Source organism: Musa acuminata, chromosome BXJ2-4, assembly GCF_036884655.1.
Source record: "Musa acuminata AAA Group cultivar baxijiao chromosome BXJ2-4, Cavendish_Baxijiao_AAA, whole genome shotgun sequence".
NCBI lineage: Eukaryota > Viridiplantae > Streptophyta > Magnoliopsida > Zingiberales > Musaceae > Musa > Musa acuminata.
Window position 1 is genome coordinate 33,754,997 of NC_088341.1, and position 51,489 is coordinate 33,806,485.

General features: G+C 37.6%; 5 protein-coding genes and 1 pseudogene across 6 annotated transcripts; 3 read left to right on the forward strand and 3 right to left on the reverse strand.

The window, feature by feature from the left end:
- Positions 1-5,987: 5,987 nt before the first annotated feature.
- LOC103977715 (heat stress transcription factor B-2b) lies at positions 5,988-7,401 on the reverse strand. Its single transcript, XM_009393306.3, has 2 exons — positions 7,038-7,401; positions 5,988-6,946 (listed from the first exon to the last, which is right to left on the reverse strand). Exons 1-2 carry the CDS (start codon positions 7,299-7,301, stop codon positions 6,323-6,325), a joined length of 888 nt encoding a protein of 295 aa, XP_009391581.2. The 5' UTR covers positions 7,302-7,401; the 3' UTR covers positions 5,988-6,322.
- A 3,467-nt stretch (positions 7,402-10,868) lies between these two features.
- Positions 10,869-14,477, reverse strand: LOC135610435 (uncharacterized). The gene is made up of 3 exons (XM_065104938.1): positions 14,152-14,477; positions 13,925-14,068; positions 10,869-11,202 (listed from the first exon to the last, which is right to left on the reverse strand). Exons 1-3 carry the CDS (start codon positions 14,356-14,358, stop codon positions 11,059-11,061), a joined length of 495 nt encoding a protein of 164 aa, XP_064961010.1. The 5' UTR covers positions 14,359-14,477; the 3' UTR covers positions 10,869-11,058.
- A 4,942-nt stretch (positions 14,478-19,419) lies between these two features.
- Positions 19,420-20,766, forward strand: LOC135610436 (dof zinc finger protein 1-like). Of its 2 annotated transcripts, none has more exons than XM_065104939.1 (2): positions 19,420-19,629; positions 19,841-20,766. In XM_065104939.1, the coding sequence occupies exons 1-2, from the start codon at positions 19,606-19,608 to the stop codon at positions 20,702-20,704; spliced, it is 888 nt and encodes a 295-aa protein (XP_064961011.1). In that variant the 5' UTR covers positions 19,420-19,605; the 3' UTR covers positions 20,705-20,766. The 2 variants fall into 2 exon arrangements, with proteins under 2 accessions (XP_064961011.1, XP_064961012.1); XM_065104940.1 differs by having other exon boundaries at positions 19,423-19,629; positions 19,836-20,766.
- Positions 20,767-21,856: 1,090 nt separating this feature from the next.
- On the reverse strand, positions 21,857-31,881 carry LOC135610437 (uncharacterized; annotated as a pseudogene).
- Positions 31,882-36,447: 4,566 nt separating this feature from the next.
- Positions 36,448-43,666, forward strand: LOC103975989 (uncharacterized). The gene is given in 10 exon segments (XM_065104941.1): positions 36,448-36,705; positions 36,816-36,936; positions 37,780-37,887; positions 40,608-41,199; positions 41,278-42,392; positions 42,480-42,581; positions 42,693-42,845; positions 42,923-43,048; positions 43,137-43,283; positions 43,285-43,666. Coding segments are annotated over 7 exon segments (2,211 nt in total). The 5' UTR covers positions 36,448-36,705; positions 36,816-36,936; positions 37,780-37,887; positions 40,608-40,664; the 3' UTR covers positions 43,318-43,666.
- A 1,457-nt stretch (positions 43,667-45,123) lies between these two features.
- On the forward strand, positions 45,124-50,465 carry LOC103975980 (plant UBX domain-containing protein 10). Its single transcript, XM_009391143.3, has 4 exons — positions 45,124-46,096; positions 46,663-46,833; positions 46,966-47,169; positions 49,917-50,465. The coding sequence occupies exons 1-4, from the start codon at positions 45,290-45,292 to the stop codon at positions 50,145-50,147; spliced, it is 1,413 nt and encodes a 470-aa protein (XP_009389418.2). The 5' UTR covers positions 45,124-45,289; the 3' UTR covers positions 50,148-50,465.
- Positions 50,466-51,489: the final 1,024 nt, after the last annotated feature.

The following is a 51,489-nucleotide window of genomic DNA, read 5'->3' on the forward strand; positions in this document are numbered from 1 at the left end:
ATTGATCATATAAATATATTCTAAATTCAAATATAATGATATAAATAAAACATATACATGTGTCGAAAGGATCAAACCTACAAGTGTAGTTATCTCATGTAAAAAATGATAACAAATAAAATATTTGAGAATTTTACTGTCCATTGTTTTATTCGAACATGACATCCAAACTCTGCATTAAAACCGCAGCCCAGCAATCGCTGCATCTCAAATCTTTCTTGGCAAACATAATATCTCCTCCGAATGCCATGGCACCACATCCTTCGATGATTCCAACCTCAAACATCCTGTGAGGTTGGTCATCCCATCACCGTCAACCCGGAAATATCTTGTGATTCGACAGTGAAGTCAGAGTCTGTCGGCAAGTGACACGAATCCATCATAGATCCTATCATCATTCTCGTCGCACACTTGACATCGACAAGGGTGCCTTTTGCCCGATTCCAAACACAACCTAACAAGAAGCAGCAGCAGCAAAAAGAGGAACGCAATGGCTGTGCGAACGGTGAGGTAGGGCAGGCCGCACACACGCACGCAGCAAGGAAGGCTGGTGGCGGAGATGGCATCACGACAACTGGGGCGGCTGTGAGCATTCCGCTTTTGCATCAGCTTTTCCGGTGCCTTTAGATTGTGAAAGCTGCATCACCGTCACCGTTTCGGAGGTTGAGATGATTTGTCCCAGCAGCCATTGGCGGACGCAGAGGACGTGTTCTCCACTCCGTCTTTGCCTTGTTCTTTGCCTTTGCTACCTCCTTTTTCTTATAATAAGAAAAATTAAAATATTTTATAATGAAATCGAAAGGATACTATCCGTTTGTGTCAACGCAAACACAAACTAAAAAATAAATAGGATGATATATATTCCTTCAAATATTAGAAAAATCATTGATCCTAGTTTGAGTGGCAATCAGTTTGCTATATAATTCTTTTCACAAAATACATGTGAGATGACTCATCACAAACATTAGTTATAAAATATTCCTAGTACTATTCAAAATTTATCGTGAAAAAAGAGACTATCTATTTTTTTTATATCAACCATCATCGTAAAATATATCTGTTATTCGGTTGATAAAATTGCTACAATTCGAAAATATAATAGCAGCATTATCCAATCTTCGTCATAGTTTAATTTAATCCAATCAATAGTCAACTTTCTTCGTATAACAAAGTAAAAGAAAATCCTAATATGTCACTAAGTTCAGTCGACTTCATCATATCATATCATATCATATCATATCATATCATATATATATATATATATATATATATATATATATATATATATATATATATATGAATATTAATAAAAATTCATATGAAAGATAATAATAATAATAATAATAATAATAATTTTTATAAAAAAATTTATGATAAATTATTAAAATCTTTATTAGCTAAACTAATTAATATGATGATTGTATTTGAATATATGATATTCTTTTCAAGACTAAGGTACACTATTAGATTTGTGGTGTCATGGAAGAGAGAAATTTTCTCATGTTGTAGTCCATCTCCAAGACTGGCACAGAAGAAAAAATCTGGTTCAGACTGCTACTGTCTGCGTTTCTTTGGATCAAACGATACAAAGCAGGAGAAAGTGACATCAGGTTAAAACTAGATGGATGATGGAGACTCTTCTTCGACCAGGCTTTGGTGTGCAGGGAACACGAATCAATGGAGGCAGCTGCATGCAGATGGAAAATGATGGGGCATCACCTTTGCTTCCGAGCTGGTTTTAACATCAAGGTGGTGACTACAGTCTGACAAAAGACCTTTTCGTTTGTCTAACTAGAAAGATTCTTAATTTAAGTTTCACTTTTCTCCATGAGAATGAGAGAGAGAGAGAGAGAGAGAGAGAGGAGAAGGGCAGTTGATGGATGAAAAGAATCCACTCAACCATGAGGAAAATTTAAGCTGAGAACATTACAGGTTATATTGGCATATGCAATATATATATATATATATATATATATATATATATATATATATATATATATATATATATATATATATATATATATATATATATATATATATATTGTATCATTGCATGGGGACATGAAATATGGCCGATACATTTAGAAGTAATGTGTGCTTAATTGAAAGTAAATGTTTCTGAGCATGATCTCAATGTAGAAGTGACATTATTGGCATTTATTTGCTTGAGGAAGAACCCAAAAGTTTGGATATTGCAACCAAAACAAAATAGGAGGTGAGCATCTAATCACTTTCAGTGTGTTAGAAGAACAAAACATTAATGAAAACAAAGGTCTACTTCTCATTTCTTTTCCTAAAACAGAATGACATATGATTCGATATTAAGTTTTAGCGAACAATCTTCGGAAAAAAAATATTTTTTCATATCAAGAATGTTTTCTTCGTCACTCTATAAATAATATTCTCTTACTTATGATTCAAAATTTTAAAATCACATTAGACGTTGAATTGACTTGAGTATTGAACTAGTCTTATCAATTATATTTCAACGCTAGTCATATAGATGCCACTCGTAATGCGAGAGACCGTTTAGGATCATCCCAAAAAAGCATTTGTCCTCCTCAAAGATCTAGTTCTCGAATTCGATCTACAACCAATTCTGATACTAAGAATAATAAACAAGAAGAACTCCTAAGAAAAAAAATTAGTAGACAAGGAAAATAATGCACTCCTTCAGCAAATTGCATCATTGGATCTTAGCTAAGCAACTCATTTAGGCATTTGAAGTGTAGGAATATTGTCATTGGAACAGAACAAAATGGACCCCAAGACAAGAAGGAATTAAGCCATTGATTGGATCCCAAGACAACAAAGGGCTTGGAATGATACTAAGACTCGTTGTATTTTTCTCTCTGATGGCTCTGAGATCATGTCACATGATTGGAATGCATTATTCCATTATTTCAAATATATAATAGTATTACAGGAGGTTTATACATCATTTGATGCGTTCATCCCCTCATACCTAATACAAGAGAAGCCAACTAATTTATCTCATTCACCTACCAAGTCATTGCACTTATAACTCAACCTCTTCCAAGCTAACCTCTCTTTCTTGAGAGTAAGAGGTCTTCATAATTTGAAGGCACAAAAGAACTCCTTTGGCAACCTCACAAATGTGTCAAAAGAGTGAGAAGTCTTCATGTATTCTGATCAAAGACGACCAAGATGTCTTCCTCTTTAGAGGATAGCTGCATCAAGCCCACAAATCTCTCCATAATGAGGCAAAGAAAAGTTAGGTTAAAGAAGGTAGACTCTTATGGAAGCATCGAGCTTTACGGTTGTGATTATATTAATCTCCATATAGGTATATCATTCTACAAATGAAGCTATGAAGAAGTTTGAGAACAAATTGTTGTGAGGATCTTTAATGTTGAGAATTACATGAGAGATTGAGGTTTAATGAAGTATATATAGTTTGGGTTTATTAGTCCACAAATTTAACTTAAATTATTCAGATTTTTTTGACCTAATAATTAAAAGAAATCCAATAACAAGTCTATTTTATAGCTCCATAAGTTGATCATTGTATCAACACTCCAATAATTAAAAGATGACTCCAAGATAAGAATGCTGACAATTAAAAGATGACCATATGTGTGTGTATATATATATATACATATATATACACACATATATATATACATATATACATACACACACACGCCTATTTAAATATTTCTATAAATTAGTTACAATGTACATTTACAAATAAAGGAATGTCTAACCATGTAATGAAAGTAAATTAACAATTCTCATATATATCTTGAACAATAGTATGCTATTTATTTTAAAATATTGGTTAGGGGTAATCTCTGTTGGTAAAAGGTGTGAAAAAAACTAAGTTACTACTAATCTTGAAATTTTGAATATTAATTAATTAGGCCATTGAGTTGCATATTGTTGTTAATTGGTCTTTCAATATTTTTAGTCCTAAAAGAATTTTAAATAAACAAGCCATATTCATGTCCAATATGCTTCTCAATCTTCAGAAGTTCAATTTGGTAGTCACAACTTCATGAGCTTCTCTTAAAGGAGCACATTATTCACACAAAAAATTGCAAGTTCTTGGCATACATTTTAATACGTCTAAATCAGAAAAGCATTCTAGACATTTGCCAGGTGCAAGTCATAGTGCATGTGGTTGAAGAGATTTGCTACATTGAAGAGGCAAAACAAGATTTTCCAGACGTTGTTGTGAGGTTAATTATGCTGAATCTGGATTAGATCAATGTATAATTCTACCATAATTCCAAATTGGAGAAATGGCCTACTCATACTAAATGTCATTTGATATCTTTATGCAGTCTTAGGGCTGATTTCTACCACTGGACTTTAGCAAGATGAGGATTCTTCCCTGCTGACCACAAAGGTTTGCAGTCAAAAGCTAATCCCCACAAGTTGTCATTCTTTATGTTATCAACTTCAACTCTTCCGGGAGCTTCACCGTTATGGCAGTCAGCTTTGATGGGACAAGCCAAAGGTAGCTATTTGTGTGTTGGATTGCATTGGTTCCAATCACTCATTCGAAATCATTCAGCTAAGTTATTTTTGCATATAATGAGATCTCAGAAGAAACACTGAGATCATTGACATTTGCTGCTTATTGTCAACTTATTTAATTCATCTTCGCTGATCAGGCCATGTAAGAAGACTTCAGCTCAAATGAAAATGTCAATGCCGTACATCATAAGCAAAGTTGAACTGCTAGCAAGATGACCAAGTGACAAACATCCCATCACTTGGAGTGTTGTGAGCTCTTCTCAAGCTAAATAATTTATGATTACTGCCTTTTCACATCAATCTCAAGACTTGACACCACAATGGAACACATGGTGAGTGCTACAAACATAACTTGGTAAATTGAATGATTTGGCACAAATAATTGAATATGGGAAGGTTAGTGCTACATTCATCCTTTTTAGAACTTGATACATGCAGACTAATGTGACAAGAACACGATAAAATTTATCAATATTTTTTATTAGAAAGTATATATATATATATATATATATATATATATATATATATATATATATATATATATATTCTCTAGACTGAATATTAAAGTTCTACCAACTTAGGCATCATAATGAACAAATAGAAAAAACTCTTTTGTGGGCACCTCGACAAATCGAGATCATAGGATATGATGGGATGAGCTACAGTACTATGATATCTATATTTTAATTGATTGTTTTAATATTGATTTTGATAATATAGTATTAAAATATAAGCTGCCGTACTGTCACATCAACCTATATCATTAAATATATTATATTAGTATGTACTAGTAGCAATATCTTTTTATATCGATATTACATCTAATGTACTAATTTGATCAGTATTTAAAATCTCAGATTATACATAATCAACAAACAAGTTTTCTCGCTACAAAACTATAGTTAGATGCCATTTTGGCTGTCACTATAATTATCCCTTAGCAATCATCAACGACTAGTGAAACTAATGGAGTCTCACGTCTGTAGTAGCTTATTTCATGCACCATGAAAGTTTTAATACGATCATTGTTGAGGATACCAAAACAATTGGCTTACTTCCGAGAAGTAATACTTGGACACTGTGTTTGACTAGATTTGGCTCATTCACAAAAAAGGAAAGTATGAGCCAAATTCAAACATGAATTTGTAATTCCTGATTGAGGTGACTCGAATATGGTATGGTTTAAACAATCGAAATAACTATACGACTTGTATTACATATATATTTCATCGTATAGGTTTCAATAATTGATTGATCTAACCGATTTAGGCTTTTCTTCTACTAGAAAGTAATCCTAATATGCTATCATATATTTCCTTTATCCTACACAAGTGTTTTACTGTTTTAGTTTTTCTTGTCCTTTTTTTTCTCTAAAGTTTCCCTAAAAATTGACCGATCTTATTTTATTGTTTGTTGATTTGAATTAAGAGAAAAAAATTGGATTGATTAAATAGAGAAAAAAAAATAAAAATAAGACAATATTGGAACATCAGAAAAATACTCTGCAATAAATAGTGAAAATAGAGGTGTTCTACAGAACAAATAATAATTCTTACCGGTAAATTATCCCTGCGGAAGTGTATTGAGATTAATCACTGCCGAGATTTAGATCAGAAAAAGGAAAATCTTCAAAGTAAACAGAAAAAATAATGAAAAAAGAAAAAGAAAGCTAACCAACAAACATCCTAAGCTTCGGATCCTAACGAGTGCTTCGGATCTTCCGCCAGCACTGGCCTCCTCGCCCGAGCGCCGTCGACCCCGCCGCAAGCACGGCGCGGTACGGTCCGAAGCATCAACCGTTGTGCTCCGCTGTCTCTCGTCACTGTTCGGCGACAGCGTCCGAGGCGCTCTCTTCTTTTCCGCGGTTCCGCTTGAAACCGATCGACACGCCGAAGAGTCTTGGGCCCTCGCCCCGGCCGGAACTCCCCTCCGGCTCCGCCTCCGCCTCCTTCGCCGCGACCTCGTCCTCCCCTTCTTCCTCCTCGTCCCCATTCGACGACCTTCCCGTTTCTGGGGGATGAGATGTCGACGCTCCTCCTTCGTCGGCTGCCTCGCCGTTTCCCCGGCGTGGCGCGTACACGGACATGAGCTGGAGGATGTCGTTGCAGAGGCCCTTCGTCTGGTCGAGCTCCCGGGAGAGCTGCTCGTTCTCCCGCCGCAGCCGCTCGTTCTCCTCCGCGATCTCCGAGGCTCCGCCACTGCCCCCCTCGGCCGCCGCTGGCAGTCGCACGCGGCCAGAGGAAGGGTTCGTGAACAGGACCTGGTCGCCTCCGGAACTCGATGGCGATCCGATACGATTAGTAGGAGCAGCCGCGGGAACCTCCGCGAGGCCAGGCGTGGGCAACAACTTCCGGCGCTGGATTTCGCAGAGAAGCCGCTTCTCGCCTCGGCGGAAGCACTCGTTGGCGAACTCCCATCGATCCGGCACGGTCTTCCGAAACCCCTACCAATTCCAAACCGAAAAAACCCCTTTTTTTGACACCGAAGAAAAGGAGAAGTCAATCGAATCGAATCAAAGAGCACGGCGAGCGCACGTAGGTGTTGAGCTGGCGGACGAAGCTGGAGAAGTTGTTGTGCTTGAAGTAGTTGGGGAGGACGTCGAGGGAGAACTCGGCGGGGCGCCACACCACGAAGGCGGAGCCGTCCTCGTTCCATGAGATGACGTCGTCGATGGAGGGATCGTCGACCAGCTGGTACGTCTTTGCCAGGAACGGCGTCGGCACCGTCCGCTGCGGGTCCGGCGCCACCTCGGCCGCCTCCTCACCAGGCGCCCGCGGTGCTCGTGTCCGTGGACCCATGCGAGGGCAAGGATAGCTCGCCAGCCAAAGGTTTTAGTAGGGCAGATGGAACACGGCGGAGGTAAGGTAACGCGGATGGCGGTGGGAAACGATCGGGTCGAGAGGCTACGTTATTTTCCAGAAGGTTCCGGGAAGTTGTACCTATAGTACGAATCGACACGCGTCGGTCGCCTAATGGGAAAGAGATACGCTACATCCCGGGAAGGTGCAAATCCAACCGCAAGAGCGACTTAGAATTCCATCAAATTCCACGGCACGAATCTCCACGTGCGCGACCCGGAGGTGGGACTCTCAGCCTCGTCTTGATATGAGAAGGCTTATCCATCCGCCTTGTGCGAAATGTACATCGGAGACGGTTACGACAGTGGAGGATTCATCCTATTGCATTAATGGCAGCGGTCAAATTGATGATGGAGGAGGATGGCGATCATAAGCCTCAACCGCTACTGCAGAAGCTTTTACTCCTCTCTCAGCAGATCCGGATACGGCTAACCTGTGCCTTCCATTCCTCCTCCTACTGCGGCGGCGGTCGTCTTCCTGACTTCAATCGTTTCGGGGTTTGGATGTGACTGTGGCGGGCGGTGCCGTTCACGTGCACGCCTCCGAAATATCTTCCAAGAACGGCGGCCAGAAATCTCAAAAGTTGAACGGCGCCCGACTTGGAGACTCCGTGGAAGCTGTCACGTCATCATTCCACGTGGTCTAAAGCCAGGAATTGTACTAAAGTGTTCTCGTGCAGTAGCGTCCACATGGAATTGATGCATAGCTTTGAAGTGACTCGGCCCTTCGAAATTTGGGCCACTTGGAGAAAGCCATGAATGGTGGATGATGAGACGCGAACCAACTTTGTTGACCCAATTTAAGAGCATAAATATTTACAAAAAATAATTTATTTTTTTCAAAGATAAAAGATGATTATAACCCACAACAATGACGACAAAATAGAGTGAGAAAAAGAACAACATGTGATCAATATTGTCATAATCTTGATCATAATTATATATTTTAATCGATAATACAACAGCTTTCAACGGAAACAGAAAACATGGGAAATCACGAGAGAATTTGATGGAACAGACCACACGGTATCCGAGATAGGAAAAATAACATGTAAAATTGTTCGGGTGATTGGTTCCCTTTTATGATTAGGCTTTCAAATCTATTTGTCCGACGAATGTGGCAAATCCAATAAGAGCATCATAGCATCATGAAACTTTAAATAAAAGACAGTTGATCGATACACCCGTGGCCATTTGTAAGCAAGTTTGGAAACCGAAGAAATCATATCGACTAAATCCATTTTATTGTTAATATAAGTAAAGCTTAGAAGACGAAGGGGGGGGGGGGGGGAGGGGAGGGGAAATCTGAAACAGTAGAATCCTGCAGCTGTCTGCAAGTTATTTCAATTTCGTGTAGAACAAATAACTGTCGTACTCAAAAAGTACTTTGACGATCACCGCGACATCCCAAAATCTAGAAGAGTCGAAGATCTTTCAATGGATCATATTCACTTGCGTGTGTGATTGGTGTGGACAAGTTGGATTTGAAGTGCTCGTTCCAAAATCAACAGGTCAATGTTTATTTATTTCTTCTCCTCTTAAAAGATGACTATTTCTACTCGGCCTCTTAGAGTATATATTCATATAATCTTTCTTATTGCCAGAAAATTTATTTTGAATATAAATTTCTTTCTCGTTCATAAAATTTATCACCAAAACAGTTATTCCAAACTTCCTTATCATTCTTTAATGTATAAAAATATATTTTAAATAAGAAAAAAACTCTTTTTTTTTTAACTACTCGAATTTATATTTGGGAATACTACTAACTTAACGTCGGAGAGATTGGGTTGGGAAACCTCTCTTAATCTCGATCTTCATATATGTGATACTTCGGAAGCATGACACTTCTACTTCGAAAATACTTCAGAAAATTATGCGCACACGAGTTCAGATCACGTCAGACTAATTAATACATCAATGATATTTTCTCCTAATAAATATATAAATAAAAAAATAAAATGTTAACGAGGCCTCACAGAACATACGGAATAAACAATTCGTTAACTAAAACTATGTTAATCAAAGAAGAAAGTAAGTTTCGGATTAGATTTGTGAAAGATCACATCACCTAAAAAGGTATATTGAATTATTCAGATGACCTAAACGAAGGAGAAGAATCAGCGACTTTTCCTTCGTCATAGGTGCAAAGTCAGCTAAGAGTAAGTGCACGAGAAAATTTCTTTCCCCTTCACTTGACAACCTTGTGTATTGACTAAATTCTAGTCGGCATCACGTTGATGTTACATTTGATTCTTTACGAGGTCAGACTCCCAAGCTTTTCAACCAATACAAAACTAAATATTGCTTGAACGGGAGTTTGATCTCATTTAGCTACATCGGTATTTTCTTTTTTATACATTGATTAAGTATATTATTCTTTTCCAATTCTATTTTTGATATATGTAACACTTGTAATAATTTTAAAATAATAAAAAATATTAACTCATATTTTGATTGTCCGACAAATCAATGGCTCAGATCCATTGATGTCGAGGAGATGAGAAATTCAGCAAGAAGTCATACAAAAAATGTTAGAGAGGTAATCGACAAAGATACCTTGATGCTTAAATTAGTGAAAATTCAAATGATTCGAGAGAACGAAAATGATATAACTTTCAGATAGATTCAAACATACAACTGGATGAACTAGGATAATCGTTGAGTAACAGTTAGCTCACTGAGATGGTTACATGAAATGATCCATATGAGGCCCATCAGGCGTTATAGTGCAACAATTTTATTGATGTTAGGCACTCTCGATTGGCTTCTTGAGACCGATTTGTTTTTTTTTTTGTGAAGTAACCATGCATTAACCAACCCGGATGTGTTAACAGAGATCAGTTGATACTATCAAGATAGTTATTTGTCACTGCGACTAACCATCACCAAATGCTGATACTATCAAGAATATAGAGCTTTGAGATTTAATACCACTATGCTAATTCTATCTCACTATGTTTGAATTAAGTAAGATGACAAAGGTTCACGAATGAGATGAAAGATAAAATGTTCGGGAGTAGTATCAGTGCTTAACTAGGAATAAAAACCAGACTCTTCCAACAAGAACCACTTCCTTGGTAGGAAATATGAAGAACAGATGAATGAAATATGGTAAAGAAGACCTTGATATGTCAATTGCAAAGATTATATATATAAAAAAATCAATTAACGAGAAATAAATATGCAGTTAGAATTAATTTGTCACAGGTGCGAAGAAGAATGTAAGAGGATGAATCAAATTGGAAAAGCTAAATTACATTATTTATGTCAATTCACATCAGATGTAGTAGCAGGACAGGTAGGAGATAGGAATCATGAAATAAAGTAACCAGGAAAGAAGTATATTGCAGCTGATGTTTCTACCTAAGAACAGTATTTATTTACCTGTGCTTATAATTTGGCAAGAGGCACCTCTAGCAGTCTCATCATAATTAACTGTCATGATGTAAAGAAAGACTGTTACACAAAGATATTAAGATATTTGATGGGAAAAATTTGCAAAGAATTGAATAGCCAACATTGAGTAGGATTGACATAAAAGAAAATTTTTGTTATTATACAATCAACATAAGATCGCCATTTACTACAACCAGATACATAAATAGAGGAGCAATGCAAATATAACACCTCGTTGGTTGCTGTTCCTTATTCACATATTAACTTATTATAATACATAAAGTTTCATAAAATAGAGTTTAAAGACTTGACACTGGCATAATGTAAAAGGTAGAGCGAGATGTAAATAAAAGCTTCCTAGTTTTCTTTGTTCTGAAATCTACTGATGTTACTACCACGTTTCTCCCCTGCCTCAATATGGATGCATTGACTTCCACATCTTCCTGCGAATAGTCATCCATAACGTAAGTTAGAGATAAACCAAGGTTTTTTTCTTTTTAATACGATTCAGGTCAACTAAACCAACCATGACAAGAGTAGATGAGATGAATTTTAAAGCAAATAAAACTTTGGATTCAAACCATCAGTTGCATATTCCATCAGGATGCTGATTAGTAGGCATCTGATAATAATTTGTATAAACTTCCAATCGCAAGTCACATTCTACCTCTCTAATGTCCGATTCTCTCATTAGAATTGGCCCAAAATTCTCATTTGTCTCCGGTGTGACCCTACCTCAAGGATACCCCATCTTTGGTCTATATGAGATCATTCATGTGCTACCTGTTGTGATCAGTACATACCATGCAGTACATAATGTTTCAACCAGCCAACCTGCTGGTTTTGAACATTTTGTTAAATGGAGGTTCTACATTGATCTGCTTCAACAAGTGATTCCAGAGGAGGAAGATGAAGGGCCCTAAGAGAGCAGAAGAAGGTAAAACCTAAACCAAAACCTAACTCATATTAATTTTTCACCTGTTTCTTTCAGCAGATGCAGGTGATGCAGTCAGTATACCGTTCATACCAGTTTGACTACAGATCAACATGTCTGCCACTAGTATGGCAATCCATGGAAGAAATAACTCCTGTCCCATGCATGTTAGCTTAGGAGCTTGGAAAGGTAATTTTATGCCATTTGCAATGACTCAAGTGGGCTATTGATCATATGCAATGGAAGTGTCTAAAAGCTCAAGAAGCCTTACAGTGTGAATGGAGCAACCACAATTTAATTTAGCCTCAGCAACTAACAAAAGAAGACAATAGGTAGTACATCACCATCTAATTTGAAGCCCATAACTGGTACTTTATTGTAAGCTAGCCTTTTTGACATAAATTAACATACCAGAAAATCATGCCAGACTTCTAATGGGGAAGAGATGAATACATATAAAGATCAGCTTCCTCCAATTTAGCTACTAATAGTGATGCCATTTGAGCAACAAAGAATTACATTAACCATTTAAGTAGTAATGACTGCAAGCATGCACGTATGGCAAAGAAACCAATCAAGTTCCTAGATCTTCTAAATTTTCTTTATTCTAACTCCAGATTACAAGTCTGCAAGCTATGTACTACTCCTCATCACCCAAAATCTTATACAACTTTAGAATAGATTGCCAAGTCAACGAAAAAGCAGGGGACTCTTCTGATGCTTTTCATGTGGCACCTAAAAAAAGTGTCCAAGTATACCTTTTCAACATGGTGGACAGCAAGTCACAAATGTTAAATGAATATATGCTTTCAAGAAGACAACGACAAGTATAAATATATTTAAAAAGAATTACAAAGTTTAGTTGACCAGAAATTAATTAGGAAATAATAACAAATAGAAAAACATATATAAAGTAATTCATATAACTGATGATTTATCATCAAAAATCCATCAAACAAAGCTAACAAAGCACCATATAAGGATCATAGGACAGCAGTATAATCACAGGAAGTAAAAGAAAGCCACAACTCAGAGAGCATCATACACTTTTCTTATCCAATGAGATTAAAATATCCCAACTAATTTTGAAAGGATATTGTAATAATTTGTCTCGATGAGATCATAATCCAAATAAAGCTCTTAGGTACCTTAGAGATGTGTCACATAACATACCACATCCTCTCCTCAGTTCGAAAGAGATATCACAGATTTCTTTGAGATGTGTGTAAGGTAATAGCAAGTTATCATAATAACAGAGTGCTCATAATAAGCAAGGGAAACACAAAATGTAATCTATATGGATCAGATGATTTTGACTTATTTTTAAAATATGAATTCATGTCAAATTCATATGATGTAAATGGAAAGAAAAAACGTAGGACATAAAAAGAGTGCACAACATATATGGATCAGTGAATTTGAGATGACAGAAAATGGAGACATGATCCTGACAGAAACATGAAACAGTGTCATAAACCCCATCTAAAAATGTCTGCTAGGCAACTCTGGTTGCATTAATTACTATTGCTCAGTCACCACAACCAAGAAAAAGGGTAAAGAGTGCCTTTTTGATAATCCTTATGAGGTAAAAGGAGACTTTGTGTAAAATCACACCTCTAAAGAGATACAACTGGTGCAACAGCCAATTATTTGCAATACTAAAGAACGTAAAAGTTTGTTGACTATGCTAGAACATAGGTACTCTATAAGACAAATACCATTTAGAAAAGTCATTTTGCAAGAAGTTTTAGAAATTGATTAAGGATAGAAGAAGAATCAAATGGTTTTGTTAAAGAAGTCCTACAGATTGCCTTTAGAGCACGTTTGTTCTCTTCTTATGTAGAAATCAGAATACAAGGAATATTTCATATTTCATAGGGGTAAATAAAAAAAAAATCCACTAATTTCAAAGGGATATGTTAATTCAATATTGCCTTTTTTTCATTTTTGTAAGACTAGACTTTCTTATAAAATCATAGTTCATATCCAAACATTCTTGTACAAGGAACATAAGAACCATTAGGGCAAAGATTTCTTCTAATCTCAACTTATTCTTATTGCTCGAATAATGCTACTACTGTGAAAATTTTGTACTGAGACTAAACAAAAACATCAAATCAAACGCACTAATTTCCGATCAAGTAGAATATTTGAACGAAGACGGTTATCAGAACAAAAGACCAACAAGCGGAATCTGACAAAGAAGACCCTTGATGGGCTTGGTTTCTCACATTTAGCCTTGCAGCGGAGAGGTAAGCAGTGCTCGACTCCCCGAGAAAGAAGTCCTTGTCGCCGGCCGCCGTCTTCGCACAAGCCAGGGACACCATCTCTGCCACGGCCGCCACCGCACCTCCATGCAACGTGTTGTATGGATTCTACACGCAACATAAGAAGGAAAAGATAATCAACTGACGAACGAAACGGAGGAGAAACGAGAGGGGAAGGGGCGGGTTTCAACGGTGACGGCAGAGCGGACGGTGAGGGTGCAGGTGACGCGGCCGGGCTCGACGCGGTCGACCTTGAGGATGCTGCGGATGAGGTCGGAGAAGAAATCCTTCTTGTCGGCGGATTCGGGGAGCATCTCGAAGATGCCGAGATGGCGGAAGAAGCCCTTGGTAGCGGCGCTGGGGTCCGGCTTCTGTCGCTGCTCCGGAGGCGGGGTCATCTCTCCTCCGACCGTGCTGAACCGTAAGGCGGAGGCGAGGGCTCGCGACGGCCAACGGGAGAGATGAAAAGTAAATGAACGCCTTACGGTTTGAACCCCCACCCTCGAACCAATACGGACGAACGACCTAAATTTGATGATCAAGAAAGAGACCCATCATTAATAATAATAATAATAAATACGATTAAAATCTATTATATATATATATATATAAAGCTAGGATTAAGCTAGTAAATCCATCAAGGTCTTATCTTATAAACTATTCCAATTATTTACTTGGAGGTTGGGTTGAGATATATATTATTTGGAACACGCATGTCTTATTAGTTAACTGATCAATGTTTCTTGGGCTGTTCTGTAGCCACAGAGAAGGGAACCGGGCATTTAATATTGACCACATGAGCAACGTGCTTGTCTACAGGACAAGAAATATCTCTTGGAAATCATGTCTACAATGACGACGTTGTTATGTGCCTGCCTTATCGTTTGTTCGGATTCCTCTCTCCTTTCATCTTTGTGCGTACGGATTAATTATCTCTTAGGGTTTTTATATTAAAAAAATTATATTATCATCCTTATAGTTATAAAAATAAAACATCTAAATTTATTTATTATTAATTTTATCAATAGAAATATAAAAAATAAAAATAAAAAAAATAATTTTAATATTTTAAATAATGGTGATAGATGATGACATCGTTAGGGATCGCGAGTAGTTGTTATGGATAATGAGAGCGATAACGAAAAATGAGGGTCGCTTAGTATTTACATCAACGATCCTTTCAATGCTTAGCAACTAAGTCGACATCAACACAAACGATGAAAGAACCATTCGACACAATTGATGTAGAGCGACTCTCACTTCTTGCTATCGCTTCTCATTTATAATAGTCACTCGTGACTTTCGACGTTATCATTTGTCATTCGTCATTTATTATTATTATTATTATTATTATATTTCTGTTAGTAAAATCAATGATATTATAGTAAATAAATTTAGATATTTTATTTTTTAATTATAACTATATAAATATATATTTTTTTAAATATAAAGATCAAAATATAGTAAGTATGTATCCGTCGGTCCGGGTCGGTGAAATGCAACTCAACGAATGGCATGTCTCTGTGGTGCTCCATGACTTTCCTGGTTCTATTCAAGAGGCTACAGCAGAACCGGAAGAAATGTCCCGGTGGGAAGAACCGGTAGGTGACTCCACATGATTTCATTTCTCTTCTCTGGTGTGCACTCTCAGAGGCTGGCTCTGTTCAGGTTCCAAGAACACGTCTCCAGGTGCTGTCTTTGAACTTTGACGTGTTCTGCTGAGGGGTGGATAGAAGAACATAAATAAACTGACAAAGGTCATGAAAGATTAAGAGATATTAAGCTAAAGATCGTGGATAATGTCATCGTCACATGCCATCTGACAGCCATAAGAGGCTCCAACAAACCATCAAAGCAGAAGAATACACGCATGCCATCTCTCAGTATTCCATCCAAGTAAGGCGCACCTAAAAGAAGGCCAGGAAGAGGCAGATGAAGCCCAAGCTCGGGCTCTATAAGAAGGACAGCAAAAGGCAGCAGCATCCTTCATCAGCAGAAAGAAGGTGGAGGAGTAGAGGAAGTCCGAGTAAAACCTCCCATAGGAAGGCCTTTTGCTCAAGTGAGTATTCCATCCAGAGCCTCGTGTGCCATGATGGCATGTGGGGTTGCAGGTGAAATGCTCACTTGGGCAAGATGCATTCCATAGGAAGGGTTCCCAGCACAGGCAGCTTCTTTCTCTTCCCTTCCCAAGCTAGGCTAGTTGCTGGTTTCCTGGTTGACGTGTTTCGTATCTGATGACTCTTCTAGTGCTTTTGGATTGCAGGAGAACTTTCTCATGGTCTGTCTTCTTGCTCAAGTAGACACCGAATGATGCACTGAAAGTGAGAGCATCTCTGGGTTCATGTTCTGATCTACATGTTTCATGTCTCTCTGGATTCCTCTCTTTATCCCTTGTGTATGTTTGATTCCAAGGAGAAGAATCTGCAAGGAAAGCAGTTTCCATGGAAAATACTCTTCTTCTTTTTTCTCCCTTTTTTAAAGAGAAAACCTCTCCTTTTTTTTTTCATGAAAACTGTTCTAAATATTTTAGTAAAAAGCTCTGTTTTTGTGTTTAGCAGAAATTTTTCTAGGAAAACTTCTTAAAGAAAAGGTTACTTCTCCTCTATGGATCCATTCCCATTTAAATGAACAAAAACAACAAAGATATCTCAAGTGGGATTTACTTATAAACAGTTCCAAAAAAATATATATATATATAGATATCAGACAGATCTACTCCTCTCATTTCCAAGAAAGTAGTTTAATAGTTCTCATTGAAACTAAAATGAAAGAGATTTGGGGAATCTCTGGAGAGTCGTATCCTGGTAACAGTTTAAACCTGGTCCTATTTGATCCCAAATCAAAGCTACTACAATCAATCTCTATTTGATAACACATAGTCCTGCAGCATGTGGAGAGTCCTGGCACTGTCAGCTGCATGAGAGTGAAAGAGAGAGAAAGAGAGAGGTGTCTTCTCCTTAGAAAAATTGATGGTACACTAATGGATCACTCATATTTGTAGTATTCTTTAACTGCAGTTGCTCCCCAGTGAGAGCATCAGGTGATTCAAAATAAATAAGCATGAAAACAAGGACTTGTCTCTGTGAAAAGCTGTGCTCATGGCAATCAACCCCATTCTCAGTCACCTTGACATGTTAACACAAGCAGCTAATTATCCAAAATATTTCTGAAAGCCATTGCTACATGTGAATTAATTATTGGCCACTGTGAATTCATCTAAAAACTCAATGAAATCTAAATCCTGCAGAAGAGAATGTCATCTGATGTTGTCCTTTTTGTCTCAGCCAAAAAAGCATGTTTATCATGCATGGAGTCTGCGAAATAAAGACAGATGAAAATTCCCACATCAATTTGACTTCCTCAGAAACCATGAACGCATGGAAGTGCATAGTAAATAACACAACACACTGCTGGTAGATCTGCAATTGTTTATACCCATCCACAGTGCAAAAGACACTCAACATCATTTCCTCACTGCTGCAGGTGATGCGCAATGATGCATCCACCTAATGGGCAGTCAGTCATCTTGCAGAGGTCTCTGGCGCTGCACTGCACAGTGCCCGTAAGTCTTTGGACATACTGTATCCTCAGCGACTCATAAAAATATTAGAAGACAAGAAACAGTGGTGCTATTAATAGATTGTCGAGATATGAGGAAGGAATTTGAATCCTATTTTTCATGTTATTTGGAGATATGTGTAAGCATAAAAATATGTAATTATGTTATATCTGAAATACGAAAATAACTTATATGTTAAGATTGAAAGGAGTAGATCCTACTAAGATCGATGGATTTTGATGGATTTTGGGGGAGAGAGTTGAGGAGAAAAACTTAACGAAGAGGTGTGTATGTAGGTCTATACTTGCTAACGTGCTAACGCTATCTTAACCCCTAAAGATCCTGTCCTTTTATAGGCGAGAGTAGAGAGTTTACGATAAGATCTTATTCAATTATAAAATGACCACAAAAACCTAACAAAATGTCCTCACTCCACGATGAAAACATGTAAAGATTCATAGTTATTCGATTCAGATAAGAGGGTCGGTAAGACTCTTAATAATTGTGATTGAAACTAATATCATCCCATTAAATAATAACCACGGTTAATTTCAGCATTTTAGAAAAAAACTATCTTTGTTGGGGATGTCCCAATCAAATACAAAAACTAAATCAAATTATGGATTAGTTCATCTACTATAGCAATAAGAATTTTAAATGATATAAACGATTTTACTCTTCTTTGATTTAGTTAATTAGTTCGATCAAACTAGATTGAATCGATTTTAATTTTAAAAAATGTTAGCTTAATGGTGTTCATTGTTAAGACCATTAACTGGTTCATATCAATTTCAATATCATAATTTCATAAGTAATATGAGCTCGATTTGAACACTCCTAATCTAATCTCGATCTCGGTGTTAATGGAAGACTTATAAAATATTCAAATTTAAGCTAAGCAATCCAATGGAAGCATGACTTCTGCACCTGTTCTGGAGATCTCTTATGAAGATTAAAAATAGATTAGAAATGCAGATAATTAAGCTAAAGTCTCGAACCTTATTTCCTCTAATTGCTGAAGCTTTTTGGCCAAATTGAGCTATTATTATATTAGGCTTCAGTTGGGCCTCATGTACACTATATTGACCTCGAAATCTGACTGGGCAAGAATAAAGGCTCTGTGAGCTTTTGCTGTTTTCTCTGAGAATTAGAAACTTAAACTTAGTAAGTGCTTTAACAGAATACTTCTATTGATTTATATTTTTAGTTATTAATACCTGCCCCAAATATTAAAAAAATACAATCATAAGGCTTTAATTATTTTTCTTACACTGAATATATATATATATATATATATATATATATATATATTATTGATAACAATAGTAAAATAATAAATTCTAATTACTTAGGATCAAATATATAAGAAATTATATGTTTAGTTAAATCAAGAATATTTAAATTATTATTATTATTATTATCATTAACTAGAATCATTTTATACTATCACACCTTAACAGTGAGTCCATAAACTCATCTCAAATGGAGGTCTTAGTTTTGAGCAATCCCAATCCAACAAAGGAAAACAGTGGGAAGTAGATATCCCTCCCATTCATGCAAAGTTCCCCAGTTTGGGACTCTTTCTTGAGCTTTGACATTTATGAAGCTCTATGCAATGGGTCCTCAATCATTGGATCTCCTTAAATTTGAGAAGAACTGACACCAACCACCTACTTCAACTTGTCTATGCATAAAAATAAAAAAGGATTAAAAAGGAGATGATGCATATCTCTGACCTAGCAATCTCCAACACCATGATTGCTACCTGTCACCTGCATCTTACACACATCACCGAAAGTGTAGTTAACTAGTTGATTCACTCTCTCTCTCTCTCTCTCTATATATATATATATATATATATATATCTGCACAAAGAGATGCCTATAAGTACAGAAAGTGGGCAAATACTCACCCAAATTTTGGTTTTAATGCAAGTAATGCAATGATATATATATCTGTGCATTGCAGAAAAATAATCAAACACGAGATTGTCATCTTTGACGATTATCCTTAGCAGCCCGTCTCTGAGAATAGCTGCTGCTGCTTTTTCCTCCTCTTCTTCTCCATCTTTACATCTGCGAGCTGCATGGATAGAGTGCAATGGACTCAGGTAAATGACCCCAAGCGCTAACATAAGTCTTGCCTCCATATTTTTGCTTCGTGGGTTTCATTAAGCTGGTGTGTGTCTTTTGTTTCTCTTCTCTCTCTCTCTCTCTCTCTCTCTCATGCTGCGCTGGAGCTTTGTCTTTCATTGATCTCTCTCTACTTGGCATAAGGTTCCTTCAAAGATTCAAAGATTCCTCTTCTATTTCCAAGTGTAGGGATGTGGCTTTATTGGTGGTCTTGAGGACGACGTAGGGCTGCTGAAGGCCGCGGAGGGCGGCTTGGTTTATACCACCACCGTCGGTACCATGGCAGGCAACAGCATCTGCACCGCCAACAGGCCGCAGCAGGCGGTGGAGAGGAAGGTGAGGCTACACAAGGAGAAGGCTCTCGACTGCCCCAGGTGCAACTCCACCAACACCAAGTTCTGCTACTACAACAACTACAGCCTCACCCAGCCCAGGTACTTCTGCGGAGATTGCCGGAGGTACTGGACGCATGGTGGATCACTCAGGAACGTCCCTGTCGGTGGCGGCTCGAGAAAGAACAAGAACAAGAAGCCATTCTCCTCCTCCTCCACCTCATCAACGACCGTCTCTACTTTAAAGAAGTTGACGCCTGCAGGCCTCGTCTCTCCTCCTGTATCCCTCTCCTCCACCCCCGGAGCCCCAAAGCTCTACGAGGGACATGACCTCAACCTGGCCTTTCCTCACCACAGCCCCCCTGAACAGCACAAGTTCCGCAGCTCAGAAAGCGGCAGATCCAGAGACGGAAACAGCAACAGCAGTGATGGCAGGAACACATGCACTGCCGTCGTTGCTGACTCCATAACGGAGCTGCTCAGGAGCGGGATACCTGCGAGAGGACTGATTGCGCCATTCACCCCGACCGTGACGATGGAGTACCCTTGTGGCCCTGGATTGCAGGATCTCGGACCGCCAACGCTGAATCTAACGTTGGTTGGATTCAATGCAAGTGTCGGGGGAGGGAGCAGTAGTGGCCATGGGAGCTTGCAAGGGTTGCAGAAGTGTTCTTGCGGGAAACTGCTGCACCATTTGGAGGACTCGAGCGCGAACCTGTGAAGAAAAAGATTGTGTATGGATTACGACAAAACCAAAAAAGAAAAAGTAACTTCATGCTTTAATTTCCTCTTCTATCTTTGAATCTTTTGATGTTGCTTTCTTCTGCAATGGGTCTGAGATCTTCCAGCCATGAGAACAGAGGTATGACAACACACACACACACACATCCAAAGGAGTTCTCATTCGCATGGCTCCATACCTGTGCAAGCACATCTGCAAGTGGGCAGTGCAACCACTTGGATTATTACCACCATAAAAAGTACATCTCCCTCTTCGCCTCACTTCCTTTTAACCCTTCCACTTCACAGAGGAAACAAAACAAGAAAAGAGGTAGAACCCTCTGCACATAGTAGCCGCAGGAAGGCAGCAGCACAGGGGGGAAAAGTTTTTTCCTCACCCAAGGATTCATGCACTTTTCTCATATCCCTCTGTCTTCACCTAACAAATAGCAGCCAATCTCTCCTTCCCATGCATTTCTCGATGTAAATACATCTTTGAGAATGCAAGAAGAACACAGTGCCAAATGATGAGCTGAGCTATTTATTTTGTGCATCTATTCCTTGTACCACTACCTCTTCACGTACTGTGCATCTATCACGTGCTTTCCTTGTCTTATTAGGCAACCGAAACTGAGCCTAAACATTATTGCATGTACCTCCGTTGTCCTGATTACCCAATGCAAAAGGTAATGACTACAAGTGTAGCCGACCTCTCCTTGTTCTTCTCTGCTTGGGTGGTGACAGTACACAGTAAGTCCCACGTTTGGATATTGACAAAGATTTTGATTATATCTAAAAATTTAAGAACGAGGTCTTACCATTGTGTTGTAAAGTTGGAATCTTGATTTCCTGAGTCGCAAAGGAGCCACGGTATGTTGAACCTGCCCAAGATTAAAAGATATTGATTTTTCTTCGAATGAATGAAGAGGCAAAGCATGAAGTAACTCAAAGCATACATTATATTGTCCCGGTTTGTCTGATATCGTCACCATAACAATGCTTTGACATCACCAGCAAAGCCAAATCCAATATCAAAAAGACTTTTCCTGCAGCGAAAAGCAACAGATTAAATCCTTTTAAAAAGATCTATAATTTCAAACGACACGATAAAAGCTTATTCTTATAGCAAAACTTGAAAGCCAATCCATTCTACTCGCGGGAACAACAAACTTCTCATTCATCATAAGCATCATGACATCGTTTTAACTCGGGTTACTTCTGTACAAAGACAGTATAAGCATCAACTTAAGAGTTGCTTCTGTACAAAGACATTATAAGCATCAACTTGGTGGCTCATGGGCTGCTCAGTATCACCAGGACCCTTGTAGTACCACCACAAAAGGAATCTGTAATCCATCAATAGCCACTCAGTAACCTGCATTGATCCCAAAGATTCGTACTCTGTGCATGTTGGGCAATTTGGCAACGACCAGAACGATCACTGCAATCGTGTTCAGGAAAAGCACTGGATGTCGGTAATCAGACATGTGCGAAGCTATGAAGGACCTGGAAGAAGAAATTGGCAAACCACTCGATTAAAATCAGCTGGTCAAAAAGCAACGGCCCACACAATTGTTCAGATGCAAAATTTCTTAATCGATGTATGCGATCAAACCTTAAGATAACGACCATCTATTTAGGCAGGAAACAGAGAAATGAGTAGAAAAGTATTTATTTTATTTATCATTTTTTACATTTCGGTATAAATGATGATGGTTTGAGATGACTCGTAAAGTTCAGCCACAAAAAATTCCTTGATGTGAGCTGTAGGCACACAATATACTCCTACTTCCAAGTAATCAAACCAGGTCAACAAGATGGGCAAAATCAGAAGAATCCAAGATATATATCAAGTAATCTAGCTGTGCGGCAAGCGTCTTTAATTGCGCCAGATGAAGATACAGAACCAAAAAATATCTTATCATGCAAACAATTCCTCATTATTCCAGTTCTTAATCAGAGATATATGCCAACACTTGGAATCTCTCAATGCAAGCTACATCTTTATGAAAATATTTACTCGAGCACATTGTTTTTCACACCATGTGATTCACAAGTTTTGTTAGATCCATAGGTGCACTGGATGCAGTATATGAATTCACATGTTTCATTGATTTAAACCATGTCCTTTTCCAAAAGGAGACCTGTAGAAAGTATTCCTGTAAACATAAAAATATATTTCATGGCTCTTAATCCAACCGGTGATGTTGCTCTAAACGGATCTTAGTAGAGTTAATAAATTGATGTAGATGAACCCAAATATTTGAGACATTACAGCTTGTTGCACTTTTATCTTGACTAGAAACAAAGCCATTCATTTTGAAGATCTTGAAGCTCAAAGGTAACTTAGTAGGCGTGCTTAAGTATTTTGTTTCTCTTCCTAAGATTTTTTATATTTATAGTTCATTATGAAGTAATAACTTGTAACTATTTAACTCTTAATCCTAGAGTAAGTTCCATGATTTTAACCTTTCAAAGCAAATTCATCACATCGATGTCATACTTAAGTTTGTAAAAGCATATGTATGATAAGATTTATAACTATCAATCTAAAATCAACCAACAATCATCCCTATCCAACTTTAATGCTTAATAATGCTAAAAAAGTTTTGACTTTTGTAGCAAGGATCTGTCTGGCAATTACCTACTTCTCTATCGTATAACAAACAAATACTTGACTATTGCAGACCAACTCCTCTGTTGCCTTTCTATGATACATGTGCTTAAAGAGGCCAAGAAAGCACATATTTTATAACATGCTTTGTTCACTAATGAAAGAATGATGCGTCTAACTTGACTACCTAGTATCTGTAAGTCCTATAAGTCAGCTGTACAACATAATTTGCTAGTGATCATTCATTTCACAAATTGAATATCAAATGAGGGCAAGATTGACAAAAGAATACTTACAGAACCACAGGGACAACGGTCAAAGAACTTCCGATTACGTGTAAGTTGTTTGCCATTGTCCATCTGCTCCCACCATGTCAAGTTATTGTAGATTCCTTGATCATCAGAAAAGGGTGTTCCCTTCTTCCAATGGAAAAAGTGGTAGGTTATCTGGAAAACCCAAATCATCAGAGAACATAAAGGATTCAAAAGATTGAAATGCAATCAGCTGGCTAGATATTGTACTGAAACAGAGAACGAACAATACATCCATTGAACTGTAATGTAAGTGATACTTTGTGTTGCATTTCTCAACGAAATCTGCAGTTTCTGCAGATGAATTGAACACACCGCTGGGTGAAACTCCAAGAGAAAATTCAATAAAGTCCTGTTTCTACTAGTCACCAACTTAGCAGTATAAAAATACTCGAAAGCCAATTAGCTGAAATTCTTGGTACATAACTACTTGATCATAGAGACAAACACTAAAATATTCTCAACTATTAAACTAAGTTGCAGCTCAATCTTACAGTAACCACATTTGTAATCACATATTGATACCCTCAGATTTTCGCATAGTGTGGAGTTTTTAAGGCCTTATGAACCAACACCATATTGTGTTCTAGCTTTATGAAAATACAAAAAAACTATAACTGGATCCTGAAGTCATGGTACGAACCAGCACGAAATCCATAACAACAAATGCATATAGAAATTTTAATGAACCAAAATACAAGATGACAATGACACAGTATCTTGAAAAACAGAATAATGCACTTTTTCCAATTCTGTGAACAAGCTGACAACAGAAGCTAACATCCCAAAACCTGACCCAATATTTCATGAGCCACAAACTTAATATAGAATAGTTTTCCAATAGCATAATATAATGAAAAGTAAATGAACACCCTTCTGACTGAATGTTGACAATTTATTGTAACACTATAAAATGTTTTTGCAACTTCCATTCCTCGATAAAATATTTTAGAACCTCAGAAACACCATTTTTGAGTTACATATAGATGCCATATATTTTTGATGCAACTTGTGGTTACATTAGGCCTCATAAATCAAAGATTAGAAGTCTTAGAATTACAGAGTCCTAAAAATTATTTTATCCTAGATATCAAGACATTAGACAAGTCCAACTTACAAGTTACAAAGGCATATAGATAATCGGACAAGAAGAGAAAAGAATTATATAAATATGACACAACTGTAAGCACAGGGCTCCTATAATAAATGAACGGAACTTGGACAGTAGGCTCAAAACAATTTGATATACAACCAAGGACTTATCTGTGATCTGAAGATACAGAATTCATCGAAAGGGGAATCAAAATTTTTCACTTAATGATGATTTCTTATTCAGCACTAAAACTCTGTAGGCAAGTTTTTACACCAATTAATTCTTCTTAGACATTGCTTCCATTTTCCATTTTTCATTTTTGTCCAAGAAGTAAATAATCAAAGACTGGACACAACATTTTTAGTAAATTAGAACTGTTTCTCTCTTTGGTTTCTTAAATGTGGTTCTATTTCTCAAAGTCTCCTGGTAGCAGAACAACTAGCAGCTATTTTAACCTCATGACCATCCAATGGTCCTTGCGAAACTCATGAGCATCTGATCTTCCAAACAACCAAACAAGTTACAACCACCTAACATGTCTTTAAAAACTGAACACAATGGAAACAGTATTCTTACTTATTGATTTTATAACAATAAAAGCAGAAATAGTGTCAAATTGAATGGACTGCATCGAGGTCTATAACTGGTCCAACTCTACATTGTATCGTAACTTGGTTATGGAAACAGAAAAACATCAATTCATCAAGTCAGTGAATAGCATAAACAATCTATTAACATCTGACAATGAAGAAAAAAAAAAAATCTTACAATACATCCTTCTGATAATGTGCCAGTCACATAATAACTACATCAGAAAAATGGCAACCCCCGAAAATGAACAAAAAAAAAAGAAAAAGAAGAAACACACATCCCAATTCAAATTGAAGTCCTTAAGCTTAAGAACTGAAGTAGAATCACAATATTACAATATTGTTTCAGAAAGTATGAATATTAAGTGAAAGTGATCCCAAAAATCATTGTTGCATTCACCTGCATTATATTTGCAAGGAACAAAATATTTCAACTTTATCATGCATAAGCAGCTTAATTAAAGCTAAAGACTCCACTTATACCCTGTCAGACTCCTCCATTTAATTAGAAAGCTAAATACTTCTCGGCTTAATTAAGAAGATTTTTCCTTTTTATTACTTTAAAAACAAGTCAAAGATGACACTTTCAAGGCCCCCACCCTCAACAACAACAAGTGAAAAATCGAAGCTAATGTTGTCATGCATAAGCTCTTCTTTTGAGCTTCTAATTCTCATCCTTAGGCTCCCAGTGCAGTAATCATAATAAAGGCAGGATCTCAAGTGAATCCTGTCTCCACAATGTACTGACTTCTTTTTAATACCCCAACCTTTTTAAATCCAAAAAAGGAAACCAAGAAAAAGTGCAATTTATGTATTGCGAGGACTGCTTAATTCGGTATTCGTAACTTTTACTCTTTCCAAAACACCAGTTTCTAGTCACAATTATACAAGAGCAGATCCGTTAAAAAGTCCTTAGCCTCCCAATGATCACTCAAAATCTTGACCATCAAACCAAGTTCGTCAAATGCCAACAAGGTTGTTAAGAGAATTAAACTTAATTAAAAGAGAGGATTGAAACATCTCTCATGAGTACATAGGTGAAAACAATTGTAACTTCTATAATTTAATGAGAATGGAAAGGTTACACCATGATTAATATCACCACGAAGAAGGAGGTTATCAAAATAATAAACCACTGGTAAATTAGATAGGTTACATACAATAAAAGTATATGAATATAGTCTTAACAATTGAGTTTTGCAACTCTCATCTATGGTCCTATAAATAGATGAGTTTTGTCATGAGAAAAAGAGAGAAAAGAAAAGTGTAAAGACTTATCTACAAGAAATAAAAAATTTAGTTTGCATCTTGTTTCATCCCTCAATTCTTCCTCTCTAACTCTTACTATCTCATCTTTTCTTTTCCCCATCAAAGTGGTATCAGAGCCAAGTCCAAATAACTAATAACATGCAACTTCAAGTGCCTCGCCTTACAAAAAACAACTACGAAAACTGGAGCATATAGATGAAAATCTTGCTTGGATCATAAGATATATGGGAAGTGGTAGAGAGAGGCTCTGAGGAGCCTCAAGATGATGTCATCCTTATGGCGAGCCAATGAGATTCCTTGAAGGACAAAAAGAAGAAAAACAAGAAGGTGCTCTTCCTCGTCTACCAAGGGTTGGATGAAGGCAGCTTGGAGAAAGTTGCGACCGCCAACACCTTCAAAGATGCTTGGGAGATTCTTCAAAACTCTTTCAAATGAGTAGAGAAGGTGAGAAAAATTTGACTTCAATCATTTAGAGCTGAATTTGAAACATTGCAAATAAATGAGTCTGAGACTATTTCGGATTATTTTACAAGAGTTCTTACTATAGTCAATCAACTAAGAAGAAATTGTGAGAATCTAGAAAATGTACGTGTTGCCGAAAAAGTACTTGGATCAATACATGAAAAGTTCAACTTTATCGTGGTCTCTATCCAAGAATCAAAGGATTTAGACCAAATGACTATTGATGAACTAATGAATTCTTTACAAACACATGAACATTTAGTCAATAAGAAGAAACTAGATGCAGTGGAACAAGTTCTCCAAACAAAGCTCACTTTAAAAGAAAGAAATGAAAGCTCAAGTGATATTGGTCATGGAAGAGGTCGTGGTCGTGGTAGACAACAAGGCCAAGGATGAAGAGGAAGGAACAATGAAAAAGATCAAAGTCTAAAACAATAATAAGAAATAGGAGATACAAGAGGCCAAAGGTATAATTGTTGCAAAAAATATGGTCACTATGCTTCCGAATGCTATTACAACAAAAACAATCAAGTTGAAAATACTAACCATGTTGAAAAGAAGGAAGAAGATTCTCTTTTGTTGCTAGCACATAAAGAAGACGATATCGTCATGCAAGACAAGTAGTACTTGGACGCTGGAGCTAGAAATCATATATGTGGTTACAAAAATCTATTCATGGAGTTAGATGAAACAGTGCATGGATAAGTCTACTTTGGAGACTCCTCAAAAGTGCCAGTGAGAGGCAAAGGTAACGATATTCTTTCAAAGATGGAAGTCATCAATGTCTTTCAAATGTTTATTATGTGCGAAGAACAATATTCTTAGTCTTGGACAACGATTAGAAAATGGTTATGATATTCACATGAAAGATAAACAACGTTTTATTAGAAGCAACACAAATCGCTTAATTGCTCAAGTGGAGATGTCAAAGAAAAGATTATTTTTCTTAATCATTAACCATGATGTGGCATAATATTTAAAGACTTGTGTGAAGGACTCCTCATGGCTGTGGCGCTTGAGGCTTGGACAATTGAATTTCAATGATCTCAATATGCTATCAACAAAGAAGTTGGTAAATGGTCTTCCCTATATACAACACCCAAGTCAAATATGTGAAGGGTGTGTTTTGGCCAAACAACCAAGAAGAAGTTTTCCATATGAGGCAAATTTTAGAGCAAAGAAACTACTTCAACTTATTCACATAGATGTTTGTGGTCCTATTGCTCCAATAACCTTTGGTAAGCATCACTATATTCTAACTTTTATTGATGATTATACAAGAAAAACTTGGGTTCATTTCTTGAAAGAAGAAGGAGAAGTCTTTAGCATGTTAAAAAACTTGAAAACTTTTGTGGAGAATGAAAGTGACTTCTACATTAAAACCATCCGCTATGATCGAGATGGTGAATTCACCTCCAAAGCATTTGAAGATTTTTGTGATGAACATGGTATTCGACATAAGCTCACAACAACATATTCTCCACAACAAAATGGTGTGGTAAAGATAAAGAATCAGACGATTCTCAACATGGTAAGAAGCATGATCAAGACCAAAAAAAGCCCAAAGAATTTTAGACTGAAGTGGTGGCTTGTGTTGTCTATATCATAAATTGGTGCCCTACATCGAGCTTGAAGAACAAGACTCCACAAGATGCATAGACTGGAAGAAAACCAAGCGTCTCACATTTCAAGGTATTTGGGTGCATTAGTTATGCACATGTACCTGATCAAAGAAGAACCAAGTTGGACGACAAGAGCTCCAAACTCATCTTCATTGGGTACAACGCTAAATCCAAGGCTTACAAATTATTTAATCCTAATAATTCAAAGATTGTTATAAGCAAGGATGTAAAGTTCAATGAAGGTGTATGGAATTGGGAAAAAAAACATTGAAGAGTTGCATAAAGACGAACAAAAGCAAACAAAGTTTGCAATTGCTTTGCCATCTACACCACCATCATCGCTAACATCTTCTTCTTCTATACAATCAGTTCTAGAAGATAGCCCAGTACCTCAAAGGACAAGAAGTGTAAGAGATTTATATGAAGTAACAGATGAATTGCATCTTGTTTGTCTCTTTGCAAATAGTGAACCACTTCAATATAAAAATGTCATGAAAGATAAAAGGTGAAAAGATGTTATGGATGAAGAGATCAACTCCATTATGAGAAACAAAACTTGGGAGCCAGCATCATTACATCAAGGATAAAATCCTATTGGTATGAAGTGGGTTTACAAAATAAAAAAAAAAGCATAAAGCCAAGTTGAGAAGTACAAAGCTAGATTGGTGGTAAAGTATTACAAGCAAAAATCTGGCATGGACTATGATGATGTATTTTCCCCTATTATCTGAATGGAAACTATTAGATTGATTATATCCGTTGTCGCATAAAATAATTAGTTAATTTATCAAATGGACGTTAAATTTGTATTTTTGAATAGTTTTCTTAAAGAAGAAGTATACGTAGAACCATGGTATATAATATCGTACCGTATCGGTGTTTCAAGATTGGCTCGGTACGGTATGGTACCGATGTACTGAGCGGTACACCCTGGTGTACCGAATAATTTTATATATTTTCTTCATACTGTAGTACTGTAGCACTGTAACAATGCTACAGTGTAATACTATAGCACTGTAGTGGTACCGGGCAGTCCACGTACCGGTACGTACCGCCCATACCGGACGAGTACGTACCGCCCATATCGGACGGTACCATTCGGTACTGCATACCATGCGTAGAACAACCATTGGGTTATATTAAAAATGGGTATAAAAAGAAAGTTTTTAAGTTGAAGAAAGCTTTGTATGGGTTAAAGCAAGCACCTAGAGTCTGAAATGTTAGAATTGATAACTACTTCAAGCAAAATGGTTATGAACAATGTCCTTATAAAAGTTCTCTTTATAAGAATATGAACAAAAAAGAAGATATCTTACTTCATTGCGTGTATGTAGATGATCTTGTCTTTATAGGAAACAACTCATGTTTGAAGAATTCAAGCAAACAATGGTCCAAGAATTTGTAATGATCGACATTGGGCTCATGTTTTATTTCCTTGGTATCAAAGTGAAGCGAAGTAAAGAATGTATCTTCATTTCACAAGAAGGATATGCAAAGGAGGTTCTCAAAATATTCAAGATGGAAGATTGTAAACCAATTGGCACACCAGTTGAATGTGGCATCAAACTTTCAAGACAAGATGATGGTGATATAATTGATCGAACCTATTTCAAAAGCTTAGTATGAAGCTTGAGATATCTAACTTGCATGAGATCAGATATTCGATATGGAACCGGATTAGTAAACTGATTTACAGAAGAACCAAAGTCAACACACATGAAGGTCGCTAAAAGAATTTTACGCCACATCAAAGGTACCATAACTCATGGTCTACTATATTCATTTTCTAATGATTTTTGACTTGTTGGCTATTCCGATAGTGATTGGGGTGGAGCTCTAAAAGATCGAAAAAGTACAATTAGCTTTGTTTTTTATAAGGGCGACACTATTTTCACTTGGTATTCGAAGAAGCAATACATTGTGGCATTATCTACATGTGAAGTGGAATATATAGCAGCATTATCAGGTATCTGCCATGCTTTATAGCTAAGGAAGCTCTTGAATGAAGTCAATTATTCACAAGATCAAGCTACAAAGATAAATGTTGATAACAAGTTGACGATTGCATTGGCCAAGAACCTGGTCTTTCATGAACGAAGCAAGCATATTGACGTTCATTACCATTTCATTCAAGATCAAATCAAGGAGAATGAAGTTTCATTGGACTACATCAAATCCGGTGATAAAGTTGCGGATATTTTCACTAAGCCCCTCAATTCGGAGATTATTTTCAAGATGAAGACATTACTTGGAGTGTGTGATAAAAATGAATTAAGTTTAAGGAGAGTGTTAAGAAAATTAAACTTAGTTAAGAGAGATGATTGAAACCTCTCTCATGATCACATGAGTGAAAGCAATTGTCACTTATAGAATTTAATGAGAATGGAGAGGATACACCATAATAAAGATCACCATGAAGAAGGAAATTATGAAAATAATAAACCACTACTAAATTAGATAGATTACATACAATAAAAGTATATTGATGTAGCCTTAGCAATTGAGTTTTGTAACTCTCATCAATGACCGAGTTTCATCATAAGAAAAAAAATAGAAAAGTATAAAGACTTTAGTTTTTCATCTAGTTTTATCCCTCAGTTCTTTCTCTCTAACTTTGTCAATCTCATCTTTTCTTTTCTCCATCAAAGGTAGCGCTCAAGCATATCATAATCCACAACAACTAAAGCAAAGGACTATTATTCTTCCAAAATAATCATCAAAATCACAACTTCCATCATCCTGGTATTCAAACAACTATCGGGAATAATAAAAAAATGAAGGAATAGAGAGATAAAGAGTACGGCGAAGTGGACAAGATTCACGACGGTCCATGCCGTCGCCGGGGTGCAGCTGAAGACGGAGAGGACGAGAATCCAGGAGAAGAAGGGGATGAGGATGTAGGTGGTCCAAACCCCAGGGTACATGAACCACTCCGTGTTCTTGTTCAGATCCGCCGGCGGCACTGCCTGCACGTATAGCTTCGCCATCCACGGCGCCGCCTCTTTGCCCTCTTCTCCGATCTCTCACCCTCCGGACATTATATTCGAGCTTATAAAGAGAAGGGTCGGATTCTTCTTGCAGAATTCCTGACAAGCGACAGAACCGACGGAAGAAAGCTTCAGAGAATGCGAGAGAGAGGCAGAGCGAGCAACTCCGGGCAAAGTTGTTACATTTTGGGGGTTGAAGCTTAAAGCTCCCCCGTCTCCAACGAGGCAGGGAACACGATTTCACCACATCAGACGGTCGGATCCCTCCATCACATCCATCCACGTAATATTTTCATCAATATTCGCTAATCCAATTTAATCCTACATATTAAGAAAAAAATTCACATAATTAACTATAAATTTGCAACCTGCATTTTGTAGTGCGTAATCTTAGCGGGCCGGGTTGGACATCTAACAGGATTCCGACCCAATGATAAGTCCATGGTACTCCCAACGAAGGTGCTTTAATTTTCACGCCACAACCCATCAGATGGAGAGATGACGATGGGATAAGCCCGTCATACCAATCAAGACAACGGCTCCTAAAAACATTGAAGTTCGCGCCACAAGCAGATCGTATCGTTCGATATCGTTAAGTGTCATAAGCCCCTCGACTTGCTGTAAGCGACGCGCCAAGAACAGGAGAGAGAACTGAAACAGTGGTAACAGAGAGCGGTACCGAAAGCCAGAGGACGGTGCAGAGATGTCCGTGTGTGCGTGTGTACCAAGAGAGACGAAGGCACCGAAAGGCGGAGAGGGGGGCGGGGTGGGGTGGGGTGGGGTGTGGGGGCGGAGAGAGAGATACGGAAGCGTCAGGCCACTCTTTACGCTTTTATTGGCTTTATGCTTACGCATCCGTCGCATCATATCATCATCATCATCATCATCACCATCATCGCCCTAAATGCACATGATGGGCATGTCGTTCTCTGTCTGCCACTTCCGGCGAGGCCGAACGCCATGGGAACGGTCGAACCGGACCGGAAAGTGAACCGGCTACTACCGACAAATGTCTGTCCCCGCCCGAGAGTAATGTGGGCATCGTCGCCGGTGACGTCATCCGGCTTCCGGACAGACACGTGGCTGCCCTTTAAACTCGTCCTGGGTATTTTCGGCTCAGGTCGGTTCAATTTACTTAAACGGTCTAATGGTCATATATTAGGAGGTCAATTCGACTTTACGAAGTCAATCATGTCACACAAATAGAAAGCTAATTTAGTAATCATTATTTCACATGTTTCAGATTCGACGCTATATGATCGCACTTATCATATGTGGTCATTTATCATTCGGAACGGTGCACAATGACTCTTAATATTTAACCACAACTTCAAAAATAATAATCTCATATATATCATGCTATAAGAACATTTCAACCCTTTATTTATTTCAATATATTCTCATACATATGATGCAATCATTTGATCAAAAGACTAACTTAAGTATCGAATAAGTCTTTATCAAGTATGTTTGGAACATAGTCTTGTAGGATCTTGGCTCTGGACTTTTCTTCACTCGATACATGATGACTTTGAGATAAATGCGGAAGCAAAATGTAGAAACATTGTTTGATGTAATAGCTCTTAGTAGATCAACATATGTTGGTATTGGGTGCACCAATGTAGGTTGGTCCCGAGCCACTTAAACCTACCATCTGCTTATAATCCACTGCACAAGCTTGTGTGCCGGCTGCCCAACTTGCACGCAATATCACAGTCCCAAAACCTTAGCATTTGCTTCCATTCACACACTGCAGTCCGATCTTAGCATCTCTTCTACTCTTTGAAGGTGACATCCATGAAAGATGGAAGGCTGCGTTGGGCATTTCGTAATCTCTACGGCAGTGCGACTTGCAGTATCAGATAAAAAACTCAGAAAAGACTGTTCATTTGCAATTAAGTATTGAGTTTAGTGTTTTTTTGATCGACAAGGAGATGCATGCTGTTTAACTCCATTCTTCTGGTTCGTAGAAGATACAGTTCTCTTGTGTACTAAAAGAGCCATCTTTGAGATCCCAAAGGAACGTATACTTTCTGGGTTTCCATGCCAAACATAAGACAGTAGCTAATTGAGCCTTAGGCATGCTCGGATAAAACACTCGACGCATGACAAGTGCTACGTATGCATGGTTTTGCATGAGGTTAGCTTAACCAATCAAACCTAGTCTTCTATACACACCTTCAGCATTCCTCCAGTAGAGGAATGCATGTCCTAAACTCGATTCTCTGGTTTCATCGATGCCACTACAGTAACTATAGATTGTCTCTTTCGCGCCCTCATCAGCTAACATAAAGAAAAGACAAGCCATATTGGGGTCAAAAGAACAAAGGAAATCAATTTTTTTGTTTTGGATGATATTGGTGGTATTACATGCAAAAGAAGCTCTTCCACCTCCTAATATATGCTATATTATTATTCACTTTGACTACAGTGGGGAAAACAATTTTTCTAAGCAGCACCAGTGTGAGTGTAGAGTGATGCTCTTATTTTATGGTATACAACTTCAGTAAGCTGATGTTCTCTGCCCGAAATTATGAAAACCATATCTTACTGCAATATAACTGCTTGGGAGAGCAAAATGAGCTTAAAATCTTCATTGTTGTACTTCCAAAGAAATATGAATCCATAGTATTGTAATAGGTGCATGGGATGATATATATCTTGTTTGCTCTTGTTGATGACCACTATTATTTGTAGTTTATGTTTGTCCTGCAGTTGAGTTCTTGCAAATTGGCTATTGAAATACTTGCAGCCCTACTTGATACTTTTTCCATGGAGAAAAGAATGAAAGAACCAAAATCTTCCAAGAGAACAAACAAGTAGCTGCACAACTAGATAGATACAACATCTAAACAGTCACTCACTGCAGGCAACAAACAGTAGGCTCGTTGAGGGACAGAACACTAGGTTTTTTATCAGCAGGAGCCAAGTGGAAAAGAACATCAAGTAAACAAAGGACACAGTTGATGCAGCATTTCAGTCCACAGTGAACTCACATGGGGTTATCTTCTTTTTTGCTCTGGTGTCATCCACAACCAGCAACACACTGCCCCTCTTTTCACCGGCTCTCTTTCTGCAAAAGAAAACTGAGTGAAAACACAAGGAAAGCAGCACTTTCTGAGGCCATTGACCCTGCTGTGAGCGGCCATGATTAAGGGGGAACACTTTCAGAAGCTTAAGGAGACAAAATTATAGGGCTTGATGCCAAGAATAATGGGAACACCTTTGTGCTTGCAGCATCCAGTGGTGGACCCCCACCCTCGAGCTTTTCCCACCCACAAGATGATGATGATGGTGGGTTAGGGTTTCCCCCAGACCACCGCATCCATGGAATAATCGTAAGGGCTGACTCAAACAAACTCAGTAGGAAAACCATGAAATATTCCTTTGGTAGGCTCTCAATCATAGGTGAACAAGTATGATCGGATTAGCAACAATAGAATAATCACTTGTGTTGTTGGAATGCCAAGTGAGCCAAGGATAACACCACCACAGGCTCTAGATGTTTACTGTATGAACCATTTCTTTTTCCTCTTTCTCTGTCGTTAGGTTTTTTTCAAGGTTAAAGCTTCTAGTCAAGATTCCTATGTTGTGTGGGTCTTATCATATTAAAGAGAGAGGTCATATCTCTTGGTTCTGTGAGGGAAGGGGTGAGTGCCATTGTCCTAGACAGACATTATGCCTTATGATGGATGATCCCTACACTTTATGACTGTGGACCTTGGATTCCATAGCCAGAGAGCTTTAGCTTGTGGTTCAGAGAGAGTGAGAGAAAGAGAGAGAGTGAGAGAGTGTGACAGGTGATCTCTAAAGTTTAGGGTAGTGGCCTGTGGAGGTCCCAGCACAATAGTAGATACAGTTCACTGGCACAAAACAAAAACACTCAGAAATAGGAGAGGAGGGACTGATCTGGTACAGCATATATAATCCATTCTCTTTTTTTAGGGGATTACAACCTTATCTTACACCCATAAAAGTATAAGAGTAGGCAGACAATGTCTATAGATTTATATTTTACCTGAAAGAGAGTCCCAGTTCATAAAAGAATTCTGCAACCGGAATGCAAGAATTTATGCACCTTGGTGTCATATATAAAATACACATGTATATGGAGAAAGAAAGACTTTTTGATTCCATCTTGGTTAGGCTTCATCACTATCCTAGCAGTCTAAGGAGATTAAGAACTCTTGAAAGCTGTGTTGAATGCAGGTAATGTACTGTCCCACAGAATTAAGCCATGTTAGTAAAAGCCTCACCTTATATCACCAATTAATTCAAATTATGTAAGTAGGTCTCACATAACTTTACAGCTACAATTTTAAACAAAAGAACTAAGAGAGATTATTTTATGAGGAAATTATGTGTTTTGCAATATGTATTATTCCCTTTTGGAGCATATTTTACCAACTTATTTATGGAGAAGATATCACATTTACCTCTTCTCTAATCATACTATCTCTCTTAATTATCATCATTAATTAAGAATTTGCCAACTTATTAATGGAGAAGATATCACATTTACCTTTTCTCTGGTGCATGTGTTGTTCGTCATAATTACCATTAAATAATCAGATAAAAATATTCACCCTCTCTCTCCCTTTCACGAGGGAGCCCACTAATATCCCATCGCCAAAAGATCGCCGATCTTTATACCTATAACGCCCCCCAACTGCGATTTTTATTTATTTATCTATTTATTATTATTATTTTTGGCATCTGGAAACCGGTGTCTGGACCGGGCCCGGTCGACCCGACAGCTACTTGAACCGCCTTTCCCTCCCTCGAAGGGAGAGAGAGAGAGAGAGAGAGAGACAGAGAGGAGAGAGCGCGCGAGAGAGACTGTGAGGGGAGTGGGAGAGCAAAAGCGAGGTTAGCTTTAGGGTTTCTTTTTCTGCTCCTTCTTGGTTCTGTTCTCTTTCCTTGGCATCTCGGACAGAGGAGGTGTTCTCGGAGGCGGCGTCGGCCGAGCAGGGGATGAGGTAGGCGCGCGCGGGTCTGTGGTGGCGGCGACGGCGGTGTGCTCTGGTCTGGTGCGTCGACCGCCAAGATTATGGGTAGGGATCGGCTGTGATCTCTAACTTGTTTGCATTCGGTTCCCGGATTCGGAATCTTTTCGGGTTTGTTTTTACAGACGCCTGCGGTATCTTTTGTTTTCTTGCGTTAGGAACCGATGTAAGCTTCATGGATTCTTTGGGGGTTCGATTTACGCCTGCTTCTTCCTTATTATGTTCCCTACCTTATCCCCAAACTGTTGGAATATGACATGAATGGAACATAGTTCTCCGGTAAGAGTCAGTCCTTTTCTTGCTTTTGAGATTGAAGGATTTCTCAGCAGTCGTCTTTATTGACATTTTCTTTTGTTGATGCGTATATGTTGGTTTGGTTCTTGATGGTTGAAAGAGAATATTCTTTGGGTTTTGCTTGCCTGTGATGGACGGCTTTCCTCTTATACTGCAGTAGAAAAAAAAAAGAAGCCTTGCCCTTTCTTTTCCCCTTCCTGGTAAAAGTTCTCTCTTTTTTGCCAAAGCAACAGAAAGAAAAACGATTTGTGGTTCTTTAAGGGGCTATAAATTCTTGTTCTGTTAGAAACGAGCTTCTTGCAATTGAACTACCAGTAGTTTTCCTTGACAAAAGATTTAGATCTAGAAGACTTGTACGTATGTGCTGAAGTTCCTTTTTAGAAAAACTGAAAAGATCTTTCTACGGTATGTTAGGATAAGGGTGCTACCATTTGTCGTGTTTTAACTGGACTACACTTGCTTTCTTCATTTTATTATTGCGTTGGGTATCAATAGTATGATCCAATTCAGTTTTGTGGGACATTTCTTGGTCTAAAGTGCTTGATGTGTGAATTTCTTTAACAATTGGACATATCTCTTGCTCAATTTTCAGGGTTAATTTAGTCTAATTACTCTTCCCCACATATTCTTCCTATATAGTTTAGCTGATGTCTTCCTGGGTTTACTATTTTTTATTTGTGTAAATACATATTTTTTTGAGTAGTTTCTTATTACTTGTATGCATAGCTTCGTGAAAAATCCAAATGTTCTGATGATCTATGTTTATTAGTTGCAAAAATAATTGTTCTTTTGGAATGCCAACATCTTCTTCTGTTTCTTGTTGTGCAGAATAGTTGTTGGAGAGGTTACAAGTGAAAAGCATTAGTGAATTTGCCACTATTCTTATAGTTGAGATCTAGTTTCAGCGTCTCTTCTAGCCAGCTGAAGTTGTCTAAGGTAGAGCTGAATATCTTTTTGTATTAAGTTGCACACACTCTTTGCCATACTTACATGCTTAATAAAAAGATGAGAATATTTCTTGATATTTTTATCTTGTTAAAAGTATATCAGAAAGTTAAAATTGGAAGGTATGCAAAATTGTTTAGAGGCATTAGAATACATGTTTTAGGCAACATACGTATTTGCAAGTCATATGGAGAACAAATTTCACATCTGTCTCATTCTTCCATATGTTAAAAGAAGCCTTAAAAAAATATGAAACATTCATCCATTAAATTGCATATGCTCTGTAGTGGTTAGTGTCTTGCAAAGGCTACTTTTGCTTGTGTCATCTTTTCATAATTCAAAAAAAAATAATCCAAATGTATGTAGTACCACCACATGGACCCTTGTAGTATTATTCTTTTATATATTAAGATAGTATCTAGAATTTGATTACTTTGCTGCTTCTGAAAGCAAAATTGGAAAGTGTGTCTTTGCTTGTACTTCATTTTTGTTTGTACTGCTGAAAAATTAAGACCTCTGGTATTTGCATCATACAGACACTGTTACTTCTTAAGTAATGTATCGATGGATGCTGCGGTGTCTTTAATTAATAAGAAGTTTAGTTTATTGCTCAATAATATCTCCTTTTCAAGGTAAATATATGTCAGTTGGCTGGAAGCAAGATTCTTGCTTGGTTCTTTTATGTTCTTATTCAGTTAAGTGCAGGTTTACTAAATAATATAAACCATTAAATCAATTACTTATCTAAATCAGTAAATGGGATGCTTTCTTAAGTTTGGCTGCTGAACTACAAATAACTACCACTGGAAGTATGCACTAATATTGGTGATTTCTTCGACATTCCAGGCTTAAATTACACCATAAAGAATGGCGCCTTTGATGAAATTAAGCTTCATGAATCAAATATTCCTTTGAAGACATTAAGCTTGTGAAAGAATGAGCCGATTCTCTTGAAATATAAATGTCTAAGAATGAGGGAACCAGAGTATGAATTTTAACTGAAGCATAAGACCTGGTGAAAAAACGCAGCTTACATAGAAAATCAAGAAAACTCTTGAATGGATGATTATGTAAAAGAAAGATTTCTGCTATGATTCCTGTCAAGTTAAATAATGTTCATTTAGATGTGTTAACTTTCAATAACTTAATCATCTCTTGTTTACATGACTTGAACCTTTCCAATAATGATGCTGGACTTCCTTTCTGTGAATTTATGACATTTGATGTTCTGTCATATTTAAAAGATGATGACTCTTTCTCTCCATATGCTTCAAACATTAGGGAACTGTCACACTATGGAAGTAAGATGACAAGTAAAGAAGTTTGCCACCCATGCAAAATTGCTACACAGTGCCCATTCTATATTAAGATCATTATCACATTATTCATTTTGATCTATGGCAAATCATATATTTAAACAAATAACACAAATGTGGAACAGAATGAGGAAAATATATATGGCCATTAATTTGTCAATTGCTGACTGTACTGAAATGTAAAATCTAAAAATGTTAACAATCCTAAGAATAAATTATTGTGAGCATATTGGCCATGCTTGTAACAGGATGAATATAAAAGTCCATTATGAAAACGTGTTATATGCTATTGATGACGATGATGGTTCAGATTTAGATAATTAAGTAAATTAATTCACTTAAACAAATAAGTAAAACCGTAAACAGACGGAGAGATCCAAAAAGTTTATTCTGGAATGCTATATGTATAAACCATTCTCTTACAAAAATTGTGTAGTTTAGTAAGTGATGGCAGTCAAGATATAGTGATATGCCAAATCTTTTTCAACTTTAGAAGTTAAAGATTTTGCACATATTGATCTAACCACTCCTTATATGTTGTTCATAATTTCAACTATTCTTACTATTGAAGCAAATATGCAGACTTGTCAAGTAGCAGGGAATATTTATTGATGCTAGCACCTGGAGCGTTTTGTTGTGGTGTTTTATAGTAGCATTGAACCTAAAATATATTCCAAACACAACATGGGCATTTAGGGCAGCATGTCAAATCTTCGTAGTCTATGGCTAGGATCATCTAATTGCATTGGTATGCATGAGAAACATAAGATGAACTCTTGTGGGAGTGTTAGCTATGTCCAAAATCTTCTAGAATAAGTCCCCTTCTATAAATAAACTTCCATGTTGTGTTTCCCTCAAAATAACTTGTAATTGTTTTTGTTCATCATAGAAGTACTCTGTTACCATGGGAACTTAATAATTGTGAACCTTTACAACATAGGAAAGTTCAAACCTCAAGGCAGTAGACCTTTAAAAAGTATTTTCTGTAAAAAAAATTGATGCATTTGATCAAAACAAATAGCAAATTAATTGGGCTGTTTTGGTCATTTTAAAAAGATATGTTACATGTGAAAATGAAGGTTATCCGTGGTGGTTAATAGGCATGAACAAAGTCCTGGTATTGCATAAGGCAGGGATGTATTGCCTTGGACAGGAGACATATAGGATATCCTTCATTTGTTTGTTGCCATAATGTTTTATTTTATTTTTGTTCCAAGCCTCTTCAATATGTGCCACATAGAACAAGAATAGGTCTATGTTGCATTTTCCTCAACTTAATGCCAATTATTTCTCTTATCGTTTGGAACTCTTATTGTTTACCATGATGATTATTTCCAAATCACTTGATGAACTCTTTATCATTTCTGATGTTGATCATGATTCATTCTGGTACAGGCCTAACATATTCCTGATATTTGGATTTTAAATCAAGCCAAGTGCTTAGTCCAGCTAATGGAGAGCGTGACAGGACATTTCCAATGCATAGATACTCATGAAGAAGTGGAGTTTCATGATCAGCATGGAGCATTTGGTTTTACAAGTTCTTCAGGAGATGCTTATTCCTGTTACCAGAACACCAATACAATCCATGAAGCCTATAGAGAGCAGCTAAATAACACCAACACTTTAGGTGGACGAGCTATGGCTCCCCATATATTCTCTTTGGAGTCTTATCATGGTTCCAGTTCTCATAAAAGCAAAATGAATCCTTTTGCAGTAGAAACCCCAGTAACTTGTTCTACTGGTGATTCTAGAGACTTCTGCAACTCATTCCAGAATACATTCTTCACGAGTAGAAATTCCTCATTTGACTTGACAGAGCAACAAAATGCAGCCTCTGTTCAAGCTCAAGTTCAAGTGACACCCAATAGCAAATTTCTATCTATTTCTCATCATCCAGAAAATTCAGGTGTGACGTACTTGAAGACAGTTAATTGCTCTAGCAACATTTTTAATATGCCAATGATGGAGCACGGGCTGTCATCTGGTATGCGGAATCACTTAGTTCTTACAAATTCAAATCTTCCTTTTCATTGTATGAATATATTGCATAAATTTTGTGCAGATTCTCCATCGTCTAGCAAATTTGCATTACATGATTCCATTCCCAAAGCAAGATCTTCAAATGTTGTCAAAGCTTGCATTTATGGCGCAGAGAAGTTACCTTTGCCTTTGGGTGCTCTATACGGTAGCAAGCCTTCTGGCCTTTTCTCCTCTTTTGCTTCAGAGCATCTAAATGATTTTGTCACTGATCCTTCAGACTTGACACCTGAAAATCTATGTCATCCTAAAGATGCTTTAGTGGCTAGCCATTGTCATCAACAATCAGAGCATGTTATTGATGATGTAACAACACAAATGAATGAGAACCTGCTGGGTGCCAGGTCTATACCTGCTGGACCTACTGGCTACAACTTGATTAATGGATCATCTGGGAAGCAAGTTGAGAGTTCCATTTCAGCTGCAGTTAATTCACTGGTCCTAGAAAATGATAAAGAGCAGTCTTCATTATCACCTGTGCAACCACTTTCTGATAATGACCTGTTTGATGGCATGCAGTTAGATATGAGGCCAAAAGACTTTGTGCATGAGTTGTGGGATGATAATACTGGCCATAACAGTTGTTCGAATATGAGTGCTGATTCAGATTGCATCTCAGTGACAGAGATGGGCTTACGTCCTCGTGGTGATAAAGGGCTGTTCTCAGAATCTAGTCTTCAACAATTACTGGATGCTATTGTCGGTGACCACCTAAATAAAGCATCTTCTCATGGTTCTGCTGCCAAATATGTTCATGCCATATCTGGTCCTAATTTGGAGAATCAATTTTCTACTAGTTTGGTTGGACCTTCAGTGTACAGCAATCTGGTTCCATCACTAGGTGTTCCTACCATAAACGGTACATCTGGTGTTCTGTTGCCTTACTGTAACTCTGAAATTGGTCATGGATCTCCAAAACAAGAACTCTCAAACACCACCATCTGTTCATGGATTGATGATAGCTGCAGTATGAATACTGAGAATTCTGTTCTGAATCAGCCCAAGAAGCCTGAAGAAGCTGCAAAAGTTGTTAAGAAAAGGGCAAGACCTGGTGAAAGTACACGGCCAAGACCAAAAGATCGTCAACAGATACAAGATCGTCTCAAAGAATTGAGGGAGATTGTGCCCAATGGTGCAAAGGTACACTCGGAACTTTGTGATTAACTGAATTTGTTTCTGCATTATTTTTATTCTTTGTTTATCATATGCTTTTCTGGGACTTAACAGTGTAGCATTGATGCTCTATTGGACAAAACGATCAAACATATGCTCTTTTTGCAAAGTGTGACAAAGTATGCAGACAAACTCAAACAAGCTGATGAGCCCAAGGTACCAACTAATTTTGTAGCTTCATTCTTGTTTTCGATGTGCTTATTGCAAGCAACATATTTCTTAGTCTGTTTTTCATTTACTCCTTATATCATTATATGAATTTTGTAGATTATTGGTGAGGAGAGTGGTGTTGTTTTAAAAGACAATTCTGGTGGTGTTGGCGGTGGTGGTGCAACCTGGGCATATGAAGTGGCAGGGCAAACAATGGTCTGTCCAATAATAGTTGAGGATCTCACACCCCCAGGCCAGATGCTAGTTGAGGTAAAAATAGCAGGCAGCATAATTTTTTTTACTTCTAGTTCCAAGAACTGAGAATTGGCCACATCATGTGAGTGCAGATGGTTTGTGAAGACCGAGGACTCTTTCTTGAGATAGCAGATATCATACGTGGATTTGGCTTGATAATCTTGAAGGGAATAATGGAGATTCGTGAGCGTAAAATTTGGGCAAGATTCCTGGTTGAGGTAGGTTTCATTTTAAGAATTTTAAACAAATTTCTACATGCTAGATACTATGTTCAGCAGTCAAAGCTGTGTTTCCATTCCACTGTAGGCAAACAGGGAGGTGACGAGGATGGATATATTTTTGTCACTCATCCAACTTTTACAACAAAACAGCTGCTTGAGATCCGGTGATCTAGCGAATAAGGTCATGGATAAAGGAGCTCCAGTGTTCCCTGGATATCATCAATCTCCTATTGTTAGTTCCAGTTAGTGTATCTGACAGGTTGTGATGATCTAATACATGCGTTAGCTCTATAAATGCTTGAAGCTACACGTGTCGAGTATGGCATCCTGAAATCTTGAAGGTAAAAAGTCCTGCTATCAAGATGGCAAATGATGTGGTCAAACATACCATTCGATGTGTAGGCAGGTAGTCAACCATGGATACCGCCACTGACGGTTGATAGAGTTTGCAGCTGCCAATGTAATATCTAGGCTTGAAGAAAAGGCATATTCATCAAATCTCATCATGTCATGATGTGTGCATTGGATTGAGATATCTATTGCTTTTAACCATGTAAAGTCTGTCAAGTCGTCCAGACTCTGACCTCCAGTAAGTAATCTAACCTGTTTAAATGATGGAATTGGCTGTTATAATGTGCTTGATGCTGTCTACAGGCTCATTGTTATTCTCCTTAGTAGAATTAAGCTGTGATTTAAAAAAATCTGATGTCATAGATATGGAATGATGTTTCATAAGGATTGGTGCCAAACGGTTGGTATGTATCAATTTAGATGTTAATCGATACACGGATTACTTCTGTTTTAGATAGTCCTGTTCAACCCATAAGATATTTAAAAGAAAGTTTTTCATTTCAATTAGGGTAACTTTCTACATCAAATAGGGTTCATGAACAGTAAGCTTTCTTCTTTGTGTGTAGGGAATAGCCCTCTTCTCTCTTCTTTGTGTGTGGGGAATGTAGAACCATGTCATATTATGCATCTCACCTCTTGTTGTCTTCAAACATGATTGTGTTTCCTAATCTCTTTTCTATTTTTTTCTTCCTCCATCATTATCTTTTCTTTTTTTATTCCTCTACCCTATTTTCTTTTCATCATTTTTTTTTTCTTCTTTCCTCATCCCTCTTCTTCTTCCTCCTCTTCCGCTATCATCTTCTTCCATCATCATTTATTTATTTTATTTTATTTTTCTTCTTTCAATCATTGATATATTTACCAATTTGATCATGAACTAATATCATTGTTGATTTTGCTCGGGATTACCGAGGAATGAAAGTGGATATTGCATGTACGATGCTATCATTGTCTTCTGTATCCTGTGGTAAACGAGACCCACATCCTTCTAGAAAATCAAAAGAGTTTTGAGTGTTCACATCCCTTGTCAACACAGTTGAATCCTTTGTGCCACTTCTCTAAAACATCATCTGAAATAGTCAAAGAGACTATATCCACATAAGTGCTGAAGAAGGATCGCCGACGTGTAGTGATCGGCGTGTATCCATATATCTTTACTCACATATATATTCTAAGATAGCAGAGGCTCTAATTACTTCGAAGATTGCTCTGATAAAAAGGTTACAGGGTTATGGAACATCAATTAGAATAACATGGTTGCAGATAAGCAGACTGGTAGAGTCACGTTAAAAGGAACATGAATTAGATACTTTTTTTTTTTTTCATCGTCGATGTTCGGATCGAAATCGATGAGGTCGATTGTCACCCACGATTTCATCATCTTATATCATCATTAAAATTATTTTTTTATCTATTATTTTTATATCATTCGTTGTCACGTGATGTATTGTCCGTCAATAAAATCAATAATATTAGGATAAATAAGATTAAATATTTTAATTATAGATATTTTAATATAAATTTTTTAAGTTTAGTAATCGAGATGCTAAAGAGATTTAACGTAATTAGCCAGGATTTATATGTAAAATTATAAGATTCCCATTCACTTAAAATGGATATGTCAAGACGTTTTGGGAATTTTATTATAGTTATCAAGAATTAAAGAATATATATATATATATATAATCGAAATTAGTATCGATCGTATATTAGCACTCGAAAAGATGCGAAACAAGCGACATCGAGAGAACCTTCGGGATTCAAGGTGGAAGGAGAAGAAAGCTGGCAAATAAAGAGCCCTTTCTTTGATTTGGAGAGTCGAACCCCAACTCCCTAATCAAAGAAAACCTAGTGGCATCGATCTCGACGAAGCGAGAAGTAGCAGCCATGGCGGATGGATCCGACGAGAAATTGGCCTACTTCCAGGCCATCACTGGCCTCGACGACCCCGACCTCTGCACCGAGATCCTCTCCGCCCACAACTGGGACCTCGAGCTAGCAATCTCCTCTTTCACCTCCCATGCTGCCCCGTCCTCCTCCTCCTCCATTCCCCCCTCTTCCGCTGCGGCCTCCTCCTCCATTCCCCTCTCTGTCGCTGCGGCCTCCTCCTCCGCCCCGCCCGCAGTCGCCGCCCCTCCTCCTGGTCTTGCCTGGAAAATCGTCACCCTCCCTTTCTACGTCGTGTCCGGCGGAGTCCACCTTGTCACCGGCGCCGTTGGCCTTGGTTTCTGGATCGCCGGCGGGGTCCTATCCCGGACCCTCGGTCTTCTTGGCATTTCCGCCGCGCCGAGGGATCAGGAGGCCGACCGCCTGATCCCCCTCTCCGCCTCCGCAGCTGAGGCTGCGGACTTCGTCGCGGCCTTTGAGAGGGACTACGGAGGCGCCGCCTCCGGCACAGGGCCCCGTTTCGTCGCAGAGGGGTTCATGGACGCCCTCCATCGATCCCAGCGGGAGTATAAGCTGATGTTCGTGTACCTGCACTCGCCGGAACACCCGGACGTGCCGGCCTTCTGCGAGGGATGCCTGTGTTCACCCGCAGTGGCGGCATTTGTGAACGAGAACTTTGTGGCCTGGGGCGGGAGCATAAGGAGGGAGGAAGGATTCAAGATGAGCAATAGCCTTAAGGCATCACGGTTCCCCTTCTGTGCCCTGGTCATGCCTTCCACTAACCAGAGGATTGTTCTACTTCAGCAGGTGTGTCAGTCTTTGTGTTGTTCTTTTATTTACTTTGTATGCATTTTTATGCATTTGAGTTTTTCTTGAACTTGATATCTGGACTGGAACAAGATTATGCCACTGTAAATTACAGAGGACCTTAGATTGTTGTTGCTAGAGAAAATGACACATTTTGTAGTAGCAGCCCAACCATTTGGCATTACTATAGACTGATCTATATCAAATCGTATGACAAGTGGTTTGGAGTATTTTATAATTATTCTCATGTGCAAAATCTCTATGTACTCACACTTTTATAAACAAGTAATATATACTCATATTTCATTTTTATGAATGTGAATAATTGAGATAAAATTCAATTGCTCATCTTGGACTAATTTTTCTTTCAAGCACAAAGGTACCTTACTTGTTCTTTACTTTTTGCTTGTGGGTGATGTCTAGCTGATGCTTCTAAGGTTCACAATCGACATTAACATTTTTGTCTCTTTCTGCATTCTGTTTACATGGAATCTTTGCTTATATACATAGTGGATGCCATAATTTCTTAATGACTTTCCAGTTGTCCCTTATACTACGCTCTACAGATCGAGGGATCCAAGTCTCCAGAAGAAATGCTTACCATCCTTCAACGTGTAGTAGAGGAGTGTGCTCCATCATTGGTTGTAGCAAGACTTGATGCAGAAGAACGGCGAAACAATCAGCGATTGCGAGAAGAACAAGACGCCGCATATAGAGCAGCACTTGAAGCTGATCAAGTACGCCGCTTTCTTGGTCTAAGTTGCAGTATGCTTTGTGATGAGATTTCACAGGCAATAATGTTTTACCAAATGGGATATCTATGTAAACCTTGTTCGCATCTAAAAACTGTAAAACTTCTGTTAAACCAGGCCAGAGAGCGTCAGAGGAGAGAAGAAGAAGAGAGGTTAAAGAGAGAAGCTGAAGAAGCTGAAAGGAAGCGTAAAGAAGAAGAAGAGGCCTTGGAAAGAGCAGCACGTGAAGCTGCTGAGAAAGAAGCTGCTCTTGCTAGAAGACAGCAAGAGAAAGCAATATCACTGGGTCCTGAGCCTGACAAAGGGCCTGATGTTACGCAAGTAAGTATCATGGAAGTATTTGATAACTGAATTTGAATATAGTGTTAATTCTTTACCTTGTCTGCTAACTTGTGATACTTTCTCATGTCATATAAAATGACAGTTAAATACTGTCCTGACCTAGTTGTAAGATGCCTTGTGAAATTGTTACCCAATACTGCTGGAATAGTTATGACAGAACTTATCATTTGAAACAATTCTTGTCATTTTTTGCATATAAAAATATGCTGCAGCTGACCAGAGAAAAACAAATGTCTTTGTGAATCATAAGTTTGTTTTGCTCTCAAGAAATTTTCTCCTTTTGCTAACAAAATTATATTCTAGATGTCATTGATTACTTGCGTTATACATGTTTCTTATTGACATAATTACCATCACAATGGTCATGAGTTCAAGTCGAACGTGACTGAAATGTCCAGTGGTTCTCACATAATGCTTAATCTAACACGACTGGAATCTCGAGAACCTAAAATTGGAAGTGTAGAAGGAAAATGTAATATCTTTGCTAGTATCTGTGCTTCTTGTTTAATGCACCATGATAAAAAAAAAATGGGCTTTACTTTTGCCATGTATCTTTCAGAAATTAGGTCACCAATTGGGTAGCAGGTTTCAGAGGAAAGAAGGGGAATATATTACTTATTTAATAGTTATCATTATTTTTACAAGATGCATAGAATCTGTAGAAGTTAATGCTAGATTTAGTGGATTTGTCTGCAAGCATTTGATATACGTATATTCAAAATGGTAGCCTGGTATTACTATATGAAAATTCTATATTTGGTGGTTCTGAGAAAAAATTCACATTGTTCGACTAAATGATAAGGTTACAGTCAATGCTAGTATGTAATTTACAAGTATTTGAAAGGATGCTTATTCATGCCAGGCTAGATATGGGGCATCTCAATATTGCTTTTGTATGGGTTTGTTGCTAATGTAAAGTGGTGTGTGTAGTTGGCATGGATCAATGCAACCGATATAACTCACAAAAAGCACCTTGTATGTTATTTTAGTTATTTGGGCTTGTTTGAACAATCGTCTGAACTTATAAACTAATTTAAACAAGTCTTTCATTGATGGGAGCATACACAAATCTATACTTTGGAACAGAAATTTCACTCTAGCATAATTGAAATATATGTTTGAATGTACATGAACAGTTGCTGGTTTAAGTTGAGAAAATTGGCCAACTTCTAGAACAGAAGTTAACCTCAAAAGTTCTGTCAAAATTAAATTATGTATTTTTTAAAAGAAAGTTTATGAGGATACCTACAGATTGATTTTAGTGTACACATCAATATGCCATGCAGCAAAAGGGAACATAATTAGGTATTTGCATCTAGTGGAGTTAAATTTAAGGAACTTTGGGAGTTGGTAGGAAGTTAGGTGATAGGTAGTAACACTGGATTGGAGGACAATATAGAGAGTACATATTGGACTTGATCTGAACACCAGTCTGACTCAATCCAGCCAAGGTTCAACAGGCTTCAGATAGTGGGACCTGGGAGGACTTCGAGAGAGATTTGTTCATGTTTCAGCAATCATTTTGATTTGGGAAGGCCTATAAATGAAAATCAGCTTCAGAAAAAAGTTTGAATCGAGAGAGAAACAAGGATCCAACATTCCTATTACAAAAGAAAATGGGGCACCGATAAGAGGAAGGCTAAAACATTTGTCTTTTTTCACCAAAATAACAGATTGCTAGACTCTGTTTGCCATTAAATTCCTTAGTCTGTACATGAGGTATTATTAGTATAGCTATTTACAGGCTTATTAGTACTAAAATTTTGTAAACTAACTGGGACTCTATAGTCTAGAAATTTGTAATTTTTTTGTTAGATATACTCTATAAGTATCTAATTATTCACATCAAATCACTTATCCTGGTGTTATAGCTGTTCTTCTCTACAAACCTGATTGACCATAATAAAGCCCCAAATTTGCTGTCTTTTATCTGTATAAAATGTCTGTACCATTTGTACCTGTTTGTCAGTGGTTTTTAGCAGTTATCTATAGCAAAGTAATCATTGAGTTATTTTATAGCATTGCTTGCTCCTTACTATTTATCGTTTAGTACAAGAAAATCTGTGACCGAATTTGGTGAGTAGATTTTTTGTAATTTTTTGTTGGTTGATGATCTTGAAATAACAAAATTTGCATATCCAGTGAAATCTGCATACTGACTCTGGACATATAACAGTCTCTTTTTTTTTTTCTGATGTTAGCTGAATTACTTTTTTTATTTAATGATTTTGGCAGCAGAGAGATAGACCATTGTCTCTATATTGTCTCTTATACACGACCTAATTTTTTTGTTTGAGGAGGTTAAGCTTCTAATTTCATTTGCAAAGCTTATCAAATACCATGAATATTCTTTTTTTTGTTTTTTGACACCGTAAAGTTGTATTATATGTTGAACACAAATGATTGTTATTGCATCTAATGAGTATGGCATGCTATTGTTGTATGTTCTCAGCTATGGCTTAGAGTGATACATGGTATATATTGTACTACCAAGTACATTGCATACCAATACGTTGATCCATGCACTCAACTTCCGTTATTTTAATTTTTTTATTGCGTTGCCTGGAGGATCTTCTGGATCCTCTTTCGTAGTTTGTTTTGAACCTCTTTTTGTTTTTGAAAATAGTTTCTTTGGAATTTTGGGTCAACTATGAATTACTATGAACCGTCCATATCAAGTTATTTTAATGTTAAAATAATGATGTTGATGTTGGATTTAAAATTAGGTCCTCGTTCGATTCCCAACCGGAGAGCGCAAGGAAAGGAGGTTCAATAGCTCAGCGACAGTTAGCTCTTTATATGACTATGTCGATTCGCTGGGGTGCTTGAAAGCTGAAAACTGCACGCTGGTTTCGAACTTTCCCCGTGTTTCCTATGGGTCAGAAAAGCATTCGTTGACGCTGAAGGAAGCAGGCCTGCATCCACAGGCAAGCCTCTTCGTTGAGATCGACTCATGAGAATTAGTCATGAGGTCAGGCCTTTTGAGTACTTACATGCTTCTTGTAGATACTACCTTTGCTTCTGAACGAAGGGAAAAAGAGCGCGAGGGAAGGTCATCTGTGTTTTGTTGAACATGATTCGATGTTCTCCATTCATCTCAAATTCTTCTCCTTTATTATGATCCTTTTCCTTTCCTTCATGATGATAATTAGGATTCTACAGTTCATGGTCAGTACAATAATGTTGATTGTTAGGCCGTGTGTTTGACTTCATTTAGCTGTTTGCGCTATGTACTTTATAGGAGGTCTAATAAACCGCAGCAGTCATTTTCTTTATCGACTTGGGGAATTGGCTGAAGAGTGTAAGAAACATATGGCTGTGTATTACATCTAGCTTAGTGGTTGAGTCGCAATAAATTAACATATAATGGTTTTTAGATGTACATTAATTTTTTACATAAAAGCATATGCCTCTTCAAAATTTAATAGTATATTATATTAAATGTTTTAGCTTTGCATAAAATCTTTAACTCTTTGGGTGTTCGAAAAATGGAATTGGAATTCGAATCAAATCGATTTTAGTTTAAAATTTTATAGTTCAATTGAGTTTACTATCCTAAGTTTTCTGGACTTAGTTTTACGAATCTTATTATGTTGACTCAATTGGATCTAGATTTTATTCCATTCAATTGAATTGAATCGTTCATTTAAAAATATTGATCGATTAATTGGTTTTGAATTGGTTCGATTAGGTAAGTCCAAATCGATTTTGGTTTAGAGTATCTTTACTTTAATCGAGTCGAATAAAAAAAAATGACTCACTTGGTTTGCTAATTGCTATTAATCATGGTTACCAATATTTATGCTAATATTAAAATTTAAATACTTTAATACCTTAATCGAAAACTTAAAAGAATAAATACAAAAAGAGAACTTAACTCTCGAGGGAGATATATTATTTTTGTTCATAATCGTGAAGGCTACCCAAAAATCCATCTCAAGACACTCACTCTTATGTGGCTTTCGTACTATATAGACTTGAAGACCGCATGTTGGCCAGTGGGGGCTCGCTTTACTTAAACAAATGAACGCATCACATTCTAAAGCTTTGTTTGACATTATCCTATTCTACACAAAGCATAACTCCTCCTTTACTTAATTTTAATTATACCTCTTGCATCTTCCTCTGTATAAGAAGAGCAAGTGGGCCTTAACAAAATGGAAACATTATTAGATTCTAAAGTTGCAACGTTTTGCTGTGTATGCGTCATTCGTTGACTTATATCAAATATACTCTTACATCTATTCCTTCGGCTGTCGTGTAGAATGACTATGACTCGTTGAGCAGAGGAATCATCTC

Excerpts from the sequence above, each read along its gene's own strand:
- LOC135610436 (XM_065104939.1), top strand. The coding sequence starts at position 19,606 with ATGGATAGAGTGCAATGGACTCAG. Across the intron at positions 19,630-19,840 it reads ATAGAGTGCAATGGACTCAG|GGATGTGGCTTTATTGGTGG; the intron begins GTAAATGACCCC and ends TTCCAAGTGTAG.
- LOC103977715 (XM_009393306.3), bottom strand. The coding sequence starts at position 7,301 with ATGGGTCCACGGACACGAGCACCGCGGGCGCCTGGTGAGGAGGCGGCC. Across the intron at positions 6,947-7,037 it reads TCCGCCAGCTCAACACCTAC|GGGTTTCGGAAGACCGTGCC; the intron begins GTGCGCTCGCCG and ends TGGAATTGGTAG.
- LOC103975980 (XM_009391143.3), top strand. The coding sequence starts at position 45,290 with ATGGCGGATGGATCCGACGAGAAATTGGCCTACTTCCAGGCCATCACT. Across the intron at positions 46,834-46,965 it reads CAGCACTTGAAGCTGATCAA|GCCAGAGAGCGTCAGAGGAG; the intron begins GTACGCCGCTTT and ends CTGTTAAACCAG. Across the intron at positions 47,170-49,916 it reads AAGGGCCTGATGTTACGCAA|GTCCTCGTTCGATTCCCAAC; the intron begins GTAAGTATCATG and ends ATTTAAAATTAG.
- LOC135610435 (XM_065104938.1), bottom strand. The coding sequence starts at position 14,358 with ATGACCCCGCCTCCGGAGCAGCGACAGAAGCCGGACCCCAGCGCCGCT. Across the intron at positions 14,069-14,151 it reads CCGTCCGCTCTGCCGTCACC|AATCCATACAACACGTTGCA; the intron begins GTTGAAACCCGC and ends TGTTGCGTGTAG. Across the intron at positions 11,203-13,924 it reads TCTCCGCTGCAAGGCTAAAT|GAAGATGTGGAAGTCAATGC; the intron begins GTGAGAAACCAA and ends GACTATTCGCAG.